The 72089-nt window shown below is 41.3% G+C and overlaps 2 protein-coding genes, 4 long non-coding RNA genes and 1 pseudogene across 12 annotated transcripts in view; 3 read left to right on the top strand and 4 right to left on the bottom strand.

The window, feature by feature from the left end:
- Positions 1-9604: 9604 nt before the first annotated feature.
- LOC131238642 (uncharacterized) lies at positions 9605-11446 on the bottom strand. Its single transcript, XR_009168003.1, has 3 exons — positions 10625-11446; positions 10063-10137; positions 9605-9897 (listed from the first exon to the last, which is right to left on the bottom strand). It is a non-coding gene; the product is annotated as an uncharacterized LOC131238642 (long non-coding RNA).
- Positions 11447-12197: 751 nt separating this feature from the next.
- LOC131238641 (cell division control protein 2 homolog 2-like) lies at positions 12198-14824 on the bottom strand. 2 transcript variants are annotated; one of them, XR_009168002.1, is made up of 4 exons: positions 14694-14824; positions 13469-13656; positions 12854-12941; positions 12198-12701 (listed from the first exon to the last, which is right to left on the bottom strand). XR_009168002.1 is itself a non-coding variant. In XM_058236270.1 (3 exons), the coding sequence occupies exons 1-3, from the start codon at positions 13141-13143 to the stop codon at positions 12591-12593; spliced, it is 264 nt and encodes an 87-aa protein (XP_058092253.1). In that variant the 5' UTR covers positions 13144-13433; the 3' UTR covers positions 12199-12590. The 2 variants fall into 2 exon arrangements, 1 of the variants encoding a protein (XP_058092253.1); XM_058236270.1 differs by lacking the exons at positions 13469-13656; positions 14694-14824 and adding an exon at positions 13079-13433 and having other exon boundaries at positions 12199-12701.
- Positions 14825-17331: 2507 nt separating this feature from the next.
- On the top strand, positions 17332-21622 carry LOC131240311 (uncharacterized). The gene is made up of 4 exons (XR_009168712.1): positions 17332-17611; positions 20300-20375; positions 20463-21174; positions 21224-21622. It is a non-coding gene; the product is annotated as an uncharacterized LOC131240311 (long non-coding RNA).
- A 5176-nt stretch (positions 21623-26798) lies between these two features.
- On the bottom strand, positions 26799-37088 carry LOC131240310 (uncharacterized). 3 transcript variants are annotated; one of them, XR_009168711.1, is made up of 5 exons: positions 36428-37088; positions 36040-36212; positions 33641-33811; positions 32948-33014; positions 26799-26954 (listed from the first exon to the last, which is right to left on the bottom strand). It is a non-coding gene; the product is annotated as an uncharacterized LOC131240310 (long non-coding RNA). The 3 variants fall into 3 exon arrangements; XR_009168710.1 differs by lacking the exons at positions 26799-26954; positions 32948-33014; positions 33641-33811 and adding an exon at positions 34304-34852; XR_009168709.1 differs by lacking the exons at positions 26799-26954; positions 32948-33014; positions 33641-33811 and having other exon boundaries at positions 35750-36212.
- A 3134-nt stretch (positions 37089-40222) lies between these two features.
- LOC131240309 (cytochrome P450 71AU50-like) lies at positions 40223-44013 on the bottom strand (annotated as a pseudogene).
- A 1156-nt stretch (positions 44014-45169) lies between these two features.
- LOC131238977 (uncharacterized) lies at positions 45170-47325 on the top strand. The gene is made up of 4 exons (XM_058236548.1): positions 45170-45262; positions 45773-46001; positions 46140-46358; positions 46973-47325. The coding sequence occupies exons 1-4, from the start codon at positions 45170-45172 to the stop codon at positions 47323-47325; spliced, it is 894 nt and encodes a 297-aa protein (XP_058092531.1).
- An 18563-nt stretch (positions 47326-65888) lies between these two features.
- Positions 65889-72089, top strand: part of LOC131240307 (uncharacterized) — an 11678-nt gene continuing 5477 nt past the window's right edge. For 2 of the 4 annotated variants that reach the window (XR_009168704.1, XR_009168703.1), the window contains exons 1-3: positions 65889-66278; positions 66957-67046; positions 69046-69107. This is a non-coding gene — a long non-coding RNA (uncharacterized LOC131240307). Of the gene's footprint in view, positions 66279-66956; positions 67047-67283; positions 68117-69045; positions 69108-69886; positions 69987-72089 lie in introns of those variants that run through there. The other 2 variants (XR_009168705.1, XR_009168706.1) reach the window with 2 other exon arrangements.

Genomic DNA, 72089 nt, shown 5'->3' with positions numbered 1-72089 from the left:
TTATGGCCCATTTGGCAAGGCCTATTATAGTGTATTTGTGACCCATTTGGCGAGGCCCATTGTGGTATATTTATGGCCCATTTGGCGAGGCCCATTACGATGCTATGTAGCCCATGAGTGAGGCCTATGGTGATGTACATTAGGCCACTGTGTGAGGTCATGGGCCCACTCTACGTTTGGCTCTATGTGGGCCACTCCTTAAGAGCAATGTTGGTTGAATATCCACATTGATGAGCGATAATGGTTAAATGTCCACATTGTAACCTTCCCTTAAGCCTTTATTAGGCCCATTCTCATTATTCTAGATCAACCCAAATCATTAGGCCCCATTGATATTGCATAGTTCATCATTACCATAGACGGATGGCTCCGTGCTACCGAATTTGGCATATCCACGGCCGAGAGCCGATCCTTATATTATGGTTTAGATCGGCTATTCATCTATGGACCACACCTTGTTTATAGGCCGATTGTCGAGGTTGATTATGGAGGCGGAATATCAAGACCGATTGTTGAGGCTGATTATTGGTGCCGGTTATCGATGCCGATTATGAGTATGTGACAGCATAGCATCATGATATATGCCCATACGCATCATCTGCATGTTTGTTATAAGATGTGGTCGACTATTGCATATGTCATAGGGCGAATTATTATGGGACTCCTTGATAGGAGGAGTTGCCCACATGAGCGCACGATACGCGCAGGATTGCTGCATGACTAGATGGTATGACTAATGCATCTCGCATTTTGTGATACGACCACTGTACGCGCTAGCGACATCAGGGTTGTAGCCTCCACAGGTATGTCGTGGATGACCAGATGGGACACCGAAAATGTTTGGTTCTAGCATACGAGCGCCATAAATGTCCGTGGGTGAAAATCCATAAACCTCCGTGGCCAGGAGACGCTCCAACGTCTAGACCGAGTAGATATACATGAGCACATGAGGGTCGTATACCAGTAGGCCATGTCACCCACTATGTCGTGGTCGGTTGGAAAGGGGTGTGACCTTACCTACTTGAGTGAGGGGGCAATATCTAGGTTGAGTTTGACCAGCTTGAGGAATGGGTCAGCTACTGATGAGCCGGACCCGATATTGGCAGGCAGATAGTGAGGTCTCTTCCACTTACCCAGTTATGTGCTCGGATAGGGGGCGGCAAGCTGACGTAGAGTGTAATAGACCCCGGTGATAATCCCAGAGTTGTACGGTACTGATATGTGGACTTATTGAGCAGGAATTGCATACTCAGCATTATACTCATTCATTCATTCATTCACTATCCACTCGGGCTGGTGGTACGCAACTAATTGTTATGTGTACCTTCGCAATGGTCAGGATTTCGATTGGGGCGCGCGACCAACCTGAGATCAGGAGTTTACTACATTGAGTCTATCTATCCAAATTTAGGTGTGGGACTGGTTTGGATAGAAGTCCCTCGTGATGGACCCCATAGCCTGCGATACTACATACTATCATCCCGACTTCACACTCAAGCTTGGTCATTTCATTCGCACCGTATATTGCATTATATCTGCAGTATATAGTATTCTGAGTTGCTACGTTTCTGCATTTATATGGCCTAGATGAGATTAACGACATTCGTGGACTCGTTAGGATTTGTATATTGCATTGCATTCTCAGTATATGATATGTGGCTTACTATGTCTCCACATTGCATAGCTGATCTACATTGCTTCCTTAGTATATGATATTGGCTTATTATATTTTTACATCGCATAACTTAAATAAGGTTGATGATATTTTGGACTTATGAGCATGTTTTCGCATTACTCTAATATTGTATACTTGGCACTTACCTTGTGCACACACTTAGACTACCCTCTAAGCTTTCTATAAGCTTATGTATGATAGATGCGTGCAGGTGGCGTTCGGTCGCAACAGCGTTAAGCTTGGAGCATGCAACTGTCTTTTGGAGCTTTAAATTTTGATATATGTATTTCCCTTTCAGTATTGTATTAACTGTTTATATTAGTGGATATATGATGATGATGTTGCCTTTGTGATTTGGGTATACTTGTGGTTATGCTTCTTAGGAGATAAACGTACGTTAGAAAATCCTCCTTGTAGGATCGCAGGATCGGAATCTGGCGTATACGTGCTGGGAGCCGAGAATGGGGTACTACAGAGGCTGTCGGCACCGGATTCAACGATTGGGAATTCTGTGAGCCCGATTTTTGAGTTTGGGACGTGACAGAAGTTGGTATCAGAGCATAACTTGGGAATACCTGAGGATAACTTCACATATCTGCTGATAGCTACCCTATACTCTATGACTGTTGAGAACTTAGAATGGTTAGATCCCCGAGTTCGATTAACTTAGAAACTCTTTGATATAGCTCCATACCGTTGAGATTGTGATGCTGTATAGTATTCTGGTCTTGATCATTTCTGACCAGGATCCGAAGATCAGTGGGGTCATAATAGTATAAATGAGGCGTCTTGAGAGAAAAAGCATGAGACTTGTAAGTGTTATTCAATTGTATTTGTTTCCGATATATGTGATACTATGATTTTTCCTCCCTTCCCTTATGAGTTATGTCTAGTTGCGATGATTAGTAAATTTTGAGGATGAAAATTTATTAGGAGGGGAGAGCTGTAAGACCCATATCCTAAACCGTACCGTTCCTTAGACTCCCATGGTCCACCCTTTCGAATTTCGACGACCCGCGATTTGTAATCGGCATTTGCGCGTGACCCAGAGTGCACCCTGTCATTCCGAGTCGACTTGACCCGAGACTCATACCCTTGCGACCGTGCGGTCACCATGGTTCCAATGTCGCGTCTCGCGCGGTGATGCGATATCCAGGTTAGGACTTGTGGGCCTGCATTTATTTTGAGAAAAACGCCGCGTAAGAGAATCTCTATAAAATGTCAAATTAATCTCATCAATCAATCAAAGTACACAACCCATCAAGTCAAGTAGTTTATCCCATCCCCAAGTTCACAACCCATCCCCAAATTCAACTCTCTCTCCACCCATCCCTTCCTTACACCCATCACCCATTACTCCACCCATCATCCATCACTCCTTTCTCTCATTTCTCACTCTCCCAAGCAACTCCCAAGCAGAGGAAACGTCCAAGCTCTCCATGAGAAGAGTCATGTGTGGCCCACTCCCTACCACGCTCTCCCATCTCCACCCTTGGATCGTCATTTCCACCATTGAAGGAGCACTTTTGAAGCATTGGAAGGCTAGGGAGGAAGAAGAAGGATAGGTGGGTGATCCACCGTTGATTTTCAATTTGATGGCCCACTTATGATGGGACCCACTTTGATGTATGTGTTGTAATCTAAGAGGGGCCCATAGTGGCAGGGTCCCTGAACTACACTGTCTCTCTCTCTCTCTCCTTTTTCCTTGTATGGTGATGATGATGATGAGGCGTGTGGCCCACCTGGTGTGTGTGTATGGCCCACATGACGTATATGTTTTACCCACTTCGCTGGGCCCATCGTGATGTACGTGGTACGGAGCCCACCATGATGTATGTGCTTTCCGCACTGTCCAAATAGTTTAGACAGTGGGACCTACTTGATGTCTAGGTCCATCCAAATCATCCAGCCGAACTGGACATGGGACCTACCTGGATGGATGTATCCACACCACCCACATGGACAGTGGGACCCACCCTTCACGTAGGGCCTTCCGTGATGAGGAATGAATTGGCTGGAGTACCTCACACCAGCACAACTGCTGACTGAAGTCAGCAATGGGTCCCATCACGAGGTCGTGTTATATCCAATCGTTCGTCTGTTTGAACGCATGGGGCCCACCCCACACATGTGGGCTGGTGGGACCCCACCCTGATGTATCTGTTTTGCATCAGCACCATCCATTGGGATGGTGCTGCGAGGTCAACATGATGTGTGTGTTTTAAATACACACCGTCCATTTGATTAGGGTGTGGGCCCACCCCGCACGTGTGACACATGTGGGCGGGTGGGACCCACCTTGATGTATTTATTTTAAATCCACACCGTCCGCTGGATTAGGATGGTGGGATGCTAGTCGTGATGTATCTGATAATCCAAACCATCCATCTGATGGTACCCCACCATGATGTATCTGTTAAATCCCAGCCATCCATCTTTTGGATGGTGGGTCAGCAGCCACCCTGCATTGATGTCACAAGTTCTGTGGGTCCCTCTGATGTATGTGTTACATCCAAACCATCCATCCATTTCTCGAGATCGTCTTAAGGCTTGAGACTAAAAATAAGATAGATCTATTTATCAAGTGGACCACACCACAAAATGGAGAGGATTGAATGTCACCATTGAAACCCTTTTGGGGTCACGGGAGTTTGGATCAATATGAAATTTGTTTCCACTTAAATCCAGGTCTTTGTGACCTTATGAACAGATTAGATGGAAAATAAATGTTTTGGTGGGCCTTGTGAATTTTTAATGGTGAAAATCATTATCTCCACTGCCATTTGTGGTATGGTCCAGATGACCTTCCGATATGATTCATTTTTTTTTTAGGAATACTCTAAAATGATCTCTATAAAAAAAAAAAAAAAAAAAAAAGATTATGGTGTAGATAGTTCACCTAGAATGGTGGGCCCCACTTGATGTATATGAGGCCCATTGGTGCGGCCCGTTGATGCGGCCCACTTGATGTTTATGAGGCCCATTGGTGCGGCCCGTTGATGCCTACTTGACGATTATGAGGCCCATTGGTACAGCCCGTTGATGCAGCCCACTTGATGTTTATGAGGCCCATTGGTGCGGCCCATGTGATGCAGCCCACCGATGTATATGAGGCCCATGTGATGCAGCCTACTTGATGCATATAAGGCCCATGTGAGGCGACCCATTGTAATGTATTTGAGGCCCGAGTATGAGGCCCATTGTGGTGTATTTATGGCCCATTTAGCGAGGCCCATTGTGGCATATTTATGGCCCATTTGGCAAGGCCCATTATAGTGTATTTGTGACCCATTTGGCGAGGCCCATTGTGGTATATGTATGGCCCATTTGGCGAGGCCCATTACGATGCATATATGGCCCATATGTGAGGCCCATGGTGATGTACATTAGGCCATTGTATGAGGCCATGGGCCCACTATACGTTTGGCTCTATGTGGCCCACTCCTTAGGAGCAATGTTGGTTAAATGTCCACATTGATGAGCGATGATAGTTAAATGTCCACATTGTGACCTTCCCTTAAGCCTTTGTTATGCCCATTCTCATTATTCTGGGTCAACCCAAATCATTGGGCCCCATTGATGTTGCATGGTTCATCATCGTCATAGACAGATGGCTCCATGTTATCGGATTTGGCATATCCATGGCCGAGGGTCGATCCTTATATTATGGTTTAGATCGGCTATTCATCTACGAACCCCGCCTTATTTATAGGCCGATTATCGAGGCGGAATATCGAAGTCGATTATCGATGCCGATTATCGGTGTCGGTTATCAATACCGATTATGAGTATGTGACAGCATAGCATTATGATATATGCCCATACGCATCATCTGTATGTTTGTTATGAGATGTGGTCGACCATTGCATATGCCATAGGGCGGATTATTATGGGACTTCCTAATAGGAGTTGCCCACATGAGTGCACGGTACACACAGGATTGCTGTGTGACTGGATGGTACGACTCATGCATCTCACATTTTGTGATATGACCACCATACGCCCTAGCGACATCAGGACCGTGGCCTCCACAGGCATGTCATGGATGATCAGATGGGATACCAAAAATGTTTAGTTTAGCATACAGGCCCCATAAATATCCCTGGGTGAAAATCCATAAACCTCCGTGGCCAGCAAATGCTCCAATGTCTAGACCGAGTGGATATACATGAGCGCATGAGGGCTGTATACCAGTAGGCCGCATCTCCCACTGTGTCGTGGTCAGTTGGAAAGGGGTGTGACCTTACCCGCTCGAGTGAGGGGGCAATATGTAGGTTGAGTTTGACCAGCTTGAGGAATAGGTCCTCTATCGACAAGCCGGGTCCGATATTAGTAGGTGGATAGTGAGGTCTCTTCTACTTACCCAGTTGTACGCTCAGATAGGGGCGGCAAGCTGGCGTAGAGTGTAATAGACCCCTGTGATGATCCCAGAGATGTACGGTACTGATATGTAGACTTATTGAGCAAGAGTTGCATACTCAGCATTATACTCATTTATTCATTCATTCATTCACTATCCATTCGGGCTGGTGGTGCACAACTAATTGTTATGTGTACCTTCGTAATGACCAGGATTTCGGTTGGGGCGCGTGACCAACCTGAGATCATGAGTTTACCACATTGAGTCTATCTATCCAAATTTAAGCGTGGGACTGGTTTGGATAGAAGTCCCTTGTGATGGACCCCATAGCCTGTGATACTACGTACTATCATCCCGATTTCACACTCCAGCTTAGCCATTTCATCGCACTGCATATTGCATTACATCCACGGCATATAGTATTCTGGGTTGCTATGTTTCTGCATTTATATGGCCCAGATGAGATTGACGGCATTCGTGGACTCATTAGGATTTGTATATTGCATTGCATTCTCAGTATATGATATTTGGCTTAATATGTCTCCGCATTACATAGCTAATCTACATTGCTTCCTCAGTATATGATATTGGCTTATTATATTTTTGTATCGCATAGCCTAGATAAGGCTGATGATATTTATGGACTTACCAGCATGTTTCTACATTGCTCTGATATTGTATACTTGGCACTTACCTTATGCACACACTTACACCACCCTCTAAGCTTTTTATAAGCTTATGCACGAGAGATGCATACAGGTGGCGTTAGGTTGCAGCAGCATTGAGCTTGGAGCATGCAACTGTCTTATGGAGCTTTACATTTTGTTTTATGTATTTCCCTTTCAGCATTGTATTCAACTGTTTATATTAGTGGATATATAATAATGTTGCCTTTGTGATTTGGGTATACTTGTGATTATGCTCTTATGAGATAAACGTACATTGGAAAATCCTCCTTATAGGATCCCAAGATCGGAATCTGGCATATGCGCGCTGGAAGCCGAGAATAGGGTACTATGGAGGTTGTCTGCACCGGATTCGATAATTGAAAATTTTGGTTTCCGAGTTTGGGGCGTGACAGGTGCCACGTATGGAGGTTGCTTCGCCGCTCGATTGAGAGAGAGCTCTCATTCTCCCAAGCAGAACAGAGTGAGAGAAAGAGAGAGGGAGGGCCGCGGTGGGTAGTTGTTAGAGTTGCAGAGAGAGAGAGAGAGAGAGAGAGAGAGAGAGAGAGAGAGAGTCGGGGTCGTAGAGTTGCAGAGAGAGAAGATAGAGTCAGCGTCGTGGAGTTGAAGAGAGAGACGATAGAGTCAGGGCGAGTAAAAGGAGAGAGCCGTGGAGTTGAAGAGAGAGAGAGAGAGAGAGAGAGAGTCAGGGGTAGGTAGAAGGAGAAAGTTAGGCGCTGGGGATGAAATGAGAAGGTAGGGTTTTTTTTTGTATATATACTAAAAATCCGTCGGCGCCCTATTTTACATAGCACCGCTGAAAGAAGCAACCATAGTGCCGGTTTTACTCGTTTTTGTTGTAGTGTCCATTTTCTGGAGAGCAGTTGCAGGAGGCTATCAATGGGCCCATGGGTGTGTGTTAGCAATGGAAATCCATGTGCTAATTACCCGACACATTCAACCCAAGAAAATCAAATCTGAACATGAAATTTTCATGGCTGACTAGCAATATATCCAAGCTAAGAAAATCAAATTTAGATAAATTTTTATCTGATTAAAAGAATTTTTCCACTGATTACCCGAGTAACAGTTTAGTGAAGTTACCCTTACTGTGTGGGGCGCCCCACCTTAATTTGCAGCTTATTTAAGGACATTATCCCAAAACTTAAAAGATCTAAATCTCTGGTATTTGAAACCTGTTTTTTTAACCAACTGGTAAATATATCAGCTATCCATGCATTCATAACCATATGTTTCTAGTGCATGTTTTTATCATGACCAAATGCACCTGCCTCAATGCTTTCGAGGGTGTACTGCAAAAAATAATTCAAGTAGGAATTTATCCATATCCCACCTATGTCAATAGCACCATACATGTTCTAAAGTGAAATGCCCAAAAAAACCAGCCCATACCTGAGTACTGAAGACCCAACACAACTTTCTGGACACCAAAACCCACCAACCTACAGTGTTTTTAATATCAGCACCGACTTCCAATTTCTTAAGTTCCTTTCTACATGTTCCAACCTTTCGCTTCTCAGATTGCGCCCTACAGACACGATGAAACAAGGAGAGAGAGAGAGAGAGAGAGAGAGAGAGAGAGAGAAGCATACCTACCTACTAAGACCCAGAGTGCTAATTGGCTCTTGGAGAAGGGAAGCTACTGTTGCAGCTATTGTTGGTGCTTCTTCCTCTTGCGGGCCTTCTCAAGCTACGGCTTCTAGAAATCTTCTGTACACCCTTCCGTGGATTGGGTGATCCAAAATAGGATGATTTGGACCTAAGAGAGAGAGAGAGAGAGAGGCATACCTACTTGCTAAGACCCAGAGTGCTAATTGGCTCTTGGAGAAGGGGAGTTGCTGTTGCAGCTATTGTTGGTGCTTCTTCCTCTTGCGGGCCTTCTCGAGCTACGGCTTCTAGAAATTTTCCGTACACCCTTTCCGTGGATTAGTTGATCCAGAATAGAATGAGTTGGACCTGAGAGAGAGAGGTGTGTTCTGGCGAGGAGGAAAACTGGCCTTTACCGGCAGTCAAAACTGTCCGTAAAGGCCCAGAAAACCACCAGTAAAGGCTTTGCCGGTGATTAAGTAAGCGCCGGTAAAGGTGGCATCAATAAAGGCTTCACCAGCGGTCAGAGACCTTTACTGGTAGTTGTGCTAGATGCCCCTACATTGTCAATGTTTGCTGCACTTGTAGAAAATATGGTCAAAAGCTACGGATAAAATCCGTAGCTAAATATGACTACGGTAATAACCATTGATACCGAGACGTAGCTTTTTAAATGATATGGCTAGAACTTATGGCTTCCAATAATTCGTTGCCATAGAGAAAAGCTTTCTCATCAAAGGTTAAAAAGAAAAAGAAAAAAAAGAAAGAAATCTTATTATACAAGTGAAGAATTCAACTGCTGCAAGGGAATGGAAACAAACATGTTGTTTGGGAGATTCTTCAGCAACTGGCAGTCAGATACATGAATTTTCACCTGTTTTTAGGCCTGTTTATGTTTGTGGTGGCTCCCACCTGATGAATGGCTTAGATCTCAGTCACATATGTCACATTTGCATGTGTTTTGCACAACCACCTCTTCAAAAAAAAATAGCTTAAAAACCAATATAAAGAGGAACTTACACTACTTCCTAATTATTCTAAGCCCTTTTCATGTTGGACACAACTCCTAAAGCCCAACGGATGAAGAGTTATAATCAAACTAAAACTTACTATTTATAGTAAAAACGGATTTAAAATAGGGAAACGACCGTCAATCCGGAGGTATTTTGTAAATCTGGCTTGCGCAACCCTGCATAGCGGGGTTGGTTGGCTAAAGTAGCTCATTCTACCCCAAATTCATATATTTTACGCCCAATAACTCATTCCGGATTGTGAGATACGCCCGATCAAAGGTCCGACGGTGCGGATCACTTCTATCGATGACCGGGCCTTTTCTGATCCATCTTGGCCATGAAACTATCCGCGGCCCGCTCTACATCATGTTGGCAAAGCCCTTATTGATGTTGAAGAAGCTGATGATCAGATTGGTGAAGAGTGACCAGATCGGGAGTGCAATAAACACAGAAAAAATAGTCAGTTCCATTGCTAAGATCACCCCAATTTGGTCTTTCTAAGGCCAGATGACAGTTGTTAAAATGATCAGCTTGACGATCCAATCTTGTTCCATTTGGCTGAGAGGATTATCAATGCTACAACCAAATAATGCAAATTATTCGTGAAAACTGAGCATAAATGTGGCCATGATGTTGGCAATGCCCTTATGTATGTATGGCTAGTTATTGACATGGGAGCTGAAATGCTAATAAGATTTGGCATAGCTGGATAAAGTTGTGAAAGAAATGGATTATTTTTACCTGCCATGTAATTGGAGGTCCTCCCAATGACCCTGTCTTTTCATGATCTTAACCTTTGCAAGCTGTGCTATGTTCCTGTATAGTAATCAAACCATTCAAATTAATTATATGAACTGAAGAAAAATTAGAAAGACAATAGCTCTACTTTCAGGTATCCAATAGGGAAAAAAAAAAAATCAACCTCACCAATTTTGAAAAAGATGAAGCAGCAGAAAGTGGAATTTCTTAAATAGTAATATCTAGAATTCTAGCATATGTTTAGTACTGTAAAATGAAAAAAAAAAAATGCCAATAGAATAAGACTAACAATTTCGTTTATTGAGTTACCTTGAAGAAGGATGAAAAAGAGAAGCACAAAACCATCCTTGTGTACATCCAAGCATAGCATAGGTACTCTGATTCAAGAAAATAGTTATTGGTTTTTTTCATTATGGATTGCTAAAACGTGGGCCATGCAGCAAGAAACAGTCGTGTACTGTGCAGGATATAATTCCTCTATTCTGCATTGGGGGCATGAGCAAGGATCGAACGCACAAGGGGATATAACAGAGCAGAGGCTTACCTAGTTGATCTTTTCATTCGAAGGATCATGAATCCAATGTTCTCTCCAAACAATCGAAGGCGATACAAGATGTTCCGTCTTCCATCCTGATGACTGCAGCTACAAAGAAGCAAAACCACTCAAACACATCCGGTTTAGAAACAGCATAAGCAACCTCAACAGTCTATACATAAATGACATTTCTATTGGGAATCTAGACACATTCAAATGTAGAAACAATGCATTCTTGCATCCACCATCTACAGTCACCACAACCCAGATGCTGCCCATGTTCCAACATAGCACATTGTAAGAGATCCGGGCTGTCCATCACACGTTTTCTTCTTTCTTTGGGATTTCAGACGTTTCATCATCTTCCGTAAAGGCAATTCAGCCCCCTCTGAGATTTCAATTAGATCATAGGATCCGAATAGAAAACTGTAGGATTTAAACAACATTGAGCAAAACATTCTGCTCATAAGTTAATTTACATATCCAAATAGTGCTAAATTAAGCTACTAGGAAATCTCACACATCTGTAGGTTATGGTATCAACATTTGAATCTCACTAGCAGATGGTTTCTATAGACACAGCTAATAAAAGAGCCAAAGACCAACTAAAACAGAAATCATATCAGATGCATACGGAGCAATCAAAACCAAATTGTGTATATAAAGGAATAGTAATACCACAAACCTGACTTGCAGTTCCTTTTTTCTTCATGCCGAGTAGTAGTTCATGCCTATCACCATAAGGTAGAAAATGGGTCAACCTATGCAACTACTTTATAGACTCGAAACAAGACCAATATGGCTTACATGAAAAAATCTCACTGATTGAAGAACCTCAACATCGATCTTGGAACCCTCATGTTGAACCAATGCTTTACTTTTTGTACCCTGTTCAAATGAAGAGAGTGCTTCAAGAGTACGTGGGTGTGTTGAGGTGTGAATGCATGTGTATAATAAAAAAGAAAAAGAAAAATAAGAAGAAGAGTAAAGAGTAGATTAAGATGATTCCACCCCCTAGCTTAATGGTACACATTCGCATAAGAGGTGGTGTGCTTTGAAAGTGATACACGCACTGATTTTTGTGGTATTACTATTCTAAAGGCAAAATGACCGCATGCAAAGCTATCCATCCCATTCACAAAACCATGTCTCTTGAAAATGCAAGCCATGCAAGAGATGGGCCCTGCCATGAAGATTCCCTCATTCAAGAAATATTTGGGATATGCTAGAAAGTGATCAAAATATTGCCTGAAGCCTCCAAAAAGAACAAGATAAAACCCTGCATTCCTCTGAAATTATGTGTTTAACTGGGAATTCAGCAAACCATAAACAGAGCTGCGACATTGTTGCGTTCAGCAAGATCTAGAACTGATACATTTGCTAGTAAGCCTTCATTTTTCCTCACTATTCTGCTGCTGTGTGCTTGTAATTTTTTCGGATGCGACTTAGTTTTGCAGTAGTTTTATAGACATTGTTGTGTTCAACAAGATCTAGAACTGATACATTCGCTAGTAAGCCTTCATTTTTCCTCACTATTCTGCTGCTGTGTGCTTGTCATTTTTTCAGATGTGACTTAGTTTTGTAGTAGTTTTATAGACATTGTTGTGTTCAACAAGATCTAGAACTGATACATTTGCTAGTAAGCCTTCATTTTTCCTCACTATTCTGCTGCTGTGTGCTTGTCATTTTTTCGCATGTGACTTAGTTTTGCAGTAGTTTAGTAGTCTTCCTGTTTGATTCGTGCCCTTTTTCTTTTCTTTTTTTCCTATTTACTTTTGGTTAGTGATGAGTGTTCAATAGCGAAACTAGGATCATTCATCGCATAACAGCCATGGAAATTTTAAGTTAATCATATCTTATCTAGAAGTTGTTGGGTGACCAAAAAAAAAAAAAAAGCAAACTATAAACGTAAGAGACCACATACAAACCTGGAGTCTACTTCGAGTTTTTTTGACAAACAATCAGTTGTGTATGTCTATGTAAGATTACTTGTAAGCATATGAAAACAAAATAACTGAAAACCAAAACTTACAGAAAGATGATCAATTCCTTCTGGTTCAAGATCTGGAACCACAGTTGCCAAATCCTGCACAACAAAAGTGAGAACAGACAAATTCTTGTAAGACCCTCAGAATCAATCGAATAGAAATCTTGATTATTTCATAAATGACTACAATTAATTCAATAGACTAGAAAATCTTATTTTCGTAATTGGAACAAACAACCGTCCACTGATACCTTGGGAGGCGACTTGGGAAAGGAAGACTTAAAATCAGGCAAGGATGTCACCCGGGGCCACGTTTCATCATTGGGTGTACCCATAACCCTTCCCCCCCAAAAAAGAAAAGGAATAAGAGAGAGAACACATGTAAAGAAAATCTGCCTGTGACAGAGCTATACATGCAAAGTCATTCTCACAAAATTAATCTCATATATACAAAAGCATCAGTATAACTGCAACACCTGAAGATCTTGAACAATTCATCAATTTCAGAATCCCCAGGGAACAGAGGCGGCTGGTTCACCATTTCGGCAAAGCAGGCCAGAGCAGGTCTGGTTGCTTTGGACCAAACTGCTACAAACTGGGTATCATATTTTTTTACTTTGAATTGTTGATACTTCAACTATTCATCCAGCAATTTAAATTCCTTAGAATATGGCATCAAAAGCATGCATTTCTTTCTTGCATGTCTGTTAGAGGGTCACAGATTAGATACCTGAGGTCCTGACAACTCACAGATAATTATTCAAAAATTATCAATTATTCTAATGATCAGAGAGAGTAGAGAATGCGAGAATCAATCCAACAATCTCAAAGTGAATTAAGAAAGTTAAAGAGGTTAATTATGTAACCTTTGAACCCCAAAATACTTGGTTTTCAATAGTAAGACCAGCACTTTTGATTTAAAAGGAAACATTAGCCTTGTTACCTTCATCCTCTTTATAGTATCCATTGCAGGCTCATCCAAATTGTGATCATCTCTATGAAGCACCACAGCATGCCTGATAAATCAACTGTATTGTCTTCTAACCCATATTTCCTACATAAAAAAGCAAAGCTCTTCTGATCCTCATCATTCATTTGAATGTTGATAACGTGCAAAATTGCAGCCTAAGAAATCTGTTTCCAAATCACAAAACCCACAAAAAGTTCGAAATGCATGCATGCATGATACAAGCTTTCATTAAGTCTCCCTCACTGTTACTGCCACAGGCCTTTGACACATTTTGAAAACCTTTCATTATCAATATACATAATTCATTTATCAAGTGAAACATATTGCATTTTAAAAGAAAGAAATGACAAGGAAAGTAAGTAGAGGTGTTGGAAATGGGCAGTATCAGGTTCTGATATGGTATCATTTCAAATAAAAATATTTGCATGAAATAGGAAAAATTAAGTCACTATCCTTAAAGAAAATAATGCTCACAGGTTAAATGCGCCTAAAAAAAATAAATCATGCATCAAATACCAACTCAGTAAAAGTCAATAAACTAAGGACGTGGGTGGAAGTAGTAAGAGAAGATGACCTACTAACTGAAGTTATGGCCCTTGATAGAGTGGAAGAGTGGAAAAGGATTAATGTAGCTGACCCCAATTAGTTGGACTAAGGCTTAGATAGTGGCGGTGGCGGCAGTGGTGATGATGACAAGTCAATAAACTATTAAAAGTTTGTTTTGTGAAGGACATTGCATGAGGCATGCATCACCAAGTAAATGAGGCAACTGGCTTAATTATCATACCACATGTTCATAGTTGGATAAGTCTTAAATGATGATGATCCCCATTTGGAACATTAGTAAAATGTGTGCATGCATAAAAGAAGCATCCATGCCATGAGTTGCAGTACAACAGATAAATCCTACACAATGCCCATGTGTAGATGCAAAGGATATATATGATCCTTAGTTGGAGGGATTTTCCACACACTGTGCTAGGTTGCCTCATTGAGGAACCATCAAAGTTTAATTTCCACCGCCCAATCAATGGGCAAAACGACTTGACAAAATTGCACAAAAAAAAAAAGCAAGAAAGCCCATCTCAAGCAAAATTAGAGAAATAAAAAAAATATATCACCTTCTTATGTTGCTTCCTATACATTGTGGTCCAGGTAAGCTTTGACGACTTCAGCCAGTTGTGGAAGTACCTCTTGTATTTTGAATTTGCAAACAAGAAGACCTATGACAAGCAAGACAAGCATGTTCAGATTCATTGGAAAATCAAGAACACAGAATATCCAAAACAAGGTATTCCATAACAGTAATGGCAGCATAATGGCCACCACCATTACCGAACAGAGAAACCAAAGCCAACCTGCATTTCACATATGAATTCCAAAGTGTCAAGTGTGTACAGCATTCCACTCGTCCAAAAGGTTTGGCCCTCACAACGAAGAATGCTCAACATAAAAATCAGGCTCGTCCACTCATCATGTGGCCTACACCAAAGAAAACAACTGGCAGATAACTGCCAATTTGATAATCCTAACAAGATTCATGTGTTGAAGTTTTGCAATCAACAAAACCTCATTTTTGAATTCTTCATTCCCTTGCCCAAAATTCTTGGAAAGCCTTTTCCCCACTATTTCCTAACCATTTATCAGCTTATGAAAGTAACCATCTAGCAAATTTGGGTTTTGATTACAATCAAGAAGCACATAAATCCATCCATTCTTAAAATGTTCATGTAATAGCAAATTTGGCAGTGAAAGTGGCAAAATAAAAAAAATAAAAATAAAAATAAAAATAAAAATAAATCTAGTTCAAAATGTTTGCTAATGTCAACACCTAGAATCAGAAGTGAGAGCAAGAGCAGAAGCAGCACAGTGTGTGAAAAATTCCTCCAACTAAGGATCATATCCATTTCAAGTTCCAATATAATAGTATGATATGCCAAGGCATACTTAACTCTACAAACAGAACTTGGTTACCACCAAAAACTAAAGGTAGATAGAGTTGTAGCATTTACAAGAGAGTTTATTAACAGTTAATTGGAAATTTCATAGCGCAAGATAACTGATGTTAACTGCCAGTTCTCCAATTGCCCAACATGCATTGTTTGCCCCTGAAACAGTTTCCTTTAACTCAGGAGTATCATAGAAAGGGAATGTGTACAAAATCAGACTAAAAAACAAGTATCATGTTGAATTTTGAAAACAAGTATCAGGAATATCAGGAGTATCACCAGATGTGTATAAAATCAGACTAAAAAACTAGTATCAGGAGTATCACCAGATGTTTGCTCAACTCTGTTAGAAGCTTCCGACATTTCAGACAATAAACAAACCATACTTTAATGGTTTTGCTGGCCGTGTTTCTTAAAACACACTCCAAGTATGAAGCTCCTCCAGAGTGAAGTCATCCTATTGCATTTTAACATGATTACCATTAAAAAGAGTAGACTAACAGATGCACACAAAATAAGGCCAACAGGACCCAGGGCATTGGACCTAAAGATATTGATGATAAATGGCAAATGGCCCTGAATTTGAAAGAAGTGGTAGAAGCTCTTGAACTATGCTCCAAGTAATATTAACAACTTGCTAGCACTCAACCATTTAGTACATCCTTTTGTATATTTACCTAGTAAAACCATTTTCTTTCCACATCTTTATCGCTTTTAGTGATGCCCTTCTTCCAAGCACTGCAACAAATAGGGGTTTACCCGGCGATTTTGGAGTGGCTTTTGCCAGCACTGAGCAAAACTAGGCACTGGTAAAATATCTCTTTAAAAAAAAAAAACCTACTCCTTACGCTCCTAGCCCCCGACCACGACTCCCGCCGACTCTCTCTTCTCTCTCTGCAACTCCACGAACCGACTCTCTCTCTCTCCCCCCCCCCCCCCCTTCTTCTGCCAAGCAAGAGCTCTCTCGCAATCAGGCGGCGAAGCAACCTCCGTACGTGGCACAATCACTCCCGATTTCCCTCTCTTTGGTCTCTCTTTATCTCTCTGTGTGTCAATGTCGCGCTCAATCTCTCTTGAGATCGAGTATCTTCAATGTTGAAACCCTAATTAGGATTTTACAATGGTGAATTCCTAATTAGGGATTTACAATGTTGAAACCCTAATTAGGGATTTACTATGGTGAAACCCTAATTAGGGATTTACAATGTTGAAACCCTAATTAGGGATTTACTATGTTGAATCCCTAATGGGTGGATAAGATTCATCATTTGGATTTACTATGTAGAAGTACTGTAGGACCTGATGATGGTTTGTATTTTTGTTTTTCCTGTTTTACTAGTTAATTTGGATTCATACATGGGTTTGTCATCAAATCTATTTTCCATAGAATTTGGCATATGACTCTGCACTCTATTTTCCTGTTTTGCACTTCTCATTGTATGAATGAGAAGTGATCTCTCTTTCTTTGTCAAGGGTCTTAAAACATGCTCTCCAGAAAACACATTGTTGCTGCATTTGATTGCATTTGCAAGTATTTGATTTCAGGACTGCTGGAGAAGTGCTCCCGCATTGCGTTGCAATATCTCATCTTCTCCCCAATTCTAGTAATGTATGGTGCCTCATTTTCTATTTTTATTACTTCAATTGCCCCTTTACATTCCTCTGATGGTGCTGAGTCAAGGAATTCAGTTTTCAGGAATGTGAAATGTCTTAATGCGCCCATTTTGTACTGGTGGGTCCATAGTTTGATTATGGTGACTGCTGTGCTGGTGGACCTGTTCCTGAGCATAGCTCTGAAACTCAACTCAGAAACTTGGATGAGCGAAACTCGACTTGGACAGATATCAAGAAGTCTTATAGAAACTCAGTTTTGGATCCAACTTGATCCCGACTTGAGCACATGTAGTGGGTTTCTATTTTTATTGTATGTTATTTGCCTTTGAAGTTTCTATTTTTAGTTTTACATTAAAAAATAATAATAATAATAATAAAATAAATAAAAATAAATGTTAGGCTGCCTGTAAGTCTGCCCCAACTACTGGTGGAGTGAAGAAGCCCCATCGATACCACCCTGGAACTGTTGCTCTTCGGTATGTACTGAATTTTCTTGAAATTCCATTTGTGCATCATTTTAATTTATTGGACTGTATCCTGCCTGGGTTGTTTCAGTTATTGTGGCATTTATTCTGTAATTGGGTTGTTGTTATCAAGGTTTATAATATTGGAATGTATTGTGTTTGGGTATGTCTTTCGGTCAGGTTTATAACATTTTCTCATGAATATGAAAGGGGATAAAAAAATTTCTGTATGCATGAGAAAATGGGCTTGGCCATGCAACTGGTTGTAAATGATCTTTTCTTTTTTCCACAAACTTGAAATGCATTGAAAGTATCATTGATGCATTCTTATAAAAATTCATTGCATTGGAAAGTATTCTTGTTTTGTTCCTTCCCTCACAATTTTAGTGAGAAGTAGTCTATCACACAAAGTTTGATCATATTTGAAGTAATTATATGTTACATGGTAATCTATTATGAAAATTAATATGATGATATGAGTTCTTCATGTGATATTTTGAATCTTGGTTCTTTTTTTGTATTTCTTTTTATTGGCTATGCTAGTATTGTGGTGTTTTCACAATCAGTATTCTTTGTTGTCGATTGTATGATGCTTTGTTTGAATTACAAATGGCCTATGTTCTGGCAAATATCCTGTCCAGTGGGTTGTTGTAGTGAATGAAATGTTCATTTGTGTGTGCTTCTACATGGATGGTTGATGGAGACCTAAATTCACTCTGTACAGTTGCTGCAATGTTATTGGTGGGCCCAGTGGACCATCTGTATTTTGTCCCTAGCTTCAATCTGTGCACTGATTACTGGATGGTTTTATTGTGGTACCTTTTTCTTGCTCATCCACACTGAGTCTACTATTTGCATAAGCCCAAATATTGCCAATGCACATCGGGTCTGCCTTATGAATGGTATAGATCATGGAGACTATGGGTTCTATCATTGTCTACTGCTTGAGTAATCTAAGATGGGAAAAAGAACAATTGGTATTTTGGATGCAAGTGTTTATGTTTTCTTACTACGTTTAAGTGTAGTTGTTGTTGTGTTTATTTTGGCTTTGGTTTGTAGGTGTGTGATTTTGTAGCTGGGTTGTGGGATCTTCATTCTTCTTTGATTATGTTGATGCACTTGCATTTTTTCCCATGTGTTGTTGGATTTCTTTTTTGGCAGTTGAATGCCTCTTCAATTGGAACTTCAACTTTCAGTGAAATCCCCAAGTATCAGAAATTAATAAAAATGGACTGCTCGAAAGAACCTAGTAGTCAAACATTTCAATCCATCTCTCCTTACACCCTGCAAAGCAAAATAATAAAAAGAAATTAATTGATGCTCACAAAACATTTACAAATGTGTCTATCGTTCAATCTTCGTATACATGTTTCCTATGGTGTGGTCCACTTGAGCACATCCTCCATCCCAGCTAGTTACAACATTTCATGCTAAGTGACTGGAAATATAAAGTGAACAAAGCCCCATAACAATCTGCATCCAAATCACTTGATTGAGAGAAACTCAAACAAGATTAATAGGTACAACATTATGCTAACCTACAACCAGTTAAAGGTGAGACCTCCTCTTCTCTTTTTCTAGGGGAAAATGGTTTTTAAAATGGGTTGAATTCTACGTTAATATTTTTATATCGTTGGCTATGACATATCCCCTATTATTAAGTAAATATTATGTGTTTGAAGAGGTTACAGATTAAGTATGTTAAATTACTGACTATATGTTAATTACGGTGAATTTTTTGCAAGTAATCAATGGAGAGAGCAGTTAAGTAGATGGGTGTTTGGGCCATTGGGCTGCGTGGATTATTGGATCCAGTCTATTGGATTAGGACCAACCATGGATGGTGGAAGTCATTAAATCCTAATTTACTAAAGATCATATCTTCTCCATCAATGGCAAGTTTTTTTATTTTGCCATTTGCTAACCCCAAACAAGTGTATAAATTCAGCCCCTCTGCACAACAGCATGGAACATGTGTGTGATCCAGGCTGTCTATCAAGTGGCCCTATGACTTAATTTTCATGGCCCAAACATCAGGTGACTCAGTTCGTGAAACCAACTGTCAGTTGAAAAGAACTTGGCCAAAATTTGTTAGTGGTACTTTTCTTTTGTGCACTGTTGCCCATCTGATGAGTGGACTGGTCTAGCTATCTGGCCAGTACCTTGACAATGTGGGGCTGAGTTGATGTACAGCTTGGATCTCAGACATATGTGACATTTGGCGATGTGTTGGCATGTAGAGGAACTGCCATATATGGACATGGGGTTTAGCAAAGCTTTTTCTATTGTTAGTAATGTAAGGATGTTTAGCAATAGCAAACCTCTGTTTCATAAATGATTTTATTAAGCAATGTTGTCCAAGTCATAATTATATCATTAGATGTAATAGAGGTCGAATCTAATCATACCGTTAATGGTATTGTTTTTTCTATTTTTTCTTAAAAAGGAAAATTTCAGAAAAATTGATAAGAAATAAAAATAATAACTTATATGATCACTATCTGGATGTCTTTATCCTCTCCATAATGACTTTAGATTATTTCAGTGATGTTTCTTTTTTTCTTTTTCTTTTTGGTTCTTTTTGTTCTATTTACATCTTTTCTTTCTTTCCTTCTGTAGTTGTATAGTATAGAGTTACATGAATCTTCTACTTTTGATATTGTTTAAGTTGCTACTCCCTTTCCCCTTCCGGTAAATAAGGTTCATGGTCATAAACCAGAGGGAGAAGAGCTTGAGCGTCGCAAAGAAAATAGCAGAGGAACCTTCGAAATAACAGGTATGGATTCTCTCTCTCTCCGGATTTGGCTTTTTTTTCTTTTTGCTTTTTTCTTTTTCGAATTATGTTAATAGAAGTAGAAAACAGACTGCTGAAGCTTTTGGTCTTGGAGAATGTAGAAGAAATCTCTTCTTTCCATGCAATCCGAATGACTTACTGAAATTCGAAGCAGTGGAGCATCTTGATAAACAGAAAATATGCTGAATTGTACTGAAGAACAGAGTAGAGAAACATAACCATATGAAATATGTTGAATTTGTATATTGAATCAACCCCTTGAGTAATCTGATACATTGATCAGGTGTGACATTTGGTTTTTGTATATTGAATCAACCCCTTTGGTAATCTGATATATTACATTGATCAAGTCTAATGTCACATTTGGTACTTTCTTCAATATGTTGATATTGGTTTTAATTTTCTTTTAAATCAAAAAATATGAAAAACATGAAAAAACCCAGGAAATATTAGGACAACTGAATTTAACTCAAACAGAATTGTTTCCCTAATAAAATGTAGAATTCAAATACATGACTTGCATTTAAATATCAGAATAACACCTCTGTGAGAAGAAGTTTGGAAGTCTTATAATCATATGGAACTTCCAAAATCGCCCCAATTTTCTGACTCTATAGAAAGAAAAAAAGAAAAAAAGAACAAAAACAAGAAAAAAGATGATGGCAACAAAACCCATTTCTGCGAATCAAGTAATTTCAACAATCAACATGAAACCCGAGGAAAATTCTCAGATTACCCCAGAAATCCGAAGAACTTGAATATCCTTCTAGAACAACCATAGGTGTTTTGATCAGAAGAATTACATATAAATAATACAAAAACAAACAAAGCCCATGTACTGAAATCCAATCCAAGAGAACATATCAGCGTCGAATATCGAATCAATTTCATAATAATCAAACAATTAGCTTTTGGGTTATTGTGATCAACCCATTTCATAATAATTAATTTAATCAGGAGTATGCTTGATATTTCACTCTCTACTCTCTGTGCTGTTTTCTTGTCTCTGCTCACTATGGCCGACTTGCAGGCTTGTGATTGCAAATCCAACCTACTTCTGCTGGAAAACTCCGAGTAATACATGTGCCAACATGGCACATCTGTCAAGATTATTCTCTTCAGTCCCTGTCATTGTGCAAATCTGCTGAGATTCTTCTCTTCAGTCAGTCATTGTGCTAATACCTCTTTCAGCCTTTTGGCTATAAGATCAAGTGCAATTTTTATTCTTATCAGCTCTATTATCTTATATATGGCCCATTGCACCACATGTTATTATATTTAACTCCTCTTGGGGAGGGCCCACTACATGTTATTAGCTTGAAATGCCTCTGTTGAGAACATGTCCAATCTTCCTCGAATAGGACACCATTGAAATTTATGAAAAGTTATTTGATTGGAAGCTTTCACCTGCACCAAAAGTAAGCTTCCTCTAGTGGTGCCTACATCAACACATTCTAACAAAAAGCAGATCTTCTTTAGCAGGTCCTACATCAACGCATTCCAATAAAAGACAACTTATACAACTTATTCCAATTGAAAATACGTGTCCTTTATAGCGATGGGCATGAATATAACAGCCACCTCTTTTCTTAATTTCCTTCTTTCTTTCTTTCTTTCTTTATTAATTTCTTTCTTTTCTTATTGCATAATAATTGCATGTTTGGAAATATTATGGTATTTTGACCATCCAATCTTTATGGAGATCATATTCTTCCTACGAAAAAATATTGAATTAAGTAAAACTGGTCTTTGGTAGATCATAGATTTGTAATTAATGAACTAGGTTCACAACTGATATTGGTCACTTGTACACTTTAATGTCATGTGTCAAGGGTGCATATGGATGGAGTGGACGGGCATTGATAAAACACATGCATCAATGTGGAGCCAATAGATGTCATGGAATTAAGTTACAACATTTGTTGCCTTGATAGTTTTTGACTTTTTAAGGGCATAGGATCAAAGGATTGATTGTTTTCCATGCATCAATTTGTTGAATGTTACTTTTTGACTTTTTTTATTTCCTTGTGTGCAGGATTTTAATCAATTGTCCCTACAAGCGCTTCAGCCTTTTGATGCCACTCGTACTAGGAGTAGACCACATAGAGGATTTTTTTTATTTTTTATTTTTTTTAAATTCAAGAACATTTTCAATTTATTGTTGTAAATATATATTTTTTTATGATTGTGAAGTAATATAAATTTTGTTTAATATTCAGTTTAAATAGTATTGCAACATTTTTTATGTTTCAAATATTTAAAAAAAATGCAGGTTTCAGTTCTATTATATAATTAAAAAAATTTATTGACCTGCGTTGGGGTCTCTTAAATCTATACAAAGACTTTTACCGGCGCTTGTATAGGATTTTCGCGGCGCTTTTACATGATTAAAAGTGTCCCGAAATCGTGCTTTTGCCGGCGCTTGGGTAGACTTTGGCCTTTTTCACTTTTACCGGCGCTTCTTTCCTAAATCCTGGCGCCCACCAAAAGCGTTGGTGAAGTCAGAACAGGCGCTGAAAAAGAATCCATAATTATCGGCGCTCATACAAGCACTGCTAAAAGTGGCTTAGTGCCAGCAAAAGTTTTGCCAACATAGACAAGCGCCGATAAAGGTAATGCCGGCGGTTTCCCTTTAAACCGCCGGTATAAGTTTGTTTTCTTGCAGTTCATTTGCAAATCTTGAGAATTGTGTAAGTATTGTCATCATGTATGTCATCTTAAGTGGTTAGTAGAACAAGGAGACGTATCCATAGGATCCAAAGCTCCATTGCTAGAAGAAAGAGTTATATTAGTGTTGCTAACTGATGGCTGAGATGAATTAAAGAGTAAAATTGAGGCACAACTACTAGAACATTAGATGAGACACATTCAGTTGAAAAAGAGATGGATATCGAACCTGAATCTGCTCTGGAAACCTTAGCTGGAGATCTAGGCCATTCACCAGCACTCTTTACTCTCTGTTGTCTCATCCACCATACACATAGCATACATTCATGTGAAAACAGACCAATCAAACTTTATAGCCCATTGTTGGTTAAGTATTGACCGAAAACCCTCCCATTGATAATCCTAACCATCCAATTGTTGGCCATTGAGTGAACCACTAAAAGCAAAACATTCAGCGGCTTAAATTCAACGAGAGAAAAGAAAATGGCTAAGATCATCTGATCACTGGCAATTTGGCGCTATTTTTCACAATGGGGGCCATAATTTGGACTTGGTTGTTACAGTGCGTGAGGCACCACAACCTAGAAAATAGCATAAACTATTACCAGAGCCCTTCCATATCTCGAGAATCGTGATGTCTCTATATTAGTGGCTGGCTAAGAAATTGCTATACGTCACTTTCATACTAATATCGAGTTTGGGTCAAAGTGTCATGAAAAAGGCATTCCGTGTAATACTATTCTGCTTCTCTTTTTATATCCCATAAGCTAGCGAGTTGGGGTAGAGCCAAACGCACCACAAATCCAGTAGTTGTTCATCAGTTCCTTGCTTAGCCTTTATGGTCACTACAACAAAATGGGCCTTTCCCGGCGGTCAAAACCGCCAGCAAAGGTCCAAAAACAGCCGGAAAAGATTTTACCGGGTTTACCAGCGGCCAGTACCTTTTAGCAGCAGTTTTTCAGGCCGCCCCTAAATCACAAGTTTGAGCAGAAAATGGAAAAAAGCTACAAATAAAACCCGTAGCGATTAGATGGCTTTTGGATTTAATCCGTAGCAATAGAACATACATAATAGTGAATATTATATGAAATCTGATAGTGACACCCACTGTTAAACGTTCGTAGGGCCCACCATGATGTTTATTTTCCACGCAACTTGTTCATAAAGTCACCCAGAAGAAGGAAAAACATAAAAATTATCTTGATCCAAAGCTTCTGTGGCCCAGAAAAAGTTTTCAATAGTAGGCATTCAATCCCCACAATTTCCTGTGGTGGGGTCCACTTGAGCCTTTGATCTGTCTCATTTTTCGGAAGATGCCTTAAAATGAGTTGGAAAAATAGATGGATAGCAAGGATAAAACACATACGTCATGGTTGGGGCCTATAGAGCTTAGATCAGTACCAACCAGTACCCCAAAATGTTGTTATGTGAAAGTCAATGAACAACCAATGTAGTTTGTGTATAGTAACCTATTTGCAACAGTGTATGCAGCTGTACACATGGCGGTATGGCTGTGTATACAGCCCACAGTCAGTGGTGGGTTGTATTAAAAAAATTTTCCACAAAGGCCAATATGAATATTCATACACAGACAGTGTAGAATCCATAAATATTGGTAGATGCACTGGTAAAAAACACTCATACATTTCTAAGAATTGATAAATCCAACAATAATGAAATAAAAATAAGAAGAGGTCATCTATCCTTTACATAGCCTACTGTACCGACCGTTCATCTGGTGGACCCACGTCTGTATATATAACCTGTACTCACATCTCCATCAAAGCTTATGTAAAATCAAGATAAACTCAATCCAAATAAGACAGAAAAGACTCAGAAAAAACATTCAAGGCAACCATATCTCACCTGATCATGAGATTGTATCCACCATTACCACTGACTTTACTTTGCTAAACACTCCCTGCAACAAAAATTGGATTAAAAGACCTAATCTACTGCATGGATTAAAATTCATCCTATATCTATTCCAGGAAGAAACTAGATAGAAAAGAAATTGAAGACTTGCATCTTTTTCAAATTTTCTCCAAAATGGCCTACAGAACTCTGATTCATCCAAGTCGCCCAAATCGAGTGTTTTAATCCACAAAGAGCTTATTTTAACACAAAAAAGATGGATGCTTTCCTTGGCTACTTTTTTTATTTTCCATTTCCACCAATCCAAACAGCCCCTAACTGAATATAGAAATTGCAAATTTGCAATAGACAAGTTGAAAAAACAAGCTTGTTCTGTCACTTTCAACTGACTTTCCCTTCTTTTTTACTTAAATGTCAATGATTGCATGGTGATTTAGGAAATAAGAAAACATGGAGGTTTTAGGAATCTGATTAAATGGGTTATTGAGAGAAGAATAGAACCTGGTAATGCGATGAAAGCGTTGGAATGGCAGGACATCTCTGCCTTCCTTTGATGCATGGTGGCCAATTTGCAAGAGTTACACAATGAACAATAGCAACCTTTGACATACACAAGAATGTGTAATAAGTTACTGACCAATGAATATAAAGACTGTTGCTGGAGTTGTATCAGCTGTTGCTGCCTGAGCTGAGTCTCAACCTGCTAGGTTTGAGAAATTTGTTGGGCAAGACTGAATTTGTGTATGTGACTCATATTGAGGCTGAGGAACTGCAAGTTTCTGTTTGTACAATTTAAAATACATTTCCAATCCATTCATCAGGAAAAAAGCTCCATCAAAAAAGAATAAGAAACCCATGAGCTAAAAAACATCAAAATAGAAACCCAAAGTGCAAATATATTACACAAGAGAAGGACAAAAACATCATAAAGAATTAGGGCTCTTAGCGATTCAACATGGGCTGAGGGTCTGTGATGGAAGTTGGGAAGTTTCCTTCCCAATCCACCCTACCAAACAGTCCCTTCCACTGATTGTGCCTATTGGCTGTGTTTGGCAAGCATCAAGGTATCAAATCCACCATTTGACCAGTAGACAGATTAACCTGCATTTTGTAGACATTGTAAGACAATACACCACAAACATCTGAGTTTATTAAAAAGTTGGAGGAAAAATGATATAAAATCCAACATGTCAATCAGCACTAACATGACATGAGCTCATTTTTAGCTTTCTGAATTTCTATGGAAATTTTCTCTGATGAATCAGGTGGGGGCCCTCTGACCCAAAAAGCAAGATGGTCTGCTCGTCAGGTGGCCGGATGTCTGAATATATTCAATCATCTTGTCATAACTTTCTCATCAAGTGTGGCCACCTGAAGAGTGGACTAGCTTGATTTCTGGGCCGTGGAAATGTTTGCATTGACCCCTACCTGATGAATCACCCAGATATCTCACATAAATGCCATGAATCACCTCTTCAATCTCTCCTCACATGAATTGCCCAGCACTTTAAACATTGAAACATAGTACAAGAAGTGGGAACAAAAATTTTCAGTTTTTGCCAACTACCATGAACCAGAGGGGAAATCTTCAACAGTATACAGAAAAATAAAAATAAAATAAAATAAAATAAAAGAGAGGAAGAACAAAGTGACAACAGTATCCTCGGGAATATAAGACAGGATGAGAAACAATAAACTAGAGGATTGAAACACTCTCAATGGGGTAAGTTTTAACTTACACAACAATAATTACAGGATTTACACTTCTGCAACAAACAAGAAGAAATTGCAAAACTTACACATTGGCAAGCATTAAAAAAAAAAAAAAAAAAGTGTGGTTCAGAGAAACAAGAAAATAACAGAACCAATTGGATGAAAATGTACAAAAATTATCAAACAAAGTAATTGAGAATCCCTGATGAAAATGGTTTTATGTTGGTATAAATTACTGACCTTCTCTACCCAAGAATCTTTGTACTCCACAATATATGGATTGCGCACTTTGGAAATAAGCTCCATCTACACAGTCAGAAGAACCATTAGCATCTTAAAGCACTGCATGTGGCATGTAAGATCAAATTCGGCCCTCATATTTCCAACATACAATCGAAGCAAGCAAAATTCAAATATTCTCTGAAGGAAAACCATTCAAGTTGTAGACCAATCACCATTGACCACAAAAGGCAATGAGTTTCAAGTCATTTTGTACTTCAGTGATTCAAAGACCCACACCCAAACCCAAATATTTAGCTGTCTGGTTTTTCTACCTACAGAAATTGTCAATGTTCCCAACATGCATAAGTGAATGATTCATGTATTCATGTCATAATTTCTCTATAGTTACACTCAAAATCTTGTATTCCTCAATCTATGTACTCCTAGGCAGGGTATGCCAAATCGGTTACGTATCGGCCGTAACGGTAATGGTGGGAACCGTTACCCGTTTCGGGGCCATATCAGCCGTTATGATTTTTTGTGCCCGTATCGGCCAATACGGGCCCGTTACGGGCGTAACGGCCGTTACTGGCCCGTAACGGCTAGCCGTAACGGTCAAAAAACGGTTTTTTTTTTTTTTTTGCATTTTAAGCTCCGTTTTTGCTGTTTTTTTGAAACTTCTTGCTTCCAAACTGTTTCTCACTCCTTCTACTACTAATTTCGACCAACCTTGGCTGGATATTTGAGGAAAAAACACATTATATTGCGGATTTTGTTGAATCAAAGCTTGGTGGGCCATTTTTCAGAAATTTGTCAAAAATAGGTATTTATATTTTTTTTAATATGTTTTGTTGTTTTAATCATCTCATATAATGTATTAATCATAGTAGAACATGTTAATATGCATGTTACAGATTTGGGGTGCCATTTAATATTTTTTTAATATTTTTTTCTATTTACGCATGAATTTTGACCTTTTTTTTTTTAAATTCGAAAAATCAATTTTAATGGTTGTTTTGTTTTTTTAATCATGCCATATAATGTGTTAATCATATTAGAACATGTTAATGTGCATTTTACAGATTTGGGGTGCCATTTTATATTTTTTAAATATTTTTTTCTATTTACGCATGAATTTTGCCCATTTTTTTTAAAATTCAAAAAATCAATTTTTAATGATTGTTTTGCTATTTTAATCATGCCATATGATGTGTTAATCATAGTAGAACGTATTAATGTGCATTTTACAGATTTGGGGTACCATTTTATATTTTTTAAATATTTTTTTCTATTTACGCATGAATTTTGCCCCTTTTTTAAAAAATTCAGAAAAATCAATTTTTAATGATTGTTTTGTTGTTTAAATCATGCCATATGATGTGTTAATCATAGTAGAACATGTTAATGTGCATTTTACAGATTTGGGGTGCCATTTTATATTTTTTAAATATTTTTTTCTATTTATGCATGAATTTTGGCCATTTTTTTTTAAATTCGAAAAATCAATTTTTAATGGTTGTATTGCTGTTTTAATCATGCCATATGATGTGTTAATCATAGTAGAATATGTTAATGTGCATTTTACAGATTTTGGGTGCCATTTTATATATTTTTTATATTTTTTTTCTATTTACGCATGAATTTTGGCCATTTTTTTAAATTCGAAAAATCAATTTTTCATGATTTTTTTGCTGTTTTAATCATGCCATATGATGTGTTAATCATAGTAGAGCATGTTAATGTGCATTTTACAGATTTTGGGTACCATTTTATAATTTTTTAATATTTTTTTCTATTTACGCATTAATTATGGCCCTTTTTTTTAAAATTCGAAAAATAATTTTTTAACGATTGTTTTACTGTTTTAATCATGCCATGTGATATGTTAATCATAGTAGAACATGTTAATGTATATTTTACAGATTTGGAGTGTCATTTTATAATTTTTTTCTATTTTCGAATTAGTGACTTTATGTTTTTATTTGCTTATATTGGACAAGTTTTGCCTTGGAGCTTTTTAAGGCTTAATTAGAATATAAAATCATCTTTATTAACATAGGTCATACACTCATACTCATATCTAATTATCTAGTATCTACCTAAACCTAAAGAAATATCTGGGTCTAGCCAACAACAAGTAAGTGATGATATTGGATGGCAACATTGTGAGAGGCTTGGTGGTACCAGGCATCAAATGAAGTGCAAGTATTGTGATAGACTAGTGACCGGTGGAATTACCTATCTCAAACAACATTTGGCACATCGAAAGGGTCAAGTTGCGCCATGTAGTAGAGTACCGAAAGAGATAATGCTTTTAATGCAAGCTAGTCTGAATGAGTCGAAGGGTAAACGTACTGCTGTACAAAAGAAGAAAGATGATATTTTGGATGCAGCTCGACAGGAAGTGTTTGGTCCTGAATATATGGGCATTCGTGATGAAGATATTATTGATTCTAACGAAGATTCAGATCGAGAATTTACTATAGCTAGGAGAGAGAGCTTGCGTCTAGCTCGTGAAGAGGAAGAACATCGCCGCATGTTTGGCACGCATGGGTCAGTGCATGATACAGGGGGGCAGTAGGAGTGGGCGTGGGAGTGGGAGTGCAACTGGAAGTGCAACTGCTTCTGCATGTGGGGGTGGGGGGGTAGGTTTGGTGGGTTACGACGTATGTTTGGGAGCCGACGACAAACATCTTCACGTGATGCCCCTATACGTTTAAATAAAGAAGTAAATGAGCCTAGGAGACCCTCTATTGATCCAATCCTATTTAAGAAAGAATCAACTAAACAAAAAAAGATAAAACAAATGTGGAGTAGAACTTTCGTTGAGAAATTAGGTAGAGCAGCAGCAAAGTTATTTATACATGCCAACATACCTCCTAACGCAGCCAATTCTCCATATTAGCATGTGGTAATTGATGCAGCAACAGAAGCAGGTGAAGGAATTAAAGCTCCCACGGCTAAGGAGATTAGGGGAAAATGGACAGATGCAGAGTATGCGGATGTGAAAGCATACGTGGCTACCTTTAAACCTGTACGGCAAGCCAGAGGATACACAATCATGTGTGATGGTTGGACTGGCCCAACCAGACGCAGCATGATCAACTTCATAGCATACTGCCACTTAGGAACTATATACCACAAGTCAATTGATGCCTCAGAGGCAACAAAAAATTCTACTTATATTAATGGACTAATGGATAAAGTTGTGGATGAGATTGGAGAGGAGAATATAGTACAGATTGTGACAAATAATGAAGCAACATATAAGCTTGCAGGACATATATTGATGGATAAGAGAGAACATCTTTTTTGGTCATCATGTGCTGCCCATTGTATTGATCTTATATTGGAAGATATTGAGAAGAAGAAGAATGTTAAGGAAATGGTCGAAAGGGCAAGGGAAGTGACGACGTTTATTTACAACCATAATCAAGTAGTTGCAATAATGAGAAAGTTCACGAAAGGACGAGAGTTGTTGAGGCTTGCGGCGACTAGATTCGCAACAAACTTTATAGCCTTAGAGAGTTCATTCCAGCATAGGGAAGAGTTGAGTGAGAAGTTCGCTTCCCGAGAATGGCTCAACACAAAACATGGGAAGAAGACATCAGAGACACCGGTCGAAGTTGCGAACACCATACGGGACAACAAATATTTGAAGAAGGTCAAGGCGATCCTAAAGGTGATGGAGCCACTAATGAGGGTACTCCGCCTTGTTGAATCCAATGAAACACCTACCAAGGGCTTCCTATATGATGCCATGGATAAGGCAAAGTTTGCAATTCAACGTGATTGTAGAAATTGGGAGACTTATTGGAAGATGATCGACAAGAGATGGATAAAACAACTCCATCACGATCTTCATGCAGCAGGTTACTACCTAAATCCTAGGTATAGATATGCCCAACATTTGTTGCGGATGATGAAGTTCGTGTCTGGCTAAAAAATGTGATAAAGAGATTAGAGCCTGACTTAGATCTGCAAATAAAGGCATTAAATGAATTAGATACATTTGGAAATCACCTTGGTAGCTTTAGAGATGCTCTTGCACAGCATGCAGTATCTAGATTGTAACCGGCCGAATGGTAGATTAATTTCGGAAATAGTACGAAGGCTCTCCAAAAAATTGCAGTCAAAGTTTTTAAGCCAGACAACATCTTCCTCTAGCTGCGAAAGGAATTGGAGTTGTTTTGCGCTCATTCATTCAAAGAATAAGAATAGATTACAGACTAGAATATTAGATAAACTTATCTTCATGCACTACAATATAAAACTAAGAATGCGACGACATCATAGGAGCATTACAGCTGCTGATGACGGAGACTACTGTCCAATAAACTTGGATAATATTTATGATGAGGATGACCCACTTCTACCTTGGTTGGAAATAAGGGAAAAGCAAATTGAAGAGGATAGTGAAGAATTGGAAATTGATGACCCAGAAATACGCAGAGTGCAACAAGAGAGTCGTGCAGATGTGTTGGACCCAGTAAGAGGGGCAGCGTTTATGCCACGTACGGATACGGCTCAAGATCAACAAAAGAGTACGAGCAGTGGTAGCGTGACCGTGTCGGATGATGACGATGACCCCCCTGCCCCTGGTGCTGGCACTTCTGGGGTTGCTCAGCGCCCTACACAGCCGTCTACAGATCACGATGTTGATGAACATCGATGAAGTGGTACACGAGGTCGGACTTATGAGTGTACCGAGTCACGATACAGCCAACAGGAGGTGGGTACATCTAGTGGTGCACCGGGTCCTGGAGGTCCAGAACATCAGCAGGCTCATGGTCTTGGTTATTATGATGGATATTCTTATGGTCAATTGAATTATGATGGTTATACTGAGCCTGTTCCATCACATTCATGTTGGAGTAGCCCTCCCGATCAATATCCATATGATTATAGATATCCAGATCCAAATCCAAGTTACTCATCACAGCAGACGCACTCTCAATCTCAAGATTCTCAACAGCCTGAGTATGGGCATCAGTATGGCTATTCGACGGGCACTGGTGGATATCCTTACTCCGGGTCAGAGTCGTTGCCTAGTCAGGATCAGTCATCCTCTAGTTTCATTGATCTAGTATTTCCTTCCGGCACTAGATATTATGGATATGCAGCACCTACACCTATTGGACAGCCTCAGCCTGATGGTGACGATGACGATGATGTGGAGGTCGAGCAACCACAAAAAAGCAGATTTTCATTTTGGTGATGACTTGTATTTGTGAGTATATATTTGTGTTAAGGTAAGTATTTGCAGCAGACAGCTCACAACAGTATTATTCATCGCGAGTACACACTTGACACTGCCGAACTTGTATTTAAAATAGCTCCCCTGACAACCAATCAAGTAATCCTTAATCAAGTTGCAGGGAAGTATATCAGACACTACTAATTATTATTTTTTAATATTCTTGACTTGAGGATGACAGGTCATAGACAGGAATCACACTATCACAGTCACGTGCACACTGCACAGGCATGTTCGAGAAATTCCTCAAAAATAATTGCAAACACCTAATGTAAGATATTTTCATTTTACATTCATTCTAATATATCTATCATTGATAGTAGATAGTTAGAAAATTAAATATATGAATTTTGTAGTCAAATTCAGGTTATCTGGTTCATAAATTCATCAGACAATCCGATACAACTTCTCACCAAAGAGTGAACCGTTACACCACCATAAATATGTTCCAATTTATAAATGAATACATATTTGGAATGCTTAGAATATTCTGGATTTAATCCATATTTTTTTGGCAAAAAAAAAAAAAATTTGCGCCATTACGGGCCGTTACGCCCCCGTATCACCGTTACGCCCCCGTATCCGTATCGGTTTTGGAGGACACCATTACACCAACCGATACCGATACGGGACACCTTGCTCCTAGGGATCTCACGAATGGGCAACCTTTACCTTAAGGCCGACAACATAATTCTATCAAGGAACTCAACATGGCAAAAACATAAAAGGAGCTCATAACAGAATGATTTTCGTGACATTGAACGAAGGGACCATCTCGCTCAAAATACAAATGAATGACACAAATAGAAAGAGAACTCACATCCTGATGAGCAGACCTGTGGCACCTATCAGTTTGACGGGCAAGCCGAATCTTCTTCAAGACATACCTTAAAAGAGAACAAAAAATCGAGAGAAAAACCAGTCAAATCATAACTAAACAAAAGGAAACATTCTCAAGCTAGATATAAACTGTCACAACTGAGAGGGGGGTGGGAAGAAAAGAAAATGAAAATCAGATGGCTATATTCTCACTTCTTTTCATGCTTATGCCTCACAAGAAGAGTGGAACCAAAAGCTCCTTTCCCAATCTGCTCAAGTACTTCGTACTGCTCCATTTCCAGTGACTCGCTTCTCCATTTTAACACTTACAAATTGACAATTGGTTTTAGGGTGTGTTTGGATGCCATGTAAAAGGTCAATGCTTTCTAAGAAAAATATGAAATGGCAGTGTCGCTGAGTTACAGACAGTTGAAATTCCTAATGGACAAAACCTCGATTTGACAGCAAAGTTAGTAACCACCTAAGTTTCTCATCTTTTTCTACGAAGTCCATTTTAGGAAAAAAAAAAAGGAAAAAAGAAAAAAGGAAGACTACAAAGGTGAGACTGAGCTTTTTACATCATAATTTTCCATATTAACTATTGGAAGAGACTGAGCTTCAATGATGATGACCATTGAAAGAGATAAAAAATTCAACGCCTTAAACAATTACAGCAGCATAGTTGAGTACTCACCATCCAAACCGGATTTAAGGTACGGAACAATGAAACATGAGGAGTTCACTTGATCAAGGCAGCGCTATCCAGCAACATGTCAACACATTCAAAAGCAGCTTTCCTAAGCTCAAGGCCATCGTCTACAGTGTGCTTAAAAGGACCAAGATCGACTATCCTGATCAATTCTTGCTGCATCAGAAACAGTAAATTACCAAAAAGGTGACCATCATATTTCTAAATTGTTCAATAAAAGAACTGTTGGAGGAAAGATGGAAGAGTCAATGAGAAGGCAACTAAGCCAGGCCTCTGGGTCAGCCCATACCTGGCTGCCCAATTTTAGCAAGAATCAAGCCTGTGATGGGCATAGACATCTAAAGCTCAAGCCTGGTTCAGTTCATACTCTATAGGAACATAAGCTAGCAAAAACAATGAAAGCACCTCATCTCAATAAATGTTGCAGCTCATTTTCTTGTAGTATAGACAGGAAAAGAAAATCTCCTGTACCCACTACAACAAAAAAGGCCTTTAGCCTTAGTTCAAAACCGTGGCTAAAAATATTAAAAACTAAGGCCAAAGCCTTTAGGTTGGCAATCAGCTAATTCTCTAAAACTAGATTATTGAGGTCTCCACATCACAAATATGTCAAATTTCCGTCAGATGAAAAGAACTTATTCCACAAAATCAACAAGCCAAGTAGAACCTAGCTACTAATTGCATTGAAATAATCACTCCAATGTCAATTAACCCATCAATATCTCAGGATCCAATCCTAAGCAAAAAATCCAAATAGAGTTGTGAGCAAATCCAAAGCAAATCAATGCACAAAACAATAGAAAGGGAATCAAACAGATAGAACTAACTCCTAATTATACTATCCATCTCAACGCAGAAATTTTTCGGTTAAGTACAATTTGGTTTGGGACTATTGACCATACATCAATTCTCATATCACAAACAGTCATTCCTTTAAGGAATAATCTACCCCAGCTTTCATAAATCAAAACTGAGTGATGAAGATATCCCTCAACTCACTGGAGATGGTTCACATTTCTGGGTCCAGAGATTATGAGTCTTATGACAAAGGATGGGGATTTCACCTTTTTCATCAGGCGAAAAAGGTTAGTAGCAACCAAAGAAGACATGAAGTCCCATCTCGATGTGATTCCCACGCTTATCTACAAATGAGCCCACTTTTCCACCAATGAAAGACCGTGAATCGTAAATATGAACCTAGGAAGAAAAGTTAAATGAGTTCTAGAATGAAGCTAGGAAGAAAAGTTAATGCAGAAAAAGAAAAGACAGCAGGTATGGGCTTGAAGGAAGAAGGCTTTACAGTAGAAGCAAGCATGCCATCCAAACATATTTATCAATCTATGCAACTCGAAGACTTGAACAGCAAAAACCCTCTGTTGACTAGCAGAAGTAATAAGAAACTCAGGCCAAAATCCTAATCTTGCTAAATTATTTAAGACCAAAAGAAGAATGTCACAGACAATGACAAACTGATATAATGAGTAATCACACATTAAACTAATGAAAACTTTGGGTGTACCTGCTGATTTTTTTCCAGGAATTCCTTGGGACATTAGTCTAGGACCCTAATGTGGATATCAGGTCAGAAAAATAAAAATAGCATAAATCGCAAAAACAGTTAAACACCTTGAAAATCTCCTGCAGTCTCATAGTATAAACCAGTTTTAGCCCATCCACCAGTAAATAGCACACTGTTCACCAGGTTGAGCTTCTGTAGTAGAAAGGTATTCACCTTATTCTTGAATGTTCTATGGTAGATTACAAAGACGTTAGGCATTATGTTTGTAAAATTTTTGCTACAGTATATGACATGAGAAAGTAATGTATGGCCCCAAGGCACAGGGCATCTCTTTCTTTGAATTGCATATGTGCCCTCTTTTCTTTATCTGATGAGTGAATCATGTATGCCCCATTGTTGGGCAATGTATCTCAGCTTAGTAAACACCCATTCTCAAAGCAAACAACAATGTCAGGAACCTAGAGAAAGAAGCCCTAGCAGTTACATTGTTTAAGGAAAGAGGCTGCTATTTTGACAGATGCATTAAAACATCAATACACAGCACTTGTTTCTCATCTATGCCCACAGCCATACATACCATGGCAATAACATTTGTTTCTCATCCAACATGGGCGAAAAAAAAAAAAGTTTAGCCTAGAGGCAATACTCCAAAACTCATTGTACGCATGTGTTACATACCCACAGCTATAATTCACTGAAGCCATACTGTTTCTCAAATGGCCTCCAATAATAACCTTGCGAGAGACCTCAATGTTGGCAGTTTTTCACCCAAGACACAAAAATAAGTCCCAACTATGCTACGAAATCAGGACATCCAGAAACGAAGATATTATCTATTTCCTTCTAGAGATAGGTAGCACCATACCTCTTCCCATTGATGGTGTCCTCTGAGGAGAGTGCCAGTGGCACTGTTGCAGTATACATTCAGTTCAGGAGAGTGCCAATGGCACTGTTGCAGTACATATTCAGTTTTGCATCCATCAGTAACAAGAATTTTGAGAATTACATATCTCCATTCTTTATGGGACTTCATTTATGCTGCTCATCAGATATTTCCATATAAACTTAGTAAAACCATTGATAAATGAAATGAAACATCTAACTGAATAGAGAAAAATCCGGCAGCAGACCCTCCCCACACATAAGAATGGATCAGTGCAAATGGAGGAATTGATTTATTTTCAGTAACGAGATAAACAGAACAAGCATGTTTAGACAATAGGAAAGGAAAGCTTCACAATCGAAGGACTTACTGTTGTCACAGCTAGCAAATGGACCGCATTGAATCAACTCAACAAGTCTTCCTGAGTTAGTGCAAGAACAGGGCCTTCACCCGCACCTACAATAACAAAGAGCAGAGCTCTGCTCCGATTGTCAGTCCACCACTGCCGCAGATCGCAAAATCACAGGGCCTTCTTCTTTGTTCGCTACCGTCTTCGATCCTCCATTAAATTCGGCAACCCTCAGAAATCAGCGACCCATGCGCCTCAGGCAGCCATTAAATCCGTCATCCTATGACGTGGCTTACTCAAATCCTCGATCCAGACCTTCGGCCACCATCTTCTACGGTTGCTCCCAGTCTCGACTTCCACCCCTGCTCCATCGAGCGTACGCTGCTTCCACGCTTCCTACCATGCTAGGGTTTCAAAACCCCCCCTTTCGCCAAATGACGACACTGATCTGCCGTTCCAATCGGCGAAAAAGTGGATGGCAATTAGAGCCCGAACCGCCCTTGATCGCAAACAGGTATTGTCAAACTCCTATATAGGGTTTGGAAAAAACATTAAAAGGGATTTGAAATCCTCGTTTATGCACCGGAAAATCGCAGAAGAAGAGAGATTAGGGAATTGAAATCCTCGTTTATGCACTGGAAAATTGCAAAAGAAGAGAGCTCCCTAAAAACTAGTGAAGTGGGAAAGGGAGGGATAGGGAAGAAGGGAACAGGGCGCTGAGAGAGAGAGAGAGAGAGAGAGAGAGAAGAAGGGTGGCGGAGGGCGCTGGGAGTGAGAGAGAGAGAGAGGGAATGGGGGTGGAGGGTGCTGGGAGACAGAGAGAGACAGAGGAGAGATAATACAAGAAGTAGGGTTCTATTTTTTTAAAAAGCTTTTTCCGCACCCTTTGCTAGCGGCTGCTTTTAATCAGCGCTGCAAAGACTTCCCGTGACAGGGCTCGGATCAGATACGGACACGATGAGCAGCGATACTCTCCACTGAAGTGACGTTACCAAAATCCGTGGGTCCCACGGTGATGTACGTTCTATATCTATAACCTTCCACCCATTTAGGGAGATCATTTTAGGTCAATATCCAAAGCTCCAGTGGACCCAGCACAGAGAACAGTGGGACACTGATGCCCACAGTTAAAAACTATTATAAGCCACAAAAGTTTTAGATCAAGCTGATATTTATGTTTTCCCTTTTATTTCACATTTTTTTTGAACTTTTGAACAGGTTGGATTTCAAATATACATTATGGTGGGTATAAGAATAGTTTCAATGGTGCGAATTACTCTCCCCATTGTTTACCGTGATGGGGTCAACTACACCTTTTTATCTGCCTTATTCTTTGACTCATGCTGTAAAATGATATCTCAAAATGGATGGTCGGTGTGGATACAATACATACATCTTATTGGGGCCCACAGAACTTAGTGATGTCACTTCAGTAGCCGGCTAGCTAATCAACCTGTCAGTATCTAATCCGCATGCCCCGTAACACCGTTGGATCGTTATCGGCAATTAATGACTGTTACATTTGCTGGCAGTACATGCTGCTCATCGGCAAAAAATTTGCCGGCAATGGCCCACTTTCTTGTAGTGGTTGCATGTGTTTGTACAATAGAAAATTTTAGGCATGGAAAAATCGTAAAGAGGATCTTGGAAATTACTATGAAGTTTCACACATGCCATACAACTAATTCAAATTACATTATCCATATCATAAATCCCAGTTTTGATGTATCATAAACTATCGCTTATTTAATCATCTGGCAATCAGATTGGTATACACATATTGGACAATTAAAAATGGAAAAAATATCCAATGCTCCTGTTTTAGCTAACAAGTTTCTACAAATCAGAGGTTAGGATTGCTCAAGCAATCTGATTTTGAAACACTAGGTTCCACAGTTGAGTCTCTTTGATTTATATTAATGTATGGCACGTGTACATCTTCTGAATGCCTGCGTATCTAGTGTTGTACCCTGCTGGACTTACATCCAGGCCATTCATCAAGTAGGCGAGTGGAGTCCTTGAGGTCTTCTGATTGGTCTATAGATTAGTGAGCTCTGCCTAGCTATATATTTGGATAATCCAAAACATCCTTATGGTAGGTCTTATTGTGGATGACCACAGTTCAAAAGTCAAACTGACATAATTGTTTTGGCCATTTGATCGAGCAGATGGCTGAAAACAACAAAGGTCAACAAGGGAAAATTCCTCAATCATTGTGAATTTATGTGTTGGTCTACCGAAGAAGGGTCAACTAGATAGATGATATAATGGGTTTATCCAACCATACGGCGATTTGTGCCCCATGTATAGAGAGTTGAAACACAGGACCTCTAGCATGATTAACACAAGAATGTTCTTGGTTGAGGCATTTCCTCAAACAATTAACATGCAGATTTTCATATAAAAATAATGAAATGCTTTAGTGAAATAAAAATAGAAATTCATATTATTTTCTTACTTTCTTGATCAGTTACAAAATTTTCATATGATTACATTAACTTTATGTAACTATCAACAGTGAAATGAAAATGATATGGGAAAAGAAGTCTCACCAAATTAGTTCACAAGAAAAGAAAATGCAAGTTACGAATTCAACGCCACCACATCTTAATAATCGCCTCCATCATTGAAGAATATATGTCGAATCTCATCCAAAAGCCCTAAACCTAGGAGGGAGAAAGATAGGGAAGGGAATAAAATGCAAAAGCCCCAAACCGCAAAGGGGTTTAGATCTGTATCTGTTTGCAGTGAGTAAAAGGACCAGATATGGCCGGAGGATGGAAGACAAACACACACACACACACACACACACACACACACAAAGAGAGAGAGAGAGAGAGAGAGAGAGAGAGTCGGTGACGGGGAGAGGAAAAGTGCCGAAAATGATATTATGGCATTCGCATTTTGATTTAATAGGGACCCTTTGCCGGCGGCTGGATTTGGTTCTTGCCGGCAAAGGGTTCCATCAACTGTCGATTTCACCCTCTTTTCCTGTAGTGAGGGCATAGCCGAGAGATCAACATCTTCAACTAGCAATGGAAATGTTAGCCAGATCAAGAGAGGCTGGAGTGGAAAAAGGAGACCAAGAGACTTGGAGAGGGAAAGAGGAGAGAGACTTTCAGTCGGTTTTTGAAGGGAGGAGATGAAGGTTTTGGGAAAAGAGAGGAGGCGCGATTTGGGGATGGAGGCACGATTTGGGAAAGTGGGGTAAAAAACCCTCTATTTATTTCGGTTTATAATTACTGGCGGCGGCTTATCTATACACTGGCAGCCACATAAAAACGCCACTGATTCTCATATACACAAGCAGTTTGTTGTGGCCGCAGGTGAAATTGCGCGGTAATACATGTATTTTTTGTAGTGAGAGAAAAGTAAATCTCCCCACCCGCTGGGTGTCACCTATAGAAAGAGAGAAGTACAAACAAGAAATAGAGGATTTTCTCTCACTCCCTCCCTCCTTAAATTCGCATCACTGTGTTCCACACATGCATCCACTGAGTGAATGAATTTATGCATCTTTCTTAACCCTAGTCTAATGGCTAATGCGTGGCTCTGGTCATCTTATATATATGCGATAAATCAAGAAAAGACCTTTAATTAAAGAACAACATTGACAAAAATGATGGTTTTTTTTTGTGGCACTAATTATTCATCGTAACATGTCATGGTGGCCCATTAAAAAAAACAAAAGTCAAGCCCATCAAAAATTCAGGTTCACCAGACCATATGAAACAATATATCATGTGTAAAGCCTCCAAATTCAGGATCACAGGCCACCAGAGATTTAAGTCGGTCTGAATTTTGGGTCTTCCTTCACCATGATTGATGGGCGGGTTGGATGGCATCTACACACCGCTGTAGGCCCCACATAGCATCTAAAATGTATCCATGGTGAACGATTGATTTTTGGGTGTCCCTTCGTTTTGATGGCGCACTACCGGTGAAATACTTGGATGCCATATACACACTACTAACGGAGTGCTGAGAACCTCCAAGAGTTTTCTATGGTGAGTCCTCGTCCCATTCTCCCATGTGGTGTGGCCCACCAGAGATTTGATCTTTGAGCGAAACATGGAAAAGCTCGCGTAATGATAGAGTGAATGTCATGCACACATCATGGTGAGCCATAATGTAACTATTATTAGAGTCTATTTGCACAAATTAACACACATATACAAGTGACCTGTAATACGCATGCGCACACAACCTAAGCAAGCTCACATGCATATCGCCTAACTTTTAGTTACTCCATACTAGTATGGCGAAGACGGTAATTTGGAATGGCTATTACATGGTTGGCCTTTGGAACCACAAGGCCAAACTTCTCAGTCATTTCCAGGTCAGCAGGCCGCATGCTGTTCGGAAGCTCCCAATTGAAGCAATGCACCAACTGGGCCAGTACCAGTCGTACCATGGAAAGGCCCAGTTGCATTCCTGGACAACCTCTACGTCCGGACCCAAATGGTAGAAGTTGGAAATCATGGCCCCTCACATCTATACCTGTACCCTTGAACCTTTCCGGCTTGATTTCTTCGGGATCGACCCATACACTCGGGTCTCGGCCAATGGCCCATGTGTTTATAATAATATGTGATCCTTTTGGTATAAGGTAGCCATCTACCGTGCAATTCTCGGTGGACTCATGAGGGATGAGCAATGGGAGCACTGGGTGAAGCCTAAAGACTTCCTTGATTATCATATCCAAGTACTCCAACTTTGCTAGGTCCGACTCCTCAACCATCCGGTCCATGCCAACGATAGTTTCTAACTCTTCTTGTGCCTTTTTCAGCACTTGTGGATGCTTGATGAGCTCCGCCAGTGCCCATTCCATCACTGCTGCTGATGAGTCCATCGCAGCCACAAGCAAGTCCTGCAAGAAAATGAATGCAGTTCGGTTTCATATACATGAGAAGGAAATAACACGGTATGGATTTTGATAGTACGAAAATATGTGATTTTGATAGGGATTCATTTGATACTATTGCTGCAGCCTGCATGTGATGCTTGAGGCACGTGCACTTAGAAACCGTCAACGCAACAAATATTAAATTGAATTAAATCGATTAAATTATAAAACCCATTTTCACCCAGCTATAAGCTAGAAATCAGATTTATTGAGCAATCATAACCTCAGAATCGTGGATATTGCTTTCTTGAAAATAAAATCATTCCATATTATTATTTTTAACCGTCCAATAAATTTCTGGCTATCTAATACTATGATCTGAATAGGAGTAAGTTCTGGTTTATAATAACTTAGATGATCGAATAAGAGTAAGTTCTGGTTTATAATAAATCTAAACTGTTACCCATAATTTGGGCGGCTCAAGCCAGAGTATCAAAGTATTTCTCAGTTTTATAGGCATTCACGTTGAGGGCACAAGGTAGACAATTGGCGCATCACCATCACCCTGCCATGTGTACGTCAGTGAGTTAGATGGAGTCCCATGCAAGCATTGTTGTCTCCGAATATCTGTTGACCTCGTTTATGCTAGCACAGGCATAGACGTTCAAATCTAAATATTGACCCATGTAGCTATACGGGTCATATGATATTATCGCAGCCGGCGGTCGATTTGTGACCCCTTACGATAGGACCCCCACGGAATTTTGTAGCTGGGACTGCCCGAAGGGCCTGTAGAATGGTGTAGGCTGTTCAGTCCTTTTTGTTCAAATCAATGAAATAGCAACCTTCTTTTCTTTTTATTTTTTATTTTTTATTTTTAAAAGGTTGTTCCTGCGGCAGGCAAAATGCATGTCCAAAGTCAGCTCATGAGCTAAGCGATCAGGTCCTGTCCCAAGCCAGCTCATGATCTAAGGACTAAGGATTGTGCTGGCCAGGTCCCATTCACAATTCAAAAAACTTGAGACTTGGACTCAAGGGTCAACCGAATCAGCTTAACTCAAAGTCTCGACTCAATGCTTAAAAATTAAATAAAATATATTTTTAAGTAATAAAAATGTCAAAACCTAATAGTTCATGTTTGTTTGTAGTTGTTGAGAGCCCTGCTTTTCTATGAGGAGATCTGGGTTGGCACCTGAGTCACTGCAACTCGACCCAGTTGAGGCCGAGTCTGGTGATTCATGGACATGTTGGACATGAGTCCCGTATGAACCGAGTTCACTGGACAACTGAGATCAGAGACTTAGCTGAGTCGAGTTGACTCAGCGATTTTGGAGTCAAAACACCGAGTTTTTGTACCGTGGTCAACCCGCCAATGTTAAATAAGTTAGGCCAAGCCAAGCCTTCTTGCTGGTCCTTTTAGGAAGACGAAAACAGAGGTCTAGCCCAATTACTTACTAGATGTCCGGATCAGATTAACCCCAAGATGGCCAGACTCGAGCGAAGAGGGGCAACCCTCAGTTGCAACACTACCGCTAAGTTACACGGCGGCTACCTACAGTGATCCAAACCGTTCATTTGGTGGACCTGCCCATGGATGGACCATAAGTAAAGGTTCATACAAATCAACGGCCACTATTTCGATGCGTCTAAAAGCAATAAATAAATAAATAAAATTTGAGAGAGAGAGAGAGAGAGAGGCAGAACAGAATTCACGTAGCCGAACCTATTTAATCGAGATAATACTAAATGCTGATGATGATTTTCTTACCAAGATTAATGCCTTGATATTGGTACGATCGAATTGGAACTCATTCCCTTCGGATTCCACAAATGACAACATGGAGTCAATGAAATCCCAATCACGCTTCCCGTCGGGGTCCGCCACATGCTCGTCGATGATCTTCTCAAAGAAGTCATCGAAAACCTTACGGATTGCCACTACACGGCGACGTAGACCTTGGAGGTCTAATCCCCCAACATAGGGAATGTAATCGGCTAGGTTGAAAGCTCCTACTATAGCCGACAGGTCATAACTCCTTTGAACCCCCTCTTATCAAAACTCTCATCGGTATACTTCTTTCCAAGCACCGTCCTACATGTCATGCTCGTGCTGAGAGAAGACACCTTCATGGTGAGGTCGACCATGGAATGGGCCTGAGCACTGTCTTTGAGTGACTGCACCAGGAGAGCCAGCTCTTCTCTCCTCATGGGTCTAAAAGAGTCTATCATGAGGTTGCTAAGCAACCTCAATGTACATAATTTACGCACATTTCGCCAGTATGGGCCATACGGTGCATCAGCTAAGCCCTTCCCATCATAAGAAGTGATCATCCCAACCTCAGTGATTGGCCTACTAGAAAACACCAGATCGTGCGTCTTGAGGAATAGCTGGGCCGCCCGGGGGGATGATACGATCACAGTGGGAACTTGTCCCAGTCGCATGAACATGATCGGGCCATACTTCTTGGCTAATCTATGGAGGTCACGGTGAGGGAACGGGCCCAGCATATGAAGGTTTCCAATGATGGGAATCCCAGTTGGCCCAGGAGGTAACCTGGTGTTGCTTCCTACACTGGTGGGCCCATCCCCTTTCCCTCTCATTGAACGGAGGAGATAAGCAAAGGACCATAACCCTCCTAGTGCTACCAGGAGAATGGCAATCAAGGAAGGCATGGGAGGCATGGCATCAGACAAGATAAGATTCATATCTTTGTAGTTCACTTGAAGAAGCTCTGCACTTGCACCTTTAAATAACAAATGTAATGAGAGGTTGTCCTCTGATCGCCCTACAAGATTCTTCTGTGATAATGTTATCTATTTTTCTGCGATTGTCAACGTTCAATGATAACGCGGTTTGATTTAAAAAGGATCCCCACTAATGTACGAACATATATGTACCTACACATATTCATACACAAACACACTTTTTTCCCTTGTTTCTGGACATGGACAATGGACCCTGGACGGTTTGGATTTTTTTACAGTGCAGTGCATGTGCATGGAGTACGAGCCAAACGCTTTGTTATGGGCAAATCCGAACGCAGCCGCATCAAAGTCTGACTTGGGCGCCAATGAGCAAGGCCTCGGACTGATAAACCTCCGACTCGAGACTCAGAATGAGTCATCCCATATCCTACGAGCCGTATCTCCGAGTACAGCGGCCCGCCGATCCGGTTATGCCAACTTAGAGTGCAGGCGAGCTTCAGTGGATGGTGTCCCTCCGAGCCGAGTCTCTCTACTTCATATCTATTTAGCATATCAACAATCTACTTACTCGTGGGCTCGAGTTGTCGAGTAAGATCTGAACTATGAGGTCGGCTCAGATGGGAACCTGGTCAACAAGAGCAGTAACGCATGAACAGAGTTATGCCCGGTGCACGATCTCTGGGTAACTGCCAATTATCGCGCCCGCATAATCCTCGCGTGATGGCTATAACCGTGCCTTGATTACCGAACACGTTCATTACGACCCTCAGGTATAAATACAGGTTATTTCTATAAATGAAGGTACGTAATATTTGGCACCATTACTCTATTCTACATTGCATGGACCCCATTTCCTTAGCTTGACTTAGGCATAGGAGGGTCCCCTGCTTAAGCCAGGGCTTCCTTTGTCTCCTCTTTGTGCAGGTCCAGGGTTCGCTCTGAGCACACAGGGCTCGGCGGAGGGTGATTCAGATTTTGACATTAACATTTTTTGGTGCCATTTGTGGGAAATTGATACAAAAAGACTAGAGAGCTTTATAGTAATGATGAGAGGAAAGAAGAAAGCACTCCCGATAGCAGCCGCGGAACCTAAGCCAAGCACGCAACATTACTCATCCTCACTACTGCATACCGAATCGGCTCCAACCGGGCCGTCCCAATAGACCCGAAGTGGAGGAAGTAAATACCAGGTCCTATAGAATGAAGTGCAGATGCTGAGGAATGAGATCAATCGGATGAAAGAACAGCAAGTGCCTCCTAACCCAGAAGAGGTGACACCCATACTTGAAGAAGAGTCGTTGTTCGTAAGTTCCCAAGCCAGAACATCCCAAAACCAATCTGTTCGAGTCCTAGAACCTACACGGCATGATGAACCGACTTACATATCTGCGACCTTGGTGCTAGCCCCAACTGACCTCCGCCACAAGCTAGAGAGGAGAAGAAGGGGCAAGACGCCCGAGGCTGAGATCCCACAATAAACCATGGCCGAGAATTGGAACCCATGGGAGACTCAGTTGGCCAAGCTCCAAAATTAAATCAAAACTCTACAGTGGAACCAGCAGACTCCCACCTCGACCGCAGTAGAAGCGATGATGGAAGAAACTGAACCGCCCTTTACTAGCGAGGTTATGAGTGCAGAGATGCCTCCAAGGTTCAGGATGCCCACCATCGCTCAGTACTCGAGGTCTGGAGACCCCACCGAGCACATGGAGTCCTACCAATCATGGATGCAGATCTAGTCAGCCTCAGATGTAATGATGTGTCGAGCCTTTTCCATAACCCTTACAGGGGTTGCAAGAAATTGGTATTGACAGTTCAGGCCGAGGTCAATCAGCACCTTCGCCGAGCTCAGCAGATCGTTCCCAACTCATTTCATCTTTGACAAGAAGAGTCGGAAGCCATCAACTCACTTGCTGACCCTCAAGCAGAGGAGTGGGGAGTCATTGAAAGATTACATCTCCCTGTTCAACGAAGAGGCGCTGCAGGTGGACGACTATTTAGACAAGATGACATTGTCCATGATGATCAGTGGGCTCAATGAGGGTAGGTTCATGTTCTCGATCAAGAAGAACCCACCTTCAACCCTTAGTGAGCTCAACGGCCCCGTGTAGAAGTACACTAATGTTGAGGAGTTCTTCAGCTCACGCAAAAGCAACCAGACTACCGAGTCCTCATCCAAAGGGAAGAGGCGACTTGATGATGCACCACAGCATGCTGACAAAAGAAAATCGGATAACAACACTACTCGAGACAGGAGGCCGAGCAGGAAGCCCGAAAGGAAGTTTCACTCTTACACTCCTCTCAACACGTCTCTAGAGCAAATCCTACTAGACATTCGAGATCAAAGATTGCTACATTGGCTGAGCTATATGAAGACCGATGCTGGTCAGCGGGACAAATGTAAGTACTGCCGCTTCCATCACGATCACGACCATAATACCTGCGACTGTGTCAACCTAAAAGATGAAATTGAGACCCTCATCTGCAAAGGGTCATTAGCGGCAGTATATGAAAGAAGAAAGACAGGCTCAGAAAGACGATCAGCCTCACTGAGCCGAGAAAGAAGCCACAGAGATCCGGAGGATCTATTGTGGCCCATTCGGTGGCGGAGATTCAAATCGAGCTCACAAGGCTAACTCCAGGAGCACTAACCCCGAACATTACATCCACTTGGCTAAAAGGCCGAGAAAAGAGCTCCAAGTAAGCCCTTGTAGTCTCACGTTCACGGAGGACGACGCGTGGGGAATCCAGCATCCCCATGATAATGCCTTAGTCGTGGCAATGGCGATATCCAATCGCAAAGTCTACTGTATCGTAGTCGACACCTAGAGCTTGGCCAATATACTCCACTTCGAAGCATTCGACAAAATGGGAATAGACCGGTCGTGCCTCTGACTCGTGAAGACCCTTCTACGCGAATTTTTCGGAGACAAGGTGATCTTTGAGGGCGTCATTTCCCTCCCAGTGATAGTGAGAGAATGGCATAGTCAGGTGACTATGCCCTTCTTTCGAAGCTCTTAAGCATCAGCTTATTAAAGAAAGTCACTACCCAAAATGGATCGCGAATGTGGTCCTCGTGAAGAAGGCCAATGGAAAATGGCAGGTCTGCATAGATTACTCGGATCTGAACAAGGCCTGCCCCAAGGATAGCTTCCCACTACATCAGATCGACCAACTGGTTGATAGCACGACCGGCCACGAGCGGCTCACCTTCTTGGATGCTTACTCTGGGTACAATCAGATCAGGATGTATCCCCCAAACAGGCAGAAGACGACCTTTGTCACAGACAAGGGTCTCTACTGTTACCGGGTCATGCTATTTGACATGAAGAACACTGGGGAAACATATCAGAGGCTGGTGAACTAGATTTTGCCCAACAGATTGGTCGGACTATGGAAGTCTACGTCGACGACATGCTCATCAAGAGTATCAAAGCATCCGACCACATCTCAGACCTCAGAGAGACCTTCTTAATCTTCAAGGAGTATCGCATGAAGCTGAACCTCACCAAATGTGTCTTGGGGGTCAGCTCAGGTAAGTTCCTCAGGTTTCAAGTTAGCTAGAGGGGCATTGAGGAAAATCCCAACAAGATCAAGGTGTTGCTCAACATGAGCTCACCTCAGACTATGAAAGAAATTCAGTGCCTCATCGGACCAGTCGCTGTGCTCGGACGGTTCATATCCAGAGCCATCAATAGATGTCTTACATTCTTCCAGCAGTTTAAGGGTCACAATAAAGAGGAATGGACCTCGGACTGTGAACAGGCCTTCCAACAGCTGAAGTAGTACTTGGGGTCACCGCCTTTACTGTCTAAGCCCAAGGAAGGTGAGCCCTTGTTCCTGTACTTAGTGGTCTCAGCCTCAGTTGTCAGCTCAACACTCATTCGAGAGGTAGAGGATAGATAATGTCTAGTCTACTATATAAGCAAGGCGATGGTACCGGCCGAGATCAGATACTCAAGCATGGAGAAGTTAGCTCTTAGCTTAGTTGTTTCTGCTCGGAGGTTGTGCCCGTACTTCCAGGCACACTCCATTGTTGTCCTCACAGATTCTCCTCTCCGACAAGTCCTCCAAAAGCCAGAGGTATCTGGGCGGCTTACCAAATGGGTGATAGAACTCGAAGAGTTCGACATTCAGTATCATCTGAGGACTGCGATCAAGGGCCAAGCTATGGCTAACTTCATAGCTGAATTTACCATTCTGAGTAGTGAGATCGGAGACATGAGTTTAGAGGCCACTCCGATGGCTCCTCTAGCTCCTCCTCTTCTCATGAGTGCAGAATCAGGAGATGGATGGACTCTATTCATGGACGGATCATCCAACTTGAAACGAGCGAGGGCAGGGGTTGTCCTAGTCGCTCCTGACTCAACCACCATCCAGTACGCAATCAGACTTGGCTTCAAGGCCTCCAATAATAAAGCAGAGTATGAGGTTCTACTGGCTGGACTCATACTAGCTGCTAGTTTGGGAGTTCAGCTCCTCGATGTGTGTTGCGACTCTCAACTCGTCCTGAACCACATATCAACAGAGTACGAGGTCAAAGAAGCAAGGATGATAGCCTATTTAGCCGAGGCCCGGAGCTGACGGGGAAGTTCAGAGACTGCATCATCAACCAGATCTCAAGAGTTGAAAACTCTTGGGCCGACGCTCTCACAAAACTAGCCTTAGCCACTGAGGGGAAGATTCTGAGGGTCGTCCCCGTGGAATTTTTAGATAGTCCAAGCATCGATCGAGCTGATCGAGCTGACTAAGAGATGGTCAATCCAGTGCAGACAACTCCAAGCTGGATGGATCCGATCACCAAGTACCTCACCACGGGTGAAGTTCCTCAAGATAAATTGGAGGCTCGACGTCTAAAGGTTAGAGTAGCACACTACTTGATGCTCGGCGACACACTGTACAAGAAAGGGTACTCCCAGCTGTACCTCAGAGTCCTCTGAACTGACAAAGCGGATTATATGATCTGAAAAATCCATGAAGGCATTTGCGGAAACCATTCTGGAGACCGAGCCTTGGTTTAGAAGATACTCCGTCAAGGGTATTTCTGGCCAACGATCCAAGAGGATTCCAAGAACTTCGTCTAGAGGTGTGACAAGTGTCAGAGATTCGCTGCCGTGCCGAGGCAGCCCGCGGAAGAACTAACCCCTATGAGTGGGCCATGGCCGTTCGCGTAATGGGGGATCGACATCATTGGGCCTCTGCCTCCCAGAAAGGGGCAGATCAAGTTCACAATTGTGGCCATCGATTACTTCATGAAGTGAGTTGAGGCTGAGCTAGTTGCTATGATTACCGAGTAGAAGGTGATAGATTTTGTTTAGAAAAATATCGTATGTCGGTTCGAAATACCACGCACTATTGTGTCCGATAATGGGAGGCAGTTTGATAACGACAAATTCTGAGGTATGTGTCGGGGCTTGGCATTGCTACCGTATACTCATCACCTCATCATCCATAGTCCAATGGGTAAGTGGAAGCTGTGAATAAGGTCATCAAACATCACCTCAAAACGAAGTTGGAGAAAGCTAAGGGCAACTGGGCCTACGAGCTCTCGTTTGTGCTCTGGGCCTACAGGACCACACCTCAGTCGTCCACAAGGGAAACCCCCTTCTCATTGCCCTATGGCTCGGAGGCAGTCGTCCCAATTGAGATTTGACTCCCCATTGCGCGAACAAGAAGTTATCAAGAAGAGTAGAACGCTAACCAGATTGTGATGAGCCTAGATCTACTTAAAGAATTACAAGATATCGTTAAGCTTTGAGTCGCGGCTCGACTCTAATAGGTGGCTCGGTTCTACAATTCCAGGGTTAAGAAAAGGCGGTTTCGGTGTGGAGATCTAGTCTTTCGTTGCGTCTTCCAGAACACCGTGGAGCCTGGAGCGGGGTCCCTCGGGTCGAACTGGGAGGGACCCTATTGGTTGGTAAGCTCGGCTAAGCCCGGGTCCTACCGTCTAGAGGACTTGGAAGGACGTTCGTTGCCTAACCCCTAAAATGCCGAACAGTTAAAGGTCTATTATCCTTAGGGGGAAAGTTTTGTATCCTGTGCGGGTCGGACCTGCTAGCCATGTCAGCTCTTAATAAAAGCTCATTTGCTTTTCTACTCTACTATTCTACTTGGTCTACTACGTGATTGCTTTGCTACTCTGAGAAGGGTCATCTCTCACATGCAGAGATGATGTCCTTCAGTGAGCCCATCCCTTAAAGGAGTCAGCTTATCATTCGACAATGATCTATAAAACGGTTGTGCCCTACGAAGGGTCATCTCTCACGTGCAGAGATAAAACCCTTCGATGAACCAATCCCTTAAAGAAAGGGTCAGTCCATCATTCAACAAATCCAATAAGTAAACCATAGGAAAATATTCACACGATAAAGCTGAGAAGGATCAACTTGAAGTCGGGTCAACCGAGGGCTCGACTTCTGGGGCTTTCTTGGCCTCGGCAGTAGCTGGTACCTCCGCCTTTACTGCCGGAGAATCCTCGGCATCCATCGCCAGAACATCGAAGTCCAACTCGGGAAAAGTAGCTCGGACCTCATCTAGGCACGCTTTGTAGCCGGCGTTATAAGTGAAGTCATAAATCTTCTCCAGCTCAGCGTTTCACTCCTCAGAAGATTTAAACTCTGCCACAGTCGCTGCAGCCTAAGAAGTGGCCAGAGCCTCGAGCTCAGACCGCTGCTTGGCAAGGCTCTCAGTAGCCGATGCCTCAAGCTTAGAGCGTTGCTTAGTAAGACTCTTAGTAGCCTCATGCCTCGAGCTCGGTGACCAACCGAGCATTGTATGCCCTTGACATATTCAGGTCGGACTTCGCCAAATTGGCATGGGCCTACAGCTCGTTGACCTCCCCTTGAAGCCCCACCTTTCTCAGCTAGCCCTCTCCGAGCCGGAACTTCAGCCTCTCGACTTCCCTAGCCGAGGCCTTCAAGCTCTCCTCTAGCTCAGACTTCTCCTTTTCCAGCCGAGTCATTGTCCTTAGCCTCTCCTGGGCGAGGATGAGCGTCGGTAGCACCTGAAAGAGTCCATAAGGTTAAACCGACTAATAATCAGAAATCGGCAAGCAAAACGCAAGAGAGTAAGGCTAAGAAGCTTACTGTGTAGCAACACGATGCAAAGTCATTTATCACTGACTCGAGAGGACAAGTCAGAGAGCGGGCGATGGATGCCTCCGTCGCATACTTGGCTGCCCAATCGGTCAACAGCGACATATGGTAGCCGGACGTAAGCTCTTGTCCCTCGGGAGGGATCGGGCCTGCAGCGCGCCCATAGCCGCTAGCCATAGAGGCCTGATCCTTAGCCTCGGGCATAATAGGATCGACCAACGCGTCAGTCCCATCGGCCATAAGCTCCACGATAGTAAGGACAAGGTTAGGGTTCTTAGCATCAGCAACCAAGTCATGAGAGAAATCTACCGCAGCAGCCTCTCCCACGGTCTCCTCCGAATCCCTAGAGGTGGAGAAAGGAAAGCCTCAGAGGCCAGGGCTGGTGCTGGTGCTTATGCTGCAACCACCTCTGTTGCTGACAATTCGGCCATGACGGGCTCGGGTGTTGGAATCTTCTTCTTCCAAGTCATTATCTTGACCCAGGACTCAGGCACCGAGGCCAGAATGATGTTGAACGGGGGACGCCTTGCTCCCCCCTCTTCCTCTTCGATCTCGCAGCCTCAGCCATTCCTGATCAGCGCAACAGAAAGGTTCAGCGTCATCTACTCAAGAAATTCAAGCGTGGAATGCGAAGTTACAAGGCTTACCCAAGGCGAAGGGGAGGGTTTTGAATCTATAGAAATCAGACAAAATAAGATTGTTTGGACTGATTTTATATTGCTAGGTGCGGCCCTCCTCACTGAGCAGACAAGCCCTAGCTATCTGAGCTCAGAGGTGGGAGGATAGTTCTGGCGACCCCTTCAGATATTCTACAAATGAGAATGGATGTAAGAATAAAGAACGAACCAAAAGATGAGAAAATTCAAGACTACGCAAGCCCACTTGGAGTGGCAAACTTTATCGATACTTGGACTCAGAGGTGTCCGAGCTCGAACGCTGGAGCCTCCCACTCTCCTGAGGCCCAAAACCATTTCCCCTTCTAGTCTTTATTGGAAGAAGGAAGCTTGGCGACGATGCCCAGAGTGTACTGAGCCTTGGCCGAGAAGTAGTACTAGTATAGCTCGGCCTTGTCATGCTTTACCTGATACAATGCCAGGAACTCATCTGACGAAAGCTCCTGGTTCTTCGCCTATCGCCAGATGATGTACGATGACACTAGGATGCGCCACATGTTCGAGACAAGCTTACTTGGGGCCAGCTTTAGCCACGTCAGCAACTCGCGCACATAAGGATGAAGTGAAAACTGAAGTCCGCATTGAAGGGCGCAGATGAAGACTGCTACTTTCCCGTCAGAGGGGGATCCAGGTCCATCTAGGGCAGAAGGGGATCTAATGTGTACTGAGTCTGGGATCTAGTACTTGGCTCGGAACTAAGCCATATGAGACTCAATCAGAATGGAGCCCTCAGTGACTCTCGCCTCGAATCGGCCCCTCAAGGGACCTGTCAGCGATCTCCCAGCAGGGTCTCAGGGTACCCTCTTTAACCCCTTAGCTCGGCCTTTAGAGTTCGTTCTAGTACTGTTCTTGGGCGGGGGATAAAGTGGGATAGCCTCGAGAACACCCTCCAAGCTCCGGCGCTCGGATTCTGTGCTCTCGGTCTCCGACCCATTTTGAACCTCACGGACTTCGTCCGAATTGCTTGACATTTTGAAAGAAAAAGTGAAATGGTGGAAGACTCACATCACTATGGGCAATTTACTCCAATGAAAATCCTCCTTTCTGGCAAGCTTATCTGAGTGAATCCTCTTCTCCGACCAAAAAAATCCCTTGTCTAACTGGTGAAACTCTTTTCCAGTAGCAGGTCTTAGAGGACAATAGGAATCTGAAAAAACTAGAGAGTATACATGCACAGGAGAGGTGAAATGAAAGAAACCTTAGGATTTTTTATAGCCCGAGCCTGTCACCCATAATTATGACAGACAGCTGTTGCCGAAGCTGAAATGGCTTGGATCCGAGCCCAATGGTATCGTGGCGAACTGCGATACGCGTAATCAAACATCATCCTGACTCGTATGCAATCAACAATCAATGCGCCAACATCTCTTCAAATTTTGAGTTCCACGTGGCATCCCCTCGTTCACTCAGCAGAATTATCTCGACATCCTTGGCCACGTGTGCGATGCCCAATGGCCAGAGTAAGAGAAGCGGCTACCTCCGTACAAAGCACAGGTCTCAAAGCCAATTATGGTGATGCTTCGTTCAAACATATCATTACAAGGAATCCGACGGTTCACCTCCCCAAGCCTTGGCTTGTCTCTTAAAGCCTCGATTCACTTTCCCAAGTCTGTTACTCTCTGAGTCTAAGCTTGGACTTAGAGAGTAGGGGGCTTCTGTTATGGGTAAATCCGAACCGAGTTGCATCAAAGTTGACTTGGGCGCCAATGATCAAGGCCTCGGACTGATAAACCTCTGACTTGAGACTCGAAATGAGTCATCCCATATCCTACGAGCCGTATCTCCGAGGTACAGTGGCTCGTCGATCCGGTTATGCCAACTTAGAGTGTAGGTGAGCTTCAGTGGATGGTGTCCCTCCGAGTCGAGTCACTCTACTTCCAATTTACTTTGCGTATCAATAATCTACTTACTCGTCGGCTCGGGTCATCGAGTAAGATCCGAACCATGAGGTCGGCTCAGATGGGAACATGGTTAATAAGAGTAGTAACGCACGACCAGAGTTATGCCGGGCGCACGATCTCTGGGTAACTGCCAATTATTACGCCCACATAATCCTCGCGTGATGGCTATAACCATGCCAAGATTACTGGACACGTTCATTACGACCCTCAGGTATAAATACAGGTCATTTCTACAAAGGAAGGTACACAATATTTGGCACCCTTACTCTACGTTGCATAGACCTTGTTTCCTTAGCTTGACTTAGGCATAGGAGGGTCCCCTGCTTAAGCCAGGGTCTCCTTTGTCTCCTCTTTATGCAGGTCCAGGGTTCGCTTTGAGCACTCAGGGCTCGACGAAGGGTGATTTAGATTTTGACATCAACACGCTTCAAAAGGACAAATTTAGGTGTGTTGGGTGGCATGGTTGATAACATTCTAGTAGTCCTGACCACAACATGTGTTTCCATGTGTATGATAAGCAGGAGATGGACAGAACTTCCATCTGACAAGTTGCAAATAAGCATTTCCTTGGATTTATGATTTTCAATCAAATTAACTTTGACCATGTAAAATTTTCAATTTGGACCTGAAAAAGATCCGCCTTTTTTCCTTGCATTTATGATTTCCGGTCAAATTCAGTTCTCTTAAAGAGGGCTCTTAGTTGCATAGGTTCACTCGAACAGTCCATTTAGTTGATCTTAACTGTCCATTAAGCCCATAACATATTTAATGGTCTATCACACGGACATATGTAAAAATTAAGGGTGGATGTCTCTCCCAACTGCTTCCTTTGGTGCAGTTTATGTGAGCTCAACCTATTTTTTGGCCCTGACCCATCATCAGATAACAAATCCAATAGTCGGGGTGGATTTCACATAAACATCATGGTGGGCCTCAAACAATCAACTAATTGTTTTTTGGGTGGCATGGTCTAAAAGAGTTTTAGAGTCTATTAGATGGGATTAACATCATTATTGCATAATGATTGCATGTCTAGAAATTCCACCGTATTGTAGCCATCCAATCCCATGTTTGGGATAAAATTTTTGTTATGGGATAATCATGTTTGGTGGACCATGGAATTGTAATCAACAGACCAAATTCAAATCACATGCCTTTCACTTATACACATATATAACCAGAATGTCACGTGTAAACTGTGTATATGGATGGACGGCATGGATAAACGCATGCATCAATGTAGGGACCACATGTGTAGTGGATTTCAAAATCCATGGAAATCCTACATGGGATCGAATACAATTAATGGGACTAAATGAAATTCCATCCCACCTAATCCCAACCTTTCCCATCCTCTCCAAATGCTGGATGGAATTGTACGGGACCAAATGCAATTCTATCCTACTTAATCCCAATACCCTGCGCGAAATGCCCCTAAAGGGAATCTTAGGATGCCCATGTTGGGTTTTCGACTATGGAATCATGCAGAGATGGATCTAGGATAACAATCTAAGAACACCAAGTAAACACAAGAGAACATAAAGATTTAACGTGAAAAATCCTTTCGGGAAAAAACCACAGTACAAAGCGATAGATATTCACTATGAAAGCAGAAATTACAAAGAGTAATAACTTACCAGACTTGAGCAATCATCAAATCTCTCCCTTGCTCCACCCTTTTAAAAACCCTAGAACCCTTTTAGAAAGCCTTAAAATCCTTTAGAATACCTCACAATCCCATTTAGACTCATATATATAGTTTTAGAAAGAATCATAAACGAAATCGGAAACAAATCCCATACTTTCCCAGTTTTGCAAAAAACTCTACGCAGAATCTGATTAGATTTAAGACATCAAATACAACAGCCCACCCTTCCATTTTTACTTCTCTACCTTGATATGTATGTGAGATACACTCCAACCATTAGATGTATAATCCCCTAATCATTTTGACTTGTGACTTAAATGTGTCACACCAAAGGAAACAGTTAAGAAAGACATCCACCCTTGATTTTTGTAGGGAGTATAACGATCATTATATAAAATTTACTCCAACCATTAGATGACACTCCAAAATTTAAGCTCGGGTCCAAATATTAAGCTCATCTATAATTCATGCAGCCCACCTGAAGGGAAATATTTTGGAGGGTGAAAGTTGCCCTATTTCCAATCTTGAAATCTACTGAATCATGGATAGATCTAATTTTTTTGCCTTAGACATATATAACACAAGGTGACACACCTGGTTGTAGGGGTAGATTTCACATAAACACAAGGGTGGAGCCCACCTGAGCCACCATCCAACTTTAAGCTATTCCAATTATAATTACTTCAATAAATGAGGTAGGTTATTGAAAATGGTTTCATTCTTTATTCTTGAGAATCATGGGTGTTATGCGAAAATCTGGAGCGCATCCTGCCTGGGAGAAACCTCTGAGTAGTGAGACCTAAGGGGATTATACTCGGCTTGACACTATTCTGCCTGATTGAAGCCAGCTTGAAATCTATTCTAAGGCGTGATGTCAGTATTGTCCGCCAAGGTTAATTGAAGGAATATGGGTATCACAATCGCAAAGTCAGGCTGAATGGAGAAACGACCAGCGTAACGCCCTAGTAACAACAATCTGGAAATAACTACACGACTGATGAGGTCCCCACGTTCGTCAGTCGTGGTTAGTGACTAAGATTGTACTGAGAAATACAGGCACGTCCACTCCAATCGCAAGGTATAAATAGCTACCAAATGCACATGAACAGGTACGCAAAATCTTACGCCCTACATCCAGCTACACTACTTAGACCCAAATTCCTAGCCTAGCTTTTGCATCGAAGGGTCCCTGCTCTAGCCAGCGTCTCCTTTGTCCTTCTCCTGTGCAGGCTTATAGGGCTCGACGCGAGTGCTCGGAGCTCGGGGAAGGAGAACTAGATTCTTGCATCAACATTTTAGCACCGTCTGAGGGAAATAATGTAACACCCTGTACTTTTCAGTACTCGAGTGTTACCGTGTAGCCTAACTTAGTATAAATACAGACCCAGTCGAAGCAAACATTCATGTTCATCATATTCTAAATTTGATTGTCGGAAGCAATCTTCATACATAATTAAACCATCCGTTGTGGACCATGGAATGTCGTGATCATTCTCGTGATCGTAAATGAACACTCATTGGCATCAAAGTATGTTTAAAGGCTAATATGGATTATCTGATCTACTGTCTAGTAGTCCATGATGTCAAGCCAGGTGAAATCCCCATTCAAATGTGTTGGATTGGCTATTCAATTCAAGACTAACTATTAGACTCTATGTAATCACCCTTAGAACCCAATATCATCAAGTAACTTAGTTGTGTGAAATGATCTAAGGCCATTAATTGATGACTTAAGATGAGTCAGCTACTGGATTTTAAAAGTCGTCAATAAACCCTAAGATTAGCTGTTAGATTAGATCACGAACCTATTTAACAGTGAGCTTGACCATCTAATCTTCCATTATGGGATATAGGGCATCCTAATCACTCGGACGAGTTCCTAGGACTCTCTTGACCATTGGGCCGCAGATTGAGATCAATCTGACTGCTGGGGGAATACGAGGCAATGAAATAAGGTAAAAATCAGTTGGTGTGAGCCACCCAAAGTACAGATATGCCTCATATCTAGGCTGAGACCCCTAGTCAATATCAGGGACTCGATGAATGGTGTGGATTTTGTCAAGTCCTCTTGTGGACCCCACATTCGGTTGCACGTGTTCACAGTGCAGAAGCACACATTGTGCACCAATCCAAGAAGATCGTTCAAAGCCTGTTGACCCGAAATTTCTAAAAAGAGAAAGAACTTCTCTTTCTCTCTTCTATTTCTGTCTGCAATGGTCTGAAACAGATCGTTTCTGTTTGGTTAAGATGGGGGCCACATTCGCTATCCTACTACATGATCTGAACCGCCCATCGTGTTGGGTGGGCTATCCCAACCAAAACCCAATGCCCTTGCACGTTGAAACCCACGAACACACACACAACTCTCGGCTGATTGGGCTGGCTTGTAGGCAAATTTGTGTTTCCTGCCATCTCAAAACCAACCTACCGTGATTTTTTTGGGCCACCTAGGGCCAATCCGAACCGTCCATCTTGTTGAATGGAAAGGGACGACCTAAGCCATAGTTATTGCACCGGATATCACTCTCGTATGTGTGCACAAACCCCATCACAACAGCAGCGTGTGTGGCTGTTTTCCTTCCAAAAGTGGAAAGAAATGTTATTTCTTGTGTTTAGCAGCTTTGCAATCCACATGAGAACCCCATCTTTGAATCCCAGCCGTCCTTTTAGTGAGATCTCTGCCACCCAATCCGCGGTTTAGGGCTCTCTCACATAGCCAAGAGAAAACAGCGGCCGGTCTTGTAAATACCGGACGTATTCCAAAGTGGTTTTAGCAGATCAGATCCTGACCATTTGGATTCAATCCAACAGCCTAGGAGAATTAAGTATCTTTGTTTGAAGGAAGCATAAATGCTTTTTCTCGTCCATTGCAAAGAAACCTTGAGAAAAACGGCCGCAAGTCTTCTCCATCGAACCCACCACCTAAACCTCCTCAGAGCTTTAATCCGACCATGCTCTAAGCTCCCATAGACCCGTCTACACCATTCCCCTGCATCATTTTGGAGAAAGGCATGGGCGTTCGTGATCTACCATTAATGGCAGATCATCTCCCTTGTTCAAAATGGCACTAGATCTGATTTGAGTCAGACGATTCTGATTGAGACCGAGCCTTGCAAAAGTCTGGAGAGAGAGAGAGAGAGAGGAGAAGTGAGAGAGGAAGAAGAAATAGAAAAGAAAATCGAGGAGAGAGCGAGTGCGAGAGTGCAGTGCTGCACTGGACCGACCCGAACCGAGCGTGGCTGTATGTGGAGTCACTGAGTCAAGCATGGCTCAGGCTCAGGTCGGGTCTAGGGATTGCTAACCGACACAGCAGAAGAAAGAAAGAACAAGAAAGGAGTTAAGGAGAGAAACAGAAAGGGTTGTGCGGCTACAACTTCACTGTATGAGTGAGTTCGGACTCAGTTCGGGCCTGTCCAAGTTTGTCAACTCACTGAGCAATGCCCCGACGTGTTCGAGGTTGGTTTGGGAGTCTAGAAAGATAGAGAAGAGGGAGAATGAGATAGAGAAGAAGGGGAGAGTTGGTGGCGGTTGGGCTGACTCGGCTGAAACCGAGTTTGACTTGATCAGGTCGGGTTGGGTCTGGTTTGACCTGGCCAGTTTGCTAAACCCTAGGTTTTAAAAGAAAAGTAGAAAGAAGGAAGAAAGGAAAGGAGAAGAAGAGGAAAAGAAAGAAGAGGGAGAAGGAAAGAAGAAGTACGACAGCTGTGTCAACTCAACTCAACCTCCCGAGTTAACTCGCTAGACCACATCCAATCTTCGTTGTGGTATAAAACCCTCCACCCTCGTGTTGTAAATCACTTTTAATTTTTTTTTTTAATTAGATGTTATAGCTATTAAACTTGTCTTTCTCAAACCTTGACCTTAAGTGAGAGTGTGGGTCAAAGTCCACTAGATGATGTGATCAAAACCCTAACTATACGATAGATTGTAAGTCGAAGTTCATTAGATAGCATAGGTAAGACCCTAACTATCATAAATACTAAGCATGAATAGCCATTAACATGCTACGTATATTGGTATTAGAAATAGTAAACAAAACTATGATTATTAGACTTCTACATTTTATTTATTATCCTTAAATACTATTACGAATAGTCTCATCACTTTCATTATGGGATTAGTATAATCCTAATCCTCGTCAATATGATTATTAGTATTAATCCTTGTTATATTATTGATAGTAGGAACTTTATTAGTATTACTTGCATTATTTAAGAAATTAATTGATAATATAAGAATGATAGGTAATATCGGTATATTTACATATAAACTTGTGAACTATCATTATTAATATGCTAGGTAATATAAATTGTAACACTAACGTTAATGGTTATCTGGTAATTATTAAGGTTAAATTACAACTAACACACCAACTATGGTTCGAACCCTAAAAATCTAGCCTAGACCTAAAACTCTAAGGTAAAATCCTAAACAATCTAAACCCTCGGTCAATACTTTGAACATAAACAGTGAGTTAAGTTGGATCTACTAGTACAATTTCATAACTTATGGTAGGATCCAAGCATAAGTGCGCGCGTACCTCCTAGCGATGGCGAAGGCGGTTTAAAACATAAGGTGATGATTTCTTCCTCTTGAGCTTTCTATTTTCCCATTAGCTTAAGTATAGATTTATTTTGATTTAAATCGATAATTGATATCTCCATCTTATAATCACATGTGTATTTGTTGGAATCAAATTGCTAATTTTCATGCTTAATGTTTATCCTGCATATTATCTCATGCTTGCAGATTATTTGTGGATTACTTGTGGAACTTAAACTGGTACATCAGTGGGAAACCCCCACCCATGAATGTACACCCATACTTGGGATGTAACTCAATTGGTTGTGATCGTAATGGACTTCTGGCTTAGTGGTTATTGAGTGGTGGTTTAAATTGATCATTAATGTGGTCATACCATCCAGGGTTGTTGTGTCCAATGGTTTTAAGGATGGTTTTTTATCGCATGGTTTTGATATTGGCCCTACATGGCTTAGTTTTACTAATCGCCCTATGTGGCCTAGTTTTGGATATTCGCCCTACGTAATTTTGTTTTGGTACTTGCCCTAGATGGGTTCGACATTTTATTTCGTGCAACCATACAATAGTAAGCCCTATATATTGTAATATGATTGACCACTAGTTGACGGAGTCCTGTAAGACCTGTATCCTAGTCCGTACTGTTCCGTCGACTCCCGCGATCCTTCCCGGCGAATTCTGGTAACCTGCGACTTATAATCAACATTTGCGCATGACCCTAAGTCATATCCTATATAATTGAGTTGGCTTAATCCAAGACTTGTAACATTGCAAACACATCATCACCGCGACTAATGCACCGATGCGATACCCTGGCCAGAAGATGTGGGCCGACATTTATTTCAAAGAAAACATCATGCGTTGTAATTCCAAGAGAATCTCTTCCACATGTCCCATCAATCAATCAATCAATCCATCACCTCATGTCAAGTACAAGAGCACCCATGCTTTCTTTCTCCACAAGTTAAGCAACCACCAAAGTCAACCCATCACTCACCACACCCATCACTCACCTCACATCCATCATTCCATCACCCATCACTCTCTCTCCTTACATCCTCTCTCTATCTCTACACAATTTCTAAGAGTGGACGTCCAAGCCATCCCAAGTGAGAAAAAAAGTGATTTTGGTGGCCCACCTTCCCATCCTAAAGAACCTTCATCCTAGCCATCCATCTCTCATCACCCTCCATCAAGGTGGAGCACAAGGAGACCGACTTTCGAACGGACCAAGAAGATCAAACAGTGGGTGCTTATTAGGATAGATTTTTCATGTTTTGATGATGGGCCAAGTGAGGCCTACCGATTGATGGTACAGATCTCACTTTGGATCCTAGGTGTGGCCGATGGCCCACCTTGATGCTCATGATCATTCCATGATGGGGTCATTCTCTATGGACCCCATCATGATGTTTATTTTCTAGCTTGAGAAGGGGTCATCTAGACCTTCTATTTCGGTGGAGAAAGGATCTCCACCGTTGATTTTGATCGGTGGGCCCATATGAAATGGGACCCACTTGTTGTATGTTTTAAATCATGCAAGGGAGGGCCCATAATGTCGGGGTCCCTCCATCACACGTGTGTCCCACCATTTCTTTCTCTCTCTCTCTTTCATTTTCTTTTATTATTGTGTGATGATATGGCCGTGTGGCCCACCTGGAAGGACCCCACCATGAAGCATGTATTTTAGCCAAGCCATTTGAAGGTGGGGCCCACTTTATATATGTGATGAAGCCACACCATCCTCCATTTGGTGGCCCACTTGAGTAGGGCCCACCTTATGCACGTGGGTTGCCCAGACCGTCCAACGTCCCTGGACGCTGGACGTCAATTAAAAACACAAATATTAGCTTGGTTCTCAAGCCTTGGAGAGGGCGGTCCATGTAGGCCCCACCTTGATATATATTTTTAATCCAAGCCGTCCGAGGTTCGTATCTCATTTTAGGCGTTGAACCGAAAAACGGAGCCAATCCAAGGTTCTGTCGGGCCATAACATAGCAAATGGTGGTTCCACCATTAAAACTCACCCGGATGTTTTTGTACACCAAAACATGCCCAATATTGGGCTTGATGGGTCTGTCTTGAGCCCTGGAATCAAACGGCTGGGTCGGATTCCTCTGATGTGGACCCCACCTATGAAAAACCTTAAAAATTCATATTAAAAAAATAAAATAAAATATTTAAGCAGCAGAGGCTGCTGCCACTGCTAACAAGGAAGGACGCCCAGCAGTATCCTGGGCGCTGGAAGCAGCAAGGGTCCTATACGTGGGCCCCATCATGATGTGTGTTCAACATCCACACCATGCATCTTGTAAGCCCCTTCCTAAAGTGGGCCCCCTCTAAAAATCAGCCCTATCTGACACTCAGGTGGCCCACGTCATAGAAGATAGTGGGATTGAACCGTCTGCCATTGAAACCCTTTTTGGGTGGACAAAAGTTTTGGATCACTGTTTTTCCCTCTTCACCTGGGTCTACGTGACCTTACCAACGGATTGGATGACATATAAACATTATGGTGGGCCCCACGTGGGACACACAATGATGTATGTGTTTTATTCACACCGTCCACTGCCATGGACGGTGGACCTAGCATGATGTGTGTGTTTTATTCACACCGTCCAGGCAAACAGTAGAACCCACCACACTGTATGTGTTGTGTACACGTTGTCCACCCATTCTATAGGGATGGTGGGTCCCACTGCTGTTGACATCAGCAAGGTCCGTGGGACCCACGTATGGTATATGTGTCCTCTCCACACTGTCCATCCTTATGGGACCCACCATGATGCTTGTGTTGCATCCAATCTGTCCACCCATTTTGAAAGCTCATTTTATGACATGAGCTAAAGGATGAGTTAGGTCTATAGTTCAAGTGGACCCAACCTTGATATATACAGCCCACATGAGGTTTGTAAGTCCCATGTGCGAAGCCTGTCGTTACGGCCCACCTTGATATATGTATTTTATATACACGCCGTCCATTTGGACGGTGCTGTACGGGCCGACCATGATGTATGTGCTTTGCAACAACGCCATCCATCTGTTTTGTGGGACGGTGGGCCCCTTGATGGATGCATTCTATACCCAGCCGTCCATTTGTTTCGTTGTAGGACGGGTAGGGCCCACCTTGAGATGTGTTGTATATTCACACCATCCATCCACGTAGCCCCCACGTGACATACATGCTTGATCCAAGCTGCCCGACATGATGTATAAGGCCCATTGATGCGGCCCATTGTGATGGGTAAGACCCATACAATGCGTCCACTTGATGTATATGATGCCCATGTTTGAGGCCCAATATGAGGTGTACTTGGCCCATGTGTTAGGGCCCGATGTGAAGTATTTATGGCCCATGTGCAGGGCCCAGCTGTTGCGTATTTATGGCCCATTTAGCGAGGCCCATTGTGATGTATTCCCGACCCATATGACGAGGCCCATTGTAATGTATTTCTGACCCATTTGGTAAGGCCCATTGTGATGTATTCAAGGTCTGTTATTGGGGCCTACCTTGGTATATGTATGAGGCCCATCTTGATTTATTTGTGGCCGTCCATTGAGGCCCACCTTGATATATACATGAGGCCCATGTGTTTAGGCCCATCTTGATGCATTTGTGGCCCGTTGTTGAGGCCCACCTTGATATATACATGAGGCCCATGTGTTTAGGCCCATCTTGATGCATTTGTGGCCCGTTGTTGAGGCCTACCTTGATATATATGAGGCTCATGCTGTGAGGCCCATTTAATGTATTGGAGGCCCATGGGTCGAGGCCCAATGGGATGTACCTAAGGCCCATTGAATGTGATTCCACCGTGGTGTATATGTTGACCTTTATGGCAGGTCGTGCCTTGGGAGCAATGTTGGTTTGACATCCACATTGTAAGAATAATGTTGGTTAATTGTCCGCATTATAACTCTCCCTAGGGCACATTGATAGGCCCATACTTGTTGTGTGTAGGCCATCAAGGCCCATCTTCGTTATGAGGATAGTTCATCACCATATAAAATGCTTAGTATAACTCCATGATTCATGCCCATACGCATCATATGTATGCCTGATATGAAGAATGTTTGATCATAACATACGTGTAAGCCCCGTATCCTAGACCGTATCGTTCCATAGACTTCCGCGGTCTTCCCGGTCGAATTCCGGCAAACTGGATAGTGTGACTCATACATCTCACATATATGTGACTTGATCATTGTACGCCCTAGCAACATTATGGCCATAGACTCCACAAACACATCGTGGATGGCCAGATGGGACACCAAAAATGCTTGGTTCTAGCAATGTGGGCACGTAGGATGTCCTTGGGTGAAAATTCCAGAACCTCCTTAGTACCAGGATATGCTCTAACATTTAAACCGAGTGGAATATGAGCGCCGGTGCCTATACTATGAGGTCGTGTCTCCCACTGTGTCATGGTTGGTTGGAAGGGGGTGTGGCCTTATCCGCCCAAGTGAGGGAGATATAAGCTAGGCTGAGTATGACTAGCTCTTAAATAGGTCCACTATCGACGCGTCGGGCCCGATATTGGCAGGCGGATAGTGAGGTGTCTTTCACTCACTGGGCTGTGTGCTAGGGAGGAGGCAGTCGGAGTGGAGTGTAATGGACCCCGGTGATTTTCCCAGAGAGCAACCGTACTGATATGTGGACTTATTGAGCAGGAATTGCATATCCATTCATTCATTTATTCACTATCCACTCGGGCTAGTGGTGCATAACTATTTGTTACGCGTACCTTCGCATGACCAGGATTTCGGTTTGGTGCGCGACTAACCTGAGATCAGGAGTTTACCACATTGAGTCGGACTATCCAATTCAAGTATGAGACTGGTTTGGGTAGAAGTCCCTTGTGGTGGACCCCATAGCCTGTGATATTACGTACTATCATCTCGACTTCACACTCCAGCATGGTCATTTCATTCGCACCGCATATTACATTGCATCCACAGTACTTAGCATTTTGGATTACTATGCTTTTACACTTATATGGCCTAAATGAGGTTGACAGTATTCGTGACTCATTAAGATTTGCATGTTGCATTGCATCCCCAGCATCTATTATTATCTTATTATGTTTTGCATCGCATAGCCTTGGTACGACTGATAGCACTCATGGACTTGCCAGTATATTTCCGCTTACTCTGATATCGTATGATTCATGATCTTGTCAGTATTTCTGCTTATTTTGATGATGTATGATTTATGGGCTTTATGGTATACTTGGCACTTATCTTGTGCACACACTTTCACCACCCTCTAAGCTTTTGTAAGCTTATGTATGATAGATGCGTGCAGTTGGTGTTAGGTTGAAGCAACATTGAGCTTGGAGCGTGCAGCTGTCCTCTGGAGCTTTGATTTCGATATATGTATTTCTCGTTCAGCATTGTATTCAAATGATTATATTAGTAGATATGTGATGATGATGTTGTTTTGTGACTTGGTTATGCTTGTGATTATGCTCCATTACAAGAAAAATAAATAAATTCATACTGAAAATCCTCCTTGTAGGATCCCAGGATCGGAATCTGGCATATGGGCGCTGAGAGCCGAGAATGAGGTACTACAGATGCTGTCGGCATCGGATTCGGCGATCGGAAATTTTGTAAGCCCGTTTTCTGAGTTTGAGGTGTGACAAGTCCCATTAAACATCCTGAGGTGGTAGCCTCACACTACAAAAAAACCAAGCAAAGTCGACGGACTTGGGGAGGTTTTGGCTATGGCTAAAATCCATTGGCATTGCCGACGGCTAAAAGCCATCGGCGAAAGTAAATAATTCGTCAGGGAAACCACAGTTTTGGATGGTGGATGTCCAACTGTCTAGCGTTTTCCCATTTTATGGTCCACCCGAGATTTATTTAATTCTCATTTTTGGGGATCTATCCCAAAATGATGTTGAGAAATGGATGGACGGCGTGGATGAAATATATCCATCATGGTGGGGCCCATGGAGCCCTCCCCTTTCCAAAGGTATGTTTACCCCTTTTTTTAAAACTGTGAGTTTTATACAGAATGTAAAATAGTGGTGACTCCTTTCTGAAAATAGTGGCAATGATATAGAGTTATCCAGACCATTCAAATAATCCGTCTAGTTGTAAATGTTTAATATTTATAATTTTATTATATAATACATTCTTAGCCATCCAGAAAATGGTCCCTCTTGCATGTACGACTATTAACAGAAGTTTTGTTATAAACAATGGTAGACGCACACTGTATCAGATTTGAAGTGTTTATCTGATTTAGAAGAGGAATTCCGAAATATTGAGCGTCGTTTGCTCTTTTGCCATTTTCTTCGAGCGGGTCCTTCTCAGTCTCGCTTTCATTTGTATCTTCCAAATGTGATCCGAATCTCTGCAATGGAAGCGTTAGATCAAAGATTGAAGATCTAAACTGGGATCACTCCTTTGTGCGGGATTTGCCGGGAGATTCACGGACTGATGCGATTCCCCGGCAGGTTTTTGCTTTTCACCCACGGATTTCTTTTCCAATTTAACAATTAGATTTTCTGAGGGAGATATATAATAGGATTTACTATTTCTGCTATCGACGTTGGAGAATTTAGATCTATTTATTTAACTTAATTTATGACTGGATTGGTGAGTATTTTCCAATTTAGAACACGAAGGGATTTTTCCTCCACTGCGTGTAGCTGCAAAAGAGCTATTTGGCTCTCTTTTCATCCACACTATTGATAATCCCTTGGATCACTATTTCAGTTATATTCAAAGTTCTTGATTTGGAATTCCATCTCTTGGATGGTGATTGCTAGTGTTCATTTATTGGTGCGATTAGGTCAGCCCCTTAATGAATGTGTCCTAGCCTAGAAGCAGGTTGGCCCATTGATCAGGTGTGGTGCACATATCCATCAAAAACAGGCTGTTGGTTGGCCCCTTTTAACTGCCCACTATCTTGTACGCATGCTGCTTGATGATCAACAGGCAAAAATATGAGCTACTAAACATTCATCATGGGGCCGGCATGATAAATAGCGTGGAACTGCATCCAGGTGCTGTTGTAGGCATGGGTGGGATAGTTGTGCATATGCCTATCTGCGGCTAGGAATATTTACCCTTAATGACCTGACTTGAGAAACCTGACTGATGTGTTGGTGTTATTTTATTTTGGTTTGCAGGTGAGTCTCGCCTTCTGCTAAAGTGGAGAACCCTGAACTTGTGGCGTGGTCAGAACTAGTTGCTGAGTTGCTTGATTTGGATATGAAAGAGTAAGTGACTTCGCTCGTGCTCCTGGATAGTGCTGCGAGCCTTTTGGTTCCATGTACAAAACAATTTAAATTGCTAAAACCTTTAGAATCTCTCTCAACTTGTTTACCCAGAGGCCAGAGCTTTTATGTGAATAACCAAAACTCTGTGACCTCACCTTTTTACACCATTGTTTACTTTACTTTTGATTTGATGGAACATGGGCTTTTCCATCTTTGAGAAATTGGGTCTCTCTATAGATGTGGTTGCAACTAGTGAAGTCAATATTTTGTTGGCATTGGATCCCTCAAAGAATTTGCGTAGAGAATCAATTCAGCAGCAGGCAAGCGTAGGAGCTTAAGATCATTACATTTCGTTGAGCTGGTTACTTTCTGTCATCACTTATTGCTGTGTCCAGCATTTGGTATATTTGCATTCTGTGAATAGATTCCGGCGCCGATGCTGTAATTCACTAGTATGCAGCCAAGTTTGCTATCATTAGCTAAATATACCTATGAGGTTTGTTGAATGAGGAAAATATGTAGGCCTCACCACGGATGGCCCATGGGGTAAAAATTCCTATAGATTGGGAGATCCTAGAACTATGTTATTTGGCCCTTTTTGTGGTTGAATGTGAAGGATAGTAGTAATTCTTTCTTGACTGCCTATTTGTTGGCACCTACTGCAAGGGTTGGGATTTCTCCAATCTAGGAGATTTGCTGAATGGGGCATCCATAGTGCAGCCCCTGATTTCGACTATTGGGATCAATGAACTAGGGACCACATTGCAGCACTCCTACAATCTGAAAACCTCAAACAGTTTTGCAACTCTCGGCCTGCCACTTCAGAATTGTTGTAATCTTAATGTTGTTTCAACCATGTGTCTTTTCCTTTGGGATTAGATTGCTAGAGTATGAGGATGTATTAGATGTTCAACGCCGAATACGGAATTAGTTATTCAACCTTTAATCACCACACACATGGTAGGCATATAAAAGATTTTGAATCTTGACTGTTCATCTTTTTTAGAATGTGTAATTTTATTTATTTTTTTATTTTTTTGAGCAGGCAACAACATAGCCATTGGCCAGAGCATGGCATCTATGTAGGAAGGTGGACAACCATGGAAAAGAAAATGATTTCCCTTGATATGACAGTTTCCCTGTTTGGGAAACCAAAAAAAGGGGGTAATCAATTTGTTTCCTAGATTTTCTAAAAAAAAAATGAGTAAAATCATTTCCAAAAAGAGAAAAAAGAAAAAAAGAAACCGTTAAATGTAGATTTTCAAATGTTATACAATTTGAGTTGATCTTTTAACATTTCCATACAAAACAACCAAACAATGGAATTACTATTGGAAACTGTTAATTGTAAATTTTCACATGTTATGTAATTTGAGTTGACCTTTTGACATTTTCATAGAAAACAACCAAACAATGAAATTATTGTTAGATTTTGCAACTTTCTATTTCTTGAAGATTTCATAGGGGTTTTCAACATCCATATTTTGAATTCTCTCTACCCAAACAGGTTTGGATAAACTAGTTTTCCCCAGTTGGTATTTAAAATTTTACTTCCTTTTGGAAGGCTGAGTCGGGTCCCTTTGGGTCTTTTCCACAGTAGAGGTTTTCAAATCATTATACCAACAACATGTGATCTTGGAAAAGGCCAGTCTGCCTTTTCCATTTTCCTTCATTAAAGTCCATGTGCATTGGTTGAAACTGAAAGAGAAATGCTTTGCTAGAGGGATTCATCCAAACTTTCTCACTGGGTAGGATGGTATAAGGGAAAAATATCAATGGGCCTCATTTAAATGCATGGTTCTTGAATCATAGAGGGACTTTTTGGCATCAAATCCTATTTCAATCATGTGCATTTATATTGCCGAAAAACATGTTCATTCAAGAAATTCATGCTAATGGAGAGGACCCTTCCCCCAAGAGTATTACATCCTACTTTTGTTTGAGGCCTCTTGTTTTACGGTGTCTAAGATGTAGTGGTTTTCTTTTTTATTTTTCCCAGGGGTTGTCGGCTGGATTGCTTAGGCAAGCTACATACACAACAGCACGACCTAGGTCATTTAGGTGAAGCCCTTGCACATGAAGTACAAATATGTTAGACTGTGTATGATGTTTTTGAGATAAATATGTTTTCTGTACTTATTTATAGTTATGCTAGAAAAACTGTTGAAATAATTGATTGTGTTTCACTATAACCCATTTCTTCCTTGATGTTCCGTCATGATACAATTATAATTAGTATTTATACCACCTAGTGGTTTAACAATGTATCCCCCCCCCTTTTAGGAATTTATATTGAACAAGTATATTCATTTGATTAAAAATGCTTGTTCTTTATGGATTCCTAAATTGTCCCATTTTGGACAGTTCGGAACTATACTATGTATTTAAGTTGTCATCATTTTTAATTTACATGTAGTTGGAAATTTGGTAGTGTCTCCATATATTTTCTCTAGATATGTGGTTCTTTACTAATTGGTTTCCTCTATCCATGTGTAATGGATTACATGTGGCAACTAGTTAGTATTGAATTATACATATATCTCGAGAATATGGGAAGGTGCTGCCAAAATTTTGACTCGCATGTAAACTGTATGAGGACAGTATATGGTATGTTACCGAATGGGATAGAGACAATTAGCACCTCTAGATAGAGACAAGTATGATCAGAAATTTATTGATATGCACAAAAAGATAGGGAGAGTACAAACTTCTTTTCTAACTTGAGAAGATAACAGAAATATATTTTCTTTTACTCAATGCCCTTATGACTAGTATTTATTTCATGATTGTATTTCCTTTAGCTCACAAAAAGAAATTATCCCTAATTCTTTTCTTTTTAGCAAAGTGGTCAACTTATTTCAAATATCAACAATATATTTCGACAATACAATGGATTATGTGGTGCATTAAATGCTTCCATAGAATGCTAAATGCCTCTTTAATCAAATCAACCATATATCTGTGATGTTTTGATATAGCTTGAATTGAAAGATGGTGCTTGTTTTGTTTCAAGAATATAATCCTATTTGTTAGAAGTCCACTTCTCTTGCTATAGATAAGAACTTGCTTCATCAGGTATAATTTGTATTAATTCAACTTGTAACTCCTCAGAACCCGCTCTGCCGTAAGATATTATGGTGCATGATGGCTCCTACTAGGTTAAGTTGCAAGTTGTTATATAAAGTTGGTTGGATATCTTTTATTTTTATAAATGTTGTCAATAGTTAGTTGGATGATGAATTAGGTGTATAAACGTGTGCCTACCTACAGTCTTGCTTAATTTATATTTATATTTATTCATTTATATTCTTTTGTATAAATCCAACTTGCAACTCCTCAGAACGCACTCTGCCGTAAAATATTACAGTGCATGACGGTTCCTAGTAGGTTAAGTTGCAAGTTGTTACATAAAGTTGGTTGGATATATTTTATTTTTATAAATGTTGTCAATAGTTAGTTGGATGATGAATTAGGAGTATAAACGTATGCCTACCTACAGTCTTGCTTAATTTATATTTATGTTTCTTCATTTATATTCTTTTGTATAAATCCAACTTGTAACTCCTCAGAACTCACTTAGCCGTAAGATACTATGGTGCATGACGGTTCCCAGTAAGTTAAGTTGCAAGTTGTTACATAAAGTTGGTTAAATATCTTATATTTTTATAAATATTGTAAATAGTTAGTTGGATGATGAATTAGGTGTATAAATGTGTGCCTACCTACAGGTGGTATCAAATGGACTTTAGGGAGTGGATTACTCTACATTACCCGAACCCACAATTTATAGATGGTATGATGAGCTTTGTGAAGTTCGTAAAAGAACATCTTCCTGGTAGAGAAACCATTCATTGTTCATGTACGAGATGCAGATGTCTAAGTTTACCCTACACAATCGATGATGTGGTGATAGATCTGATTAAATATGGATTTAATCCAACATATAGGGCGTAGAACATGCACGGTGAGCATGCATCACCTAAGTGTACTGAATGCACTTCTCACCAGTACCATAGTGTGGCAGGCATAAATAATATTGTCAATGCGGTTGTTGAAGACCTTGGTTATAATAATCTAGACCAAGTTATTCAAGATGAACCCAATGTAGCCCCCGAAGCTGAAGACATTGTTGTAGATGTTGAAACTAATGAGTTTGAAGCAAATGTATGAGATGCGATGACTGAGCTCTATCTTGGTTGTCACAAATTCACTGTGTTGACTTTCATTGTACAACTTTTTAAATTAAAGGTGAACCATAGATGGAGTGAACAAAGCTTTACGACTCTTCTTCAACTACTCCAGAATGTCTTACCATCTGGTAATAAGACCCCAATTAATACCTACCAAGCGAAGAGGATCATTACAAAGTTGGGTCTTAATTACCAGAAGATTCATGCATGTCCAAATGACTGCATGTTATACTGGAGAGAGCATGAGACAAAGATGAGTTGTCCAAACTATGGTACTTCTAGGTACAAGATAGATCTTGATTCAAAGTCGAAACAAGCTCAAGTACCTGCGAAGGTGTTAAGGTATTTTCCATTAACACCTAGGCTAGAAAGAATGTACAGTGTGCCATGGGTGGCAAAGGAGATGACCTGGCATTCAACTGGAAAAATGTAGAGTGGAAAGATGGGGCATCCGGTGGACTCCAGCACATGGAAGTTTCTTGATAACAAGTATAAGGATTTTTCAGTAGAGTCTCGCAATGTTTGATTGAGTCTAGCTACAGATGGGTTTAACTCCTTTGGCACTTACAACATGTCGTACAGTTCCTAGTCTGTTATGTGTGTGACGTATAACCTTCTACCAAAGTTATGTAAGAAACCGTAGTATACTATGCTCACTTTGCTCATTAAGGAACCACGACAGCCCGGGAAGGATATTTATGTTTATTTGGAGCCATTGATTGCTGAGTTACAAGACTTGTGGCGGAAAGGGATCACGACATTCGACGCATACCATGGAAACATGTTCAACATGCGTGCCATCTTGTTGTGGATAATTCATGACTTTCCCGCATATGGTAATGTTTCTAGTTGT

This window comes from Magnolia sinica, chromosome 3 (genome assembly GCF_029962835.1).
Source record: "Magnolia sinica isolate HGM2019 chromosome 3, MsV1, whole genome shotgun sequence".
Classification (NCBI taxonomy): domain Eukaryota; kingdom Viridiplantae; phylum Streptophyta; class Magnoliopsida; order Magnoliales; family Magnoliaceae; genus Magnolia; species Magnolia sinica.
This window is presented reverse-complemented; position numbering and strand designations above follow the sequence as displayed.

What these genes read in the sequence shown, in the direction of transcription:
- LOC131238977 (XM_058236548.1), top strand. Translation starts at nt 45,170, where the DNA reads ATGCTGAGGAATGAGATCAATCGGATGAAAGAACAGCAAGTGCCTCCT. An exon ending in TTGAAGAAGAGTCGTTGTTC is followed by an intron (nt 45,263 to 45,772) that starts GTAAGTTCCCAA and finishes TGGTATTGACAG; the next exon opens with TTCAGGCCGAGGTCAATCAG. An exon ending in GATCAGTGGGCTCAATGAGG is followed by an intron (nt 46,002 to 46,139) that starts GTAGGTTCATGT and finishes CCTCATCCAAAG; the next exon opens with GGAAGAGGCGACTTGATGAT.
- LOC131238641 (XM_058236270.1), bottom strand. Translation starts at nt 13,143, where the DNA reads ATGGTGAACCAGCCGCCTCTGTTCCCTGGGGATTCTGAAATTGATGAA. An exon ending in GAATTGTTCAAGATCTTCAG is followed by an intron (nt 12,942 to 13,078) that starts GTGTTGCAGTTA and finishes TTGGGGGGGAAG; the next exon opens with GGTTATGGGTACACCCAATG. An exon ending in TTCCCAAGTCGCCTCCCAAG is followed by an intron (nt 12,702 to 12,853) that starts GTATCAGTGGAC and finishes TTTGTTGTGCAG; the next exon opens with GATTTGGCAACTGTGGTTCC.